The sequence below is a fragment of the Prionailurus viverrinus genome, chromosome B2 (genome assembly GCF_022837055.1).
Source record: "Prionailurus viverrinus isolate Anna chromosome B2, UM_Priviv_1.0, whole genome shotgun sequence".
Classification (NCBI taxonomy): Eukaryota; Metazoa; Chordata; class Mammalia; order Carnivora; family Felidae; genus Prionailurus; species Prionailurus viverrinus.
The window spans coordinates 11,820,904-11,892,992 of NC_062565.1; the positions used below are offsets into that span (position 1 = coordinate 11,820,904).

The window sequence follows — 72,089 nt, forward strand, 5'->3', positions numbered from 1 at the left end:
ATTTTGGCATATATTAAAGAGGCATTTGGGAAAATTCAAACTACATTTGTGAGTGAGAGATTCTCTATCATCAAAGAATAAGAAAAAACGAATACAAAAATACAAGCTCTGTCAGAGGATGCAGAAACATTTGGGGAACAGAGCCACCGAACTGTGTTCATTTCTCTCCCTTTACTCCTACCCTCATGTCTATGGGTTTTCTAAGCCAAACAGCTATTGGAGTCCGTAGCAAGCTGGAGGAAGGCAAGGTCTTAGGTTTTGTTGGACTCTGGCAGAGAGAACTAGAATAAGACTGTCTCTCCCACGGGCAGGACGATTGCCTGGAGACCAGACATTTGACAGTGGTAGATACTGGGAAGGATGAAGCTTTTGGAGATAAAGGGAGCCAGTTGTGATGATCACCATCTGAGCTAACAAAGCATGCCTGGCTACTGGGGTTCTATAACGTTAAAAAGTTAGTAGGATTAACTAATCCCTCTTTGCCCATGAGATTGGTAAGGTACACGGAGACCAGCGTCAGGGAACTCTCCCCCATGTACATACAACATTGGGGGTTGTGGCCTGATTTCTACCCGTGAACTCCCTAGAATGGAAACTGGTTTTCTTCCCTCTTCCTGTCACTGCTGCCTCCCAGGGTATTTAAACAATCTTACCTGGGTGCTCCCATTGGACATCCAACAAGAGTGATGGCAACAACAAATCCCACCTAAGGATGGTCTGCAGTCAAAGACAGAATGACAAGTTGTAACAAATAGAATACATGCCCAAGGAAATGAAGCTGCTGGAGAAGACAGACAACAATTTAGTAGGGGGAAAATAACATCACATTGAGGGAATCATTGGCAACAGGGACAAGAAATGCTGAAGCTAAAAAAAAAAAACAAAACCATAATTTATCAATTAAGCAATTCTAAAGATAAATACAAATTTTCCGTTAAGACCCAAATTAGTGTACTTAAGAAGGCAAGTCCAAGAAATATCTCAATGACAAGGGGGAGGGGGATAGATAGATAGATAGATAGGTAAGAGACTTGGAGGACAGGCCTAAACACCTAATTCTATAATGGAGCTCTAGAAAAAGAGGCAATACTTTAAAAAATAATAAAAGAACATTTCTGTAAGTTAAACAAATATTGGTGGCCTATAGACTGAAAGAGAATACTGATTTCTAGACTGTGTGTATGAAAAAAGACACACACCTAGGAAAATGCCAATAAAATTCCTGAATTCAAAAAAGAAAGAAAATCATAAAATCTTCAGACAAAAAGACTAAACCACTTCCCAAAGGAAAAGAATCAGACTGGCCATGGACTTCTCATATGTCATGCTAGAAAATGAAAGGCAGTAGGTTCAGATCTACAGACTTCTCAGAGAAAAGAACTACAAGCCACAATCCTATACCCGGCCAAGATATCCCATTTCACACGTCAAAGAAACTTGAAGGTATGCATGAATTCAGAGACTGTATCACTTAAGTGGCCCCAAAGGAGGAATTTTCTCAAGCAAATGTTCTCATCAGATCACAAACCTAAAGAGACATGAAGATAAGGCAAGAAGATGACAGGAAACCATCATGGGCAATGAAACTTGAGATATTTACATCTGTGATATATCTATATCTGAGAATCTGTATATAAGTATACAGATTCTGTATATTAAATCAAAAGTACTAAATTATCTCAAAAAAAAAAAAACCACACACACACACACACACACAAACAAAACAACCCTGGGAGTTAGAAGGAGTAGTAACTAAAACCATTCTTAGACATTCAGCTTAAGAACAGATGAAGAACGGGGGAGGAACCAAGATGGCGAAACAGCATGGAAGTTTTTTGTGTGTCTCACATCCATGAAATATAGCCAGACCAACACTAAACCATCCTACACACCTAGAAAGCTGATTGGAGGATTAACACAACAATCCGCACCACCTGAACCACAGAATTCAGCAGGTACGTGGCGCAGAGAGGTGAACTTGGGGAGCGAGAAGTCACGGAGGGCAGGGAGCTGCTTTTGCAGGCAGAGAGAGGATGGAGCCTCTGGGGGGGGGGGTAGAATACGGGAAAAGCACCCCTCCCCAAAAGCAGCTGGAAAGAAAGTGGAAAATTGGAAATAGCCGCAGGGACTAAACTAAAAAGGGAGAAAAGAGAAAGGAGAGGGTCTAAATTCCATTAAGACTGTAAACAAGGAGAGCACAAAGGCTGCAACTCCGCAGCTCGATACCTGGCGGTGCTCTGGTGGGAAGAGCGAATCCCCAGGAACAGAGTGGGGTCCGGGAGGTTCTCAGGCCACACGGGGAAAAGCAGTTCCACTGCTGGAAGGACATTTGGTAGAGACTGTTGAGGTCATCTGGTCCCAGCAGACCCCAGAAAACGGCCACATTCGCTGGTGCTGGAACAAGGTCCTTAAGGGTGAAGCCTGGTGCCAGATGTGTGTTGTGATTTTCCATAATTCCTGAAAAGCTGCAGCTACGCTATCTTGCAAACTTTTGCTGGGGCAGGCTGGCACCTGGGCGCAGTCTCGGGGCACCGGCTGCAGCAGGGTCCAGCAAGCGTTCCTGCATGCAGCCAGCATTTGGCCATTGCTCGGTGAGACCCTCCCGCAGAGGGGCAGAACGGGTCAAAGCCACAGGCCTTCAGAAGTAAGGGGCCGGGAAAACAGCCCCATCTGAGACAAAACTCGGGAGAGAGGTGCCCGGGGCCTGGTCACGGAGAGTGAGAAAGCGGGGAGTGGAGGTGAGCTGAAGACAGAGGACGGGTGCGCGATTGCTGATCGGGGAGAACAGAGTTCCAATACTAGAGACTGGGTAGCTGGGTGGACCCATTTTCACCGCTCCCACCATGCACATACCCACCTATGAGCACCGCAACTATCCGCCCCAGTAGGCTAGTGGTGCCATCTAGTGGAGAATGGAGACATTACACTGAACCCTGCCCAACTGGGCCAACCTCGCTCTTCAAGAACACAAGTCTCACCGCCAGCTTAGTTTATGGACTATAAAGCGCTACATAATCTGACTTCAAGGGGAAAACGAAGTAATTTCAGCCCTATTTCAATCTGTTAGCAGGTCCATCTATTCAATTTTCTTTCTTTTTTTCTTTTCTTTTACACTACTTTTCTTTTTCTTGAATACAGAAAGAGAAAAAATTCATTTTTATTTTCAATTTTTATTAAAAATATTTTTATTTATTTGTTTTACTCTATTTTTTACTTTTGTGTAATTTTTTTTCAAATTCTTACTTCCATCATTTTATTTTAGTCTACTTCAGTGTATTCACCTTTTCAAATTTTCAAACGATTTCTTTTTCTTTTTTCTCATTTTCATTTCTTTTCTTTTGCTTGAATGCAGAAAGAGAAAAACTTCATTTTTACTTTCAATTTCTATTAAAAATATTTTTATTTATTTTTTTCTATATTTTTTGCTTTTATGTAAATTTTTTCAAATTCTATTTTACTTCCATCATTTTATTTTAGTCTTCTACATTGTACTCACTTTTCAAATTTTCAAGCGATTTCTTTTTTTCTCTTTTTTCTTTTTCATTTCTTTTCTTTTCTTGAATACAGAAAGGGAAAACATCATTTTTATATTTAATTTTTATTAAAAATATTTTTCTTTAATTTTTTTCTACTATATTCTTTACTTTTGTGTAAATTTTCTCAAATTGTATTTTACTCCAATCATCTCATTTTAGTCTACTTCAGTGTATTCATTTTTTCAAATTCTCAAACAATTTCCTTCCCCCCCCATTTTTTTCTCTAATCTGTCAAGCCATTTTCAACACCCAGACCAAAAACACACCTAAGATCTAACATCATTTATTAGATTTGTGTGTTTAATTTTTTAATTTTAATTTTTTAAAATTTTAATTCTTTTTAAATTTTAATTATTCTACCTCATTAACTCCTTTTCTCCCTTCAAAATAACAAAACGAAGGTGTTCACCCCAAAAGAAAGAGCATGAAGAAACGACAGCCAGGGATTTAAGCAACACAGATACAAGCAAGATGTCTGAACCAGAATTTATTTATTTATTTATTATTATTATTTTTTCAACGTTTATTTATTTTTGGGACAGAGAGAGACAGAGCATGAACGGGGGAGGGGCAGAGAGAGAGGGAGACACAGAATCGGAAACAGGCTCCAGGCTCTGAGCCATCAGCCCAGAGCCTGACGCGGGGCTCGAACTCACAGACCGCAAGATCGTGACCTGGCTGAAGTCGGACGCTTAACCGACTGCGCCACCCAGGCGCCCCCAGAATTTAGAATCACAATAATAAGAATACTAGCTCGAGTCAAAAATAGATTAGAATCCTTTTCTGCAGAGATAAAAGAAGGAAAAACTCGTCAGGGTGAAATAAAAAATGCTATAACTGAGCTGCAATCATGGATAGATGCAGTGGCGGCAAGGATGGATGAGGCAGAACAGAGAATCAGCGATAGAGAGGACAAACTTATAGAGAATGATGAAGCGGAAAAAAAGAGGGAGACGAAGGCACAAGAGCATAATTTAAGAATTAGAGAAATCAGGGGCGCCTGAATGGCTCAGCCGGTTAAGTGTCCGACTTCAGCCCAGGTCACCACGATCTCATGGTTTGTGAGTTCGAGCCCTGCGTCGGGCTCTGTGCTGACAGCTCAGAGCCTGGAGCCTGCTTTGGATTCTGTGTCTCCCTCTCTCTCTGCCCCTCCCCCACTCACGCTCTGTCTCTCTGTCAAAAATAAATAAACATTGAAAAAATTTAAGAATTAGAGAAATCAGTGACTCATTAAAAAGGAACAACATCAGAATCATAGGGGACCCAGAAGATAAAGAGAGAGAAAAAGGGGTAGAAGGGATATGTGGAAAATTTTCCTAACCTGGGGAAAGACAGAGACATCAAAATCCAGGAAGCACAGAGGACCCCCATTAGATTCAACAAAAACCGACCATCAACAAGGCATATCATAGTCAAATTCACAAAATACTCAAGGAAGGAGAGACTCATGAAAGCAGCAAGGGAAAAAAATTCCTAACATACAAGGGAATACAGATCAGGTTTGCAGCAGACCTATCCACAGAAACTTGGCAGGCCAGAAAGGAGTGGCAGGATATATTCAGTGTGCTGAATCAGAAAAATATGCAGCCAAGAATTCTTTATCCAGCAAGTCTGTCATTCAAAATAGAAGGAGAGATAAAGTTTCCCAGACAAACAAAAATTAAAGGAGTTTGTGACCATTAAACCAGCCCTGTGAGAAATTTTAAGGGGACTCTCTGAGGGGAGAAAAGACTAAAAAATATATATACGTACATATATATGCATATATATACCAAAAGCAACAAAGATTAGAAAGGACCAGAGAACACCACCAGAAACTCCAACTCTACAAGCATCATAATGGCAATAAACTCATATCTTTCAGTACTCACTCTAAACATCAATGGACTCAATGCTCCAATCAAAAGACATAAGGTAACAGAATGGATAAGAAAACAAGATCCATCTATATGCTGTTTACAAGAGATCACTTTAGACCTAGACACCTTCAGAATGAAAATAAGGGGATGGAGAACCATCTATCATGCTAATGGTCAACAAAAGAAAGCTGGAGTAGCCATACTTATATCAGACAATCTAGACTTTAAAATAAAGACTGTATCAAGAGATGCAGAAGGGCATTATATCATACTCAAGGGGTCTATCCACCAAGAAGACGTAACAGTTGTAAACACTTACGTGCCATATGTGAGAGCACCCAAATATATAAATCAAATAATCACAAACATAAAGAAACTCATCAGTAGTAACACCATACTAGGAGACTTCAACACCCCACTCACAACAATGAACAGATCATCTAAACAGAAAATCAACAAGGAAACAATGGCTTTGAATGACACATTGGACCAGATGGACTTAACAGATATATTCAGAACATTTCATCCTAAAGCAGTAGAATATACATTCTTCTCCAGTGCACATGGAATGTTCTCCAGGATAGACCATATACTGGGACACAAATCAGCCCAAAGTAAGTACAAAGAGATCGAGATCATACCATGCATATTTTCAGACCACAACGCTGTGAAACTCGAAATCAACCACAAGAAAAAATTTGGAAAGGTAACAAATACTTGGAGACTGAAGAGCATTCTACTAAAGAATGAATGGGCTAACCAAGAAGTTAAAGAGGAAATTAAAAAGTATATGGAAGTCAATGAAAATGATAACACCACAACCCAAAACCTCTGGGACACAGCAAAGGCGGTGATAAGAGGAAAGTATATAGCGATCCAGGCCTTCCTAAAAAAGGAAGAAAGATCTCAGATACACAACCTACCCTTATGCCTTAAGGAGCTGGAGAAAGAACAGCAAATAAAACCCCAAACCAGCAGAAGACAGGAAATAATAAAGATTAGAGCAGAAATTAAATTCTATCAAAACCAAAAAAACTGTAGAACAGATTAATGAAACCAGAAGCTGGTTCTTTGAAAGAATTAACAAAATGGATAAACCACTAGCCAGTTTGATCAAAAAGGAAAAGGAAAGGGCGCAAAGACATAAAATCTAGAATGAAAGGGGAGAGATCACAACCAACACAGCAGAAATAAAAACAATAATAAGAGAATATTATGAGCAATTACATGCCAATAAAATGGGCAATCTGGAAGAAATGGACAAATTCCTAGAAACATATACACTACCAAAACTGAAACAGGAAGAGATAGAAAATTTGAACAGACCCATAACAGTAAGGAAATTGAATTAGTAATCAAAAATCTGCCAAAAAACCAGAGTCCAGGGCCAGATGGCTTTCCAGGGGAATTCTACCAAACATTTAAGGAAGAGTTAACACCTATTCTCTTGAAGATGTTCTAAAATATAGAAGTGGAAGGAAAACTTCCAAACTCTTTCTATGAAGCCAGCATTACCTTGATTCCAAAACCAGACAGAGACCCCACTAAAAAGGAGAACTATAGACCAATTTCCCTGATGAACATGGATGCAAAAATCCTCAACAAGATATTAGCCAACCGGATCCAACAATACATTAAAAAAATTATTCACCACGACCAAGTGGGATTTATATCTGGGATGCATGGCTGGTTCAATATCTGCAAAACAATTAATATGATTCATCACATCAATAAAAGAAAGGACAAGAACAATATGATTCTCTCAATAGATGCAGAGAAAGCATTTGACAAAATACAGCATCCTTTCTTGATAAAAACCCTCAAGAAAGTAGGGATAGAAGGAGCATACCTAGACATCATAAAAGCCATATATGAATGACCCAATGCTAATATCATCCTCAATGGGGAAAAACTGAGAGCTTTCCCCCTAAGGTCAGGAACAAAACAGGGATGTCCACTCTCGCCACTGTTATTCAACCTAGTATTGGGAGTCTTAGTCTCTGCAATCAGACAATACAAAGAAATAAAAGGCATCCAAATTGGCCAGGAGGAGGTCAAACCTTCACTCCTCGCAAATGAAATGATACTGTATATGGAAAACCCAAAAGATTCCACCACCAAACTGCTGGAATTGATTCATGAATTCAGCAAAGTTGCAGGATATAAAATCAACGCACAGAAATTGGTTGCATTCCTACACACCAACAATGAAGCGACAGAAAAAGAAATCAAGGAATCGATCCCATTTTCAGTTGCACCAAAACCCATAAAATACCTAGGAATAAATCTAACCAAAGAGGTAAAAAATCTATACACTGAAAACTATAGAAAGCTTATGAAAGAAATTGAAGAAGACCCAAAATGATGGAAAAAGATTCCATGCTCCTGGATAGGAAGAACAAATATTGTTAAAATGTCGATACTATGCAAAGCAATCTACATATTCAATGCAATCCCTATCAAAATAACACCAGCATTCTTCACAGAGCTAGAACAAATAATCCTAAAATTTGTATGGAACCAGAAAAGACCTTATTAGCCAAAGCAATCTTGAAAAAGAAAACCAAAGCAGGAGGCATCACAATCCCAGACTTCAAGCTATACTACAAAGCTGTAATCATCAAGACAGTATGGTCCTGGCACAAAAACAGACACTCAGGTCAATGGAACAGAATAGAGAACCCAGAAATCGACCCACAGACATATGGCCAACTAATCTTTGACAACGCAGGAAAGAATATTCAATGGAATAAATACAGTCTCTTTAGCAAGTGGTGCTGGGAAAATGGCAGCGATATGCAGAAGAATGAACCTAGACCACTTTCTTACACCAGACACAAAAATAAACTCAAAATGGATGAAAGAACTCAATGTAAGACAGGAAGCCATCAAAATCCTCGAGGACGAAGTAGGCAAAAACCTCTTTGATCTTGGCCGCAGCAACTTCTTACTCAACACATCTCTGGAGGCAAGGGAAACAAATGCAAAAATGAACTACTGGAACCTCATCAAAATAAAAATCTTCTGCACAGAAAAGGAAACAATCGGCAAAACTAAAAGGCAATTGACAGAATGGGAGGAGATATTAGAAAATGACATATCAGATAAAGGGTTAGGATCTAAAATCTATAAAGAACTTCTCAAACTCAACACCCAAAAAACAAACAATCCAGTGAAGAAATGGGCAAAAGACATGAATAGACACTTCTCCAAAGAAGACATCCAGATGGCCAACCAGATGAAAAAATGCTCAACATCACTCATCATCAGGGAAATACCACCTCACAGTGGTCAGAGTGGCTAACATTAACAACTCAGGAAACAGCAGATGCTGGTGAGGATGTGGAGAAACGGGAACCCTCTTGCACTGTTGGTGGGAATGCAAACTGGTGCAGCCACTCTGGGAAACAGTGTGGAGGTTCCTCAAAAAACTAAAAATAAAACTACCCTATGACCCAGCAATTGCACTACTAGGCATTTAGCCAAGGGATACAGGTGTGGTGTTTCGAAGGGACACAGGCACCCCCATGTCTATAGCAGCACTATCAACAATAGCCAAAGTATGGAAAGAGCCCAAATGTCCATCGATGGATGAATGGATAAAGAAGATGTGGTATATATACACAATGGAGTATTGCTTGGCAATCAAAAAGAATGAAATCTTGCCATTTGCAACTACGTGGATGGAACTGGAGGGTATTCTGCTAAGTGAACTTAGTCAGTCAGAGAAAGACAAAAATCATATGGCTTCACTCATATGAGGACTTTAAGAGACAAAACAGATGAACATAAGGGAAGGGAAACAAAAATAATATAAAAACAGGGGAGACAAAACAGAAGAGACTCATAAATATGGAGAACAAACTGAGGGTTATGGGAGTTGTGGGAGGGGGGATGGGCTAAATGGGTAAGGGGCATTAAGGAATCTACTCCTGAAATCATTGTTGCACCATATGCTAACTGATTTGGATGTAAATTTTAAAAAATAATTAAAAAAAAAGAACAGATGAAGAAGGAGGAAAAGCATATTGAAAAGTATTCACTGATCTTGTTGAGGTGATGTGGGGCTATACTGGAGATGTGGGAGGGCTCAAGCTGGCTGGTTGTTGGGAGGTTCCAGGGGGCACCATGAAGGTCCTGGTGTCCCCCACTGAGCTGGGAATATTGTGCGCACCCTGCTATGCCCCTTGAGCATATGAAATAGCAGACTTTTATCAGGCTGAGCAGCATGAAATTGCCAATGAATGGACCATATTTAACCTCTGAGTTTTCTATTACAGACAGTGGAATGTAATGTTTCAGCCAAGCCAATACTCCAAGGCCATCTGCCCAGGGCTTCACTTTATTCCTTTTCGCCCTACAGCACGTCACATTGGAGATGTTAGTCTTTCTAGCAACCGATTCGCAGGCCAGCAATTGTTCCCCATGGGCCGAGGACTCAAGTCCACACGAACTTCTCTACCTCGGCTGCTGCAGCTGGCGATCAATTCGATTGTTTTTTCTGGTCCAGAATTCCAGCATGTAAACCGCACAGGTCACAGCAATGTGGAGGGATAAAGGAGTAAGTGTCCCTCCTAGGAGAGTTACCCAAATGGTTCCAAGCCATCTGAACTAATCAAGCACTCAGTCAGTGCCATGGTATTTCTGTCCAAATGGCAATTTCCTGCATCGCCAAGTTTTCTACAATGGGAGACACAAGATGCAAAACAAACATTTCCATGTTATAGAGCTTAGGAGATAGAACTGAAGGCATTCAAGACTAGTTTCATAAACTAGCATTTGTATGTTGACTGCAGAATCATTCATAATAACCTATAAAAGTGAGAAATTGAAACTAACCCAAACCTCCTATAACAGGGATGAATTAATTAATTAATAGCAGTCTCTTCCAGCTTTTTTGGAAACGCAAATCCCCTTAAATATTTTCAGCAAAAATATTTTCAGCAATTTTGAATGGCATGCGAGAATGAACTGATTTTAAATAAAAAAATATTTAAAAAAGTTTTGATCCTAATTCCTTCAAAATGTAATAGATGTAGGGGTGCCTGGGTAGCTCAGTTGGTTAAGTGTCTGACTCTTGATCTCAGCTCAGGTCATTATCTCCTGGTTTGTGAGTCCAAGCACCGCATCGGGCTCTGCACTGACAGTGTAGAGCCTGTTTGGGATTCTTTCTCTCCCTCTCTCTCTGCCCCTCCCCTGCTCCCCCCCCCCCCCCACCGCCAAAACAAATTAAAAAACTTAAAAAAATAAAATATAATAGATGCAGCCAGGTCTGAAAGATTATTAGTTAATAAAAAATAGTCAATTTGACAGAAAGTCTTAAGAAACAATGCATATATACGGTAAGCAGTTTAACTTAAAACAGTTACATAAATTTTCATTGAAAATATTTTGGCATAACACCAACAAAGCATGATTGGAATTCTTAACATGAACCACACCTTTCATGCATTATCTAGAGCCAAAGTTTTAGGTGTTTTAATTGGAGGGTGAAATTTGTACATTTTATGAAATGATGTGAGCGTAGAACCTTTGAAGTGTTTTTTTTTTTACAATCTTATCTATTTCTTTACAGACCATTTTTATTTTTATTTATTTATTACAGACTATTTTTATTTAAAATAGAGAAGTATTAAAAATTAAATATAATGACCAGTACAAATGGCAGTAGTAGGTTTTAGAAGAAATATCACTGACTTGGTAAGTATTGTTTTTAAGTTTATTTATTTATTTTGAGAAAGAGAGAGAGAGAGAGAGAGAGAGAGAACAAGTGGGAGAGGGCCAGAGAAAGAGGGAGAAAGAGAATCCCAAGCAAGCCCCACACTGACAGTGCGCAGCCCCACGTGGGGCTCAAACTCACAAACCGTGAGATCATGACCTGAGCGGAAACCAAGAGCCAGACGCTTCACCGACTGAGCCAGCCAGGCGCCCCTGACTTGTTAAGTATTTAACTCGATGCTAGAGGGTAGGGGTCCTTGAGCCTGCTGGAAAGTGGCCTGAACTGAGTGCCTACAAGGGAGTGAAAGAACAGGGCAGACTTCGGTGAGAATCAGAACTACCTGGAAGGCTTGAGCAAACCCAGAACGTTGGGCCCCACCATCTGATACAGAAGGGCTGGGGTGGGACCTGAGAACTTGCCTTTATTACAAGGTGGGGAAGGGGTACACCCTGAAAATTGTTATGCCCAGAATTCGTGATCCCAAAGTCCACCAGGGAGCCGAGTCCAATGCAAAAGCAAAAGAGCCTTTATTCGAGCTAGCTCGAGCTCAGTCCCCTACCTGCACCGACGCAGATACCAGGGAGAGAGAGCGAGTTTCAGAAGCACAAAGGTTTTATAGGGGTCTAGGGGCAGCCGATTGGCTGGGGAAGGGGCGTGACCTCAGCCGATTGGCTGGGGAAGGGTCAGAGTCCTGCTAGGCAGGTCGCTGGGCGTGTTTTGATCAGGAAGTTTGAATGGGTGAGAGGAAGGTTACTCAAGGGGAGGAGGCTGGTCTACGTGAAGGACACAGAGCAAGATGGAGTCGGCTGGCGTAGGTCCGCCCTTTCAAAAATCACTGGCATAAACCAGTCTGGAGGGTTGGTGAACAAATCTCCCTACCGTCTTTCTCCCACTTAGCATGTGAGCATTGCTGTTTGTTTTAAGCAAGGAAAAAGCATGAATTGTTTTCATATGCATTTTAGACGATACACTGTGTTTGCTTTAGGGATTGAGTTGTGTGACACAGAGAGAAAATTTATGTGTTAATTACTAGAAATTCGTAGGAATTGAAGTACAGCTTTCATGACCTTACTGTTTGGAATGAATGCATTCTGTGCTTAAAATAGCCAGTCGCTTTATTTTTAAGACTAATTTCTTGGTTCTGAATGATGAGAGAAAAAGTTTCAGACCCTTAGCTGCAAACACTCTTCTGTCCACAACACTTTGCAAATGCAGCTCATCTTTATTCCTGATCCATGAAAAGCCAACTTGGATATAAGATGTAATTGTCAGTCTTGTTTTCTCTTTAGCACACGGGCTTTTGAAGCAGACTTGAGGTCTCCGTGTGCTGAACAGCGTCTGTGATGAGGCGAAGTCGGGAGTGGAGTCTGAAGGTGGGTCTGTAAAACTGGCTGCATCTGATCTTGTGTTCTTTTGCCCTGACCATCCTGCGGGGAAGGGCGTGGAACAGAGCTCGAGCCAGGGAAACCAGCAGGGCAGTTTCTGCCCTGCAAGGTGTTCAGACTGTGTCGTCTTCACAGGGGAAATGTTCAAGATGTTTTGACTTCTCCACCTTTTAAAAACAGAGACTGAGCATGCGTTCTTCCCGTCTTTAGCTACGGGAACGCTTAGAAACCTAAGAGGAAAACCATACAGTGTTGCATCATTAAGAACGACAGCGCGGAAGTAGATGTGTTTACGAATGAGAATGAGAAGTTCTTGAGTGAAAAAAAGCAAGTTGCAAAAGAGTTTGTGTAGCACGAGTCCACTTTTGCCAGGAAAAACGTGTTGAAATACATACAGCAAAATGCTCCCAGCAGTTTCTTAGCTGGAGGGAAGCACGTTGGTTTCCTGGTGTTTTTTTTTTTTTTTTTTTTTTTTTTTTTTTTTTTTTTTTTGCGTCTTAGCTTTTTCAGTGTTTGTAATTCCACATTGCTTAGGTAATTTAAAAGAAAGGGGGGGGGGAGGCAGCAAACACAAGTGACACAGAGAGAGCCCATAACGGTCATCTCCCACAGTTTATTTTAAAATAATGCCCTTTCCTGACCCAAGATGCTCTAGAAAAAGGTGTGGTGTCTACAGGTTATGTGGGGGCAAAGCGATCTATCTGCTGACACCCCAAAGCACCGCACAGCTTTAAAATGCAGTATTTACCGTGTAATTACGACTTCAAATACTAGCTGTTTACTAGCAGTGGAGTAACACACAGAAATAGGCTCAGTCATAAATTACTGGTAGTCGCTATAGCAACACTGCGATAAGTTCTATTCTTGTTACTGTGATTGCGCAATCACTTTTGATCTAACATAAATAAGAATCTTACAACGTGTAGTACTTTCAACATATGTGAAATATTTTAAACACACCTTTTATTTTTTTAAACTTTTTTTTAATGTTTATCCATTTTTGAGAGAGAGAGGCAGAGCGCCAGCTGGGGAGGGGGCAGAGAGAGAGAGAGAGGGAGACACAGAATCCCAAGCGGGCTCCGGGCTCCGAGCTGTCAGCACAGAGCCCGATGTGGGGCTCGAACTCATGAACCACGAGATCATGACCTGAGCCGGAGTCGGATGCTTAACTGACTGAGCCACCCACACGCCCCTTACATATACCTTTTAAATATTAGTTTAGGTATAAATTATCCATAAGGATTTTTTTGTTCACCCCCCTAAACTGGAGGGTTTACTAAACATCAAGTTTACCTCCTATGAGACTGGACCAGACCGTCTTTCACAAGGAAATCGATATAGGCGTTTTTCTGTTGCACCCAATTAAAATGGTTATAGGGACATTTACCTAAGTTTGTCTTCCTGACTCATAATTTCCTGAAGGTTGTAGCTGGATTTGAGTTGAAATACCCTGGCGGCTGTTCAAAACCTTCTGCTTCAGCAAGGAGAAAACCAATTAGGTTATTCTCAACACATAAAATTAACGTGATCCCAGAGGCTATATTTTAGAAATCTCTTTCTTTTTTCTTACTCTTCAGTGTAAATCATCCTTTTAAATAAAAAAAAAAATGAAAAGAAAAAGAGGATCATGGGAAAAAGTCACATTTACATTTGAAGTTAAAAAAAATAGTACGTTGCCGGGATGGGCTGACCGCTCTGGAGACAGTGGGAGGATTCAAACCCCAGCCGGACCCCCTTGATGCCAGGGTTCGTGAAGGTGAAAAGTCCTTAGAGCCTCTGAGCCTGTTTCTTCGTCCGTAAAGCCTCGGTCTGTTTGGTGAGTAGTAATATACTTAGAGTTTAAGAGCCGTTCCTTGTATCCAGGTGTCTATTTTCATCGCCTCTCTTCCCACCCTGTTAAAGTGTTTCTTGCTAAGAAAATACATGGCTAGTCATTCTGGATGTGTTACTCCACTGTATTTAACTCTATGTAGAAAGCTTTCCAAGCCAGGTTATCAGCGATGATGTTCACATCTGTAGTGCATATATTTGAACTCAACAAATGTGTCACCCAAGCCACTATAGAAGTTCAAGAGAAAGTATTAGTGGGATATTTATCAAATTGGGGGATTTAATATACAACAATTACTACAGAGGCACCTGGGTGGCTCAGTTGGTTAAGCGTCCGACTCTTGATTTTGGCTCCGGTCATCATCTCAGGGTTTGGGATCCAAACTGACAGTGGGGAGCCTGCTTGGGATTCTCTTTCTCTTCCTCTCTCTCTGCCCCTCCCCAACCCGCACATGTGCTTTCTCTCTCTCTCTCTCTCTCAAAATTAAAGACAGAAAACTTTAAAAACAAAACAAATCAATTACTACACATTTGCACTCCGTGTATATTTGGGCCATTTAAATTTTTTTATTTACAGAGATCTGAATGATACCTAAATCCTTTCGAAGTGGCCTACTGCAATCATTTCAGCTACTGTAATATTTTGTAAGATTATCACATGTCACCACAAGATAGCTGCCAGAAAAAATCTCAGGACAATATGGAAAACATCATGTCGGCCACCTGGGATTTTACATAAATAGCATTCTATAATATTATGGCATATTCTAGTTTCCACAGTACTTTTAGACCCATTATTTCATTTGGGTTGATGGAAGCGGTTATCCCGAATTAACATATAAGGTAATGGAGACACAGACTGCCCTGGACCAGGGCTCTGCAGGTCACATTGTAAGACGGAGATCGTGGTTCTTAAAGGTTTGGGTTCCGGAATGGGTTTTGAAAGAAGTCCCTCCATCATACCACCATCATACCTGGCTACCGGATCCCGAATCCTACAATATCCCAAAGGGAATGCATAAGCAGCAGGTGCCTCGTGGTCCTCCGGTCAAATTGCACTGTCCCCAGCCACTGGTTCCCATCTTTGGGGGCTGTCCTGCTTCTGGGAGATGTGTGGGGACACCGACGCATCCACTAACAAAATATTTACACGGCACTTATGATGTGCCGTTCACCTTCGGAGGGACAAAAAAATGCAACTGTGAACAAGACACTCATCTCCTGCTCTGCTAAAACCGAAATATTTCGTGGTGGACCTGAAAACCTATCAGGCGATTTCAAGTGGGTGGCAAGTGCAGAGGTGAGTGGGCCAGGGTGCCGAAAGTCAACTGGAAGAGAGCGGCACCAACCCAGACCGGGAGCTTTGGACTAAGTGGTCTGAGTGGAGACACAAACAACAAGAAGGCATTAGTCGGCTCCAGCGGCGAGAGGGAGAGAGGGGAAGAGGGGAGCTGCACGTGCAAAGACCCTGAAGCGGAGGAGAAGCAGTGTGATGAGTCTGAGGGGCTCAAGTTCAGCACAAGTGAATTGTGAAAGCAGAGATCCTTACCAGTCACAGAAAGGGTTCTGGACTCTGCTTTGACCACGAAAGGCAGCCAGGAAAGGGTTTTAACCAGAGGACTGTGGTATAGGGACCAAGGAAACTTTTGTAGAGATCCAGTTGAATGACAGGAGGGTGGTGTGAGGGGAAATGTGTGAAAATGGATGGGAGATCTTCAGGATGTAAACTCATCAGAGGCGCCCGGGTGGTTCAGTCGGATAAGTGCTGGGCTCTTGATTTCAGCTCAGGTCATGATCTCATGGATCATGGGATTGAGCCCCACATGGGGCCTGGGAATCCTGCCTGGGATTCTCTCTCGCCCTCTCTCTCGCTCTCTCTCTCTGCAACTCCCCTGCTTGCCCACACGCTTTCTCTCTCAAAATAAATAAACAAATAAATAAATAAAAAAAAGAATGTAGACCCGTCAGACTCCCACGTGGGAGTTAGGCCCAGGGCCTCCTGTCAGTGTACCCCCCTCTGGGACATCCCCCACCCCTAGACCCTAGTGAAGTTTGTCTTTTTTCATACTTAATTCTCCGAATTGGATATTGCTTCCTTAAGCTGTATGGATGAAAGTGTAATTCAAACAGCTTCAAGATATTGCTTTCCATCTTTCACATCACAGAATGAGAATAACGAAACATACAGATAAGCATACAGATCATTCAAACACGTAATACAAATCTGTGCAATTTGTCTGAAGGGACCCTCAGAGGGTGAACATAGCCAACGGGCAGGAGCCAAAAAGAAGGGTTTCATCTGGCACAAACACATTAACGTAAGCTGGAAAGTATTCATAAAGATGTCTTCATAGCGTCTGAAGCCCCACTGGAAGAGAATGCCAACTTTATAATGTGGAAGCCAGTCAGATCTTCCTGGGTTTTTCCCCCCCCCCCCTTTTGCTAGCTAGCATAGATATTGAATTGACTCAGCCAAGTTCAGCCCATGCACATTATACAATCGTTCCTAAACCCATGGCAAATCCCAGTGGGGTGAGATCAGGCCTCCAGAAAAACACGAGACAGACTAAAATTGTCACAATCTGGGAGAATGGATGTCTTTTCATGAAATCCACATAAGATGGCTTATTCAAATACATCATCTGCTTGGTTGTAAGACACATCTGACTCCACCAACCCAAATCCTTCATAACTGAAGTTTCTATCACTCGATGCTGTATGACTCTTCTTCCCTTTCAAAGGCTTTCCTCCCTGCGGGTCAGACGGCTCAAACTCAAACCCAGCGGAACTCACAGCGTGAGGTCCTTTGACAAACAGAACCTCAGCCCCGTCCGGCTCAGCTGCATCTGAATGATTGGCTGGGGACAAAAGTCGGTCACTCCTTAGCCTTTTTCTTATTTCTTCTTCTTTAGTCTGAAAAGCGGTATTAAAGAATGAAAATGAGCCCCAACAACTTCCTCCGAGTTCTCATTAATATGCCTGAAATTAACCTGTATGATTTTCCATTTCATTATTCAGTCACTTCACAAACATGTGTTGAGGAACTACATAAAATCTTGGTTTGCGAGCATAATTCGTTCCGGAAACAGGCTGGTAATCCACTTGTACGTCAAAGCGAATTTCAGAACCACTGGCTCAGTTGTGATCGTGTGACGTTCAGGTACGACTCATATTGCAAGGCACGGCTTGTTTATCAAGTTAAAGTTCATTAGAAACGTTTGCTCGTCTTGCGGAACGCTGGCAGAACAAGTTACTCGCAATCCAAGGTTTTACTGCACTATTAAAGACACACGCACACTCCCTACCCTAGTGGAGCTGAATGGGGAGTCCCTGCTCCCTGAGAGGCCAGGTAAAGGGATGGAGACAAAGGCTGTCAGACCACAGCTGTGAAAGCTGCTTCCCGGCAGGATGGGGGACAGAGGGTGATGGGGACCCGGGGCGGTAATGGAACAGGTGTTGGTCTAATGGTCTGCACGGCCTCCTCTCGGCCTCTATCCTCCACCCACGCCCCCCTCCCATCCCCACCCCAAATGAAGCTTTTCTTCTTCCAATGAAGAAAGCTCCATACTTCATTCTGAGAATTGAACAATGCTTCCTTAGGCTGTTCAGATGAGACAATACTTCAGCCAGCTTCAAGATGTTGCCTCCCTCCTTCACCACACAAAGAGAATTAAAGTAAAATTAAGCATCCTGCCTAGGAAGCACAGGTCACTAAGACACTGGATCTGAATCTTCAAGCTGCAGACAGGAAAGGCCTACGTGGGCTCATTTCAGCAGGTAGCACACAGTGACACAAGAGCTCAGGTACCTTCTTGTGCATCTCCTCCGCTCGCACCTTCTCTTCTAGATCGTTCGTTGTGAAAGCCTTTGCTTCCTTTTTGAGCTGAAGTTTTTTCAGCCTGGCTGGAGGCTTTCTCAGAGGCCACTCGGTCACGTTTGCCTGGAGGAAGAAAAGGGAAAAAACAACAAAAGGGAGAAACAGACATATTCACTGGTGGAGGAGAGAGATGGGAGAGGTAGAATTAACACAGTGTAAAAATGTCGATCCTAAAAATCTGAACAGATACGTTGGTAGATTTAAAAATCACGATGTGAACGCTGGTCACCACAGAACTAATTCTTCGAAAAGAGAAAAAAAGGTCTATTAGATGCCTAGAAGGAAAGACAGGCTCTTTCTAAAACGCATTAAAGAACGCAACAACATTCTGGAGCTGGAAGAAGGCTCACGAGAAGAAAACGTTCTGGAGAATGAACACAGGTGGGAAAAGGTGGCAGACGAGTGGTGAGTGAATGCTTAGTTCAAGGTCAAAAGTGAAACCTGATAATTTTGTAATATGCCACAGCTGGAAACACCTTTCCCTTGGGATCGAGATGGGTTTTGAGTACTTTGGGTCTCATGCAGGAGAAAATTAACCCGAGCAGCAACCTCGGGCTGGCCTTTGCCGTCAGGACTCTGTGAATGTTTTCAGGATGGGAGGAAAAATCCCCAACTATTTCGTGTGACTGACTACCCTTTCCAAAGTTCAAAGCAGCGATAGTGACTTTCTGATGACAACTTCTAGTTATAAAAAAGGAAAAGTGTCATGAAGGGTTTATAAAGAAAGTTTTAATGTACACTTTTTTCTTTTTAAAAATTAGTTTTCTATAACGTACATCACTTAGGAAAAAGTAACGTGACACGTAAATAACTGCATAGTCTTCTGTTGAACCCCCTGGCCCCCAGTCCTACTCATCAGCATGAACTATGTGAAAGAATTTGGTATGTGTGTTTCCAGGCATTCTCTACACACATATATTTATGGACATATGTATGTGCAGTACAACTGTAATGCTAAACCAAACGTAAATGAAAGGATACCCTCTACAGGCTGTGCAATTTGCCTTCTTTACTGAATTTGCTACGGACATCTTTCTAGTTCTATGACATCTTTCCAGTTCATTATAGAGTAAACTGATTGTTCTAGGTAATTTCTGCAAAGACTTTTAAAGGCAAAGGAGCCACTGATATCCATTGTAATATCTGAAAGGGTCTCTTTACTCTACAAGCCTGCTGGTCCCGAGAACACACATCAGAGAGGCAGTCTAGCATGTTAGGAAAAGATGCCAGGTCAAGACTCAGACAGACCTCGGTCTGAGTCCTGACTTGGCCAAGGTGTGCTTTGCGTGAGTGCTTAAGCTCTGTGAACTCGCTTTTGTCACTTAAACGGTGGGTTTAATGATACTTATTTCACAGGATTTTCTTTTTTAAAGGACTGTACAGTAATCACTCGGGAAATGGTAATTCCATTTCATTCAATGAAAGGAGTGACTGTTTTAATGAAGTTTTAAATTTTAATTGCAGTAGAGTTAACATACAGTGTAATGTTCCTTCCAGGTGTACAATATAGTGATTCAACCATTCCTTACATCACCTGCTGCTCATCACAAGTGCCCTCCTTAATCCCCATCACCTGTTTTTCCCATGCCCTCCCCTCCCTTCCGGTAACCATCAGTTTGTTCTCTATAGTTAAGAGTGTTTCTCGGCTTCTCTCTCTCTTTCCCCTTGCATGTCTGTTTCATTTCTTAAATTCCACACGAGTAAAATCGTATGGTGTTTGTCTTTCTCTGACTGACTTATTTTGCGTAGTATTATACTCTCTAGTTCCAACCATGTCATTGTAAATGGCAAGATTTCATTCTTTTTTATGGCTGTATAATATTCCTTATGTAACAATCCATCTATATATATAATATTATATACCCTACTACTTTTTTTTTAAAAGGGAATTTTTTTTAAATTTTTTTTAACGTTTATTTATTTTTGAGACAGAGAGAGACAGAGCATGAACGGGGGAGGGGCAAAGAGAGAGGGAGACACAGAATCGGAAGCAGGCTCCAGGCTCTGAGCCATCAGCCCAGAGCCCGACGCGGGGCTCGAACTCACGGACCGCGAGATCGTGACCTGAGCTGAAGTCGGACGCTTAACCGACTGAGCCACCCAGGCGCCCCTACCCTACCACTTTTTTATCCATTCATCCATCAATGGACACTTGGGCTGCTTCCATAGTTTGGCTATTATAGATAAAGCTGGTATAAACATAGGGGTGCATGGATCTCTTTGAATTAGTGTTTTAGCATGCTCTGAGTAAATACCCAGCAGTGTGATTACTGGATCATAGGGTAGTTCTATTTTTAACTTTTGGAGGAATCTCCATACTGCTTTCCCCAGTGGCTGCACCAGTTTGCTTTCCCACCAATGGTGCAGGAGGGTTCCTTTTTCTCCACATCCTCACCAACACTTGTGGTTCCTTGTGTTTTTTATTGTAGCCATTCTGACAGGTGTGAGGTGATAGTTCATTGTGTTTTTATCTGTATTTCCCTGATGATCAGTTATGTTGAGCATCTTGTCATGTGTCTGTTGGCCATCTGGATGTCTTTTTTTGGAGAAATGTCTGTAAATGTCTTCAAGCAGTGATTTTTTTTTTCTTTTCTTTTTTAATGTTTATTTATTTTTGAGAGAGAGACAGAGCACGAGCTGGGGAGGGGCAAAGAGAGAGAGAGGGAGACACAGAATCCGAAGCAGGCTCCAGGCTCTGAGCTGTCAGCACAGAGCCCGATGTGGGGCTCGAACTCATGAACCACGAGATCGTGACCTGAGCCGAAGTCAGACACTTAACCAACTGAGCCACCCAGGTGTCCCCAAGCAGTGACTTTTTTCAATGACAGCACACAGAATCATCACCAAGATAGAGTATTTGTCCTGAAGGGCAGGAATGGGCCAGCAGGCGGCCTGGGCTTTAATCCGGGTTGACCTCTAATACCCATGGTGTCCCCTGAGGCAAGACACCTCTACTCTTCGGACTTCATGTTCTTACATGTAAAAATAGTGAGGGGGCTGAGGACCGCTAAGGTTCCCTCCAGGTTTAAGAACCATGCTTCTCAGAAAGCCGTTTAGAGGGAACCATTTGTTGAAGCTCTGGCTCACTTACAGCCATCAGACAGTTTTATGTGGTGAGAAGTTTTTCACTACACGAAAACCGTGGAATGTCTGTCAAAGCAAGTTCCCCTTCCCCCATCACTGTATTATTTATATGACAATTGGCTGTTAGGCTCCCTCCTGGCAAAAGCCATTTGCTGCAAAGAGGGACGTACTTGCTGGAGTGGCTCAACTAAAGATACTGTGAAATTAGTATGAAAACAGTTTTTTAGGGAAGTTCACTCACAGAAGGCTAAAAACGTGAAATGGTAATCCCAGATTCAGTGAAGAAAGGCTCCATGAGGCTTGACACAGGAGTCTGAATCTTAACTAAAGGAGTAGGTGAGTGGTTCTGAGAGACTTGGGATTTCCGGTCTGGGTGGACTGTTCCTGTGGCTTTAGCTCAAAATGAAGCCTAGGAAATCAAGTACTTCCTCCCGCTTCTGGAAGTTAATCCAACCTGGGCAACCCTCATCCTTTCCCGAGTTTGACATTTGAAGTAAAAGCCTTGGAAGACCTGAGGGAAAATATCTGTACTCTTTCCCACTGGATTTTATAAAGTCAGGCGTTACCAACTGTTGGCACTTAAAAATAACAATAATTGCATGATGCTTAGAGAGGGTGCTCCCTATAAAAACCCTAAACCTGTAGAAGTTACTAGTTCAATTATTTCCTTTAAGAATACCATCAGAAGACTGTCACACCCAAAGATGCTGTGGTGAAGTTTGGATCTTGTTTCTAGACAACCTGGCTTGTATATATTACTTCCTGTGGCCACCATGTAGCCCTCAGAGTTTCCCTAATTAGCTGTTGATCCACAGGTAAACCTACCGTGGCTATGTTCCCTCCCCAAAGTCTTGTGCATAGAACGGGCCAAAGCTTCCAGGAGACCTGCCGTTCTTGCTCTAGCCCCGTGAGACCTCCCAGCAAGGTCACAGCGTCAGCTGACATTAGTCTTACCCAGCCCACTTCCTCCTCCTTAAAAAACTCCCCGTGAGGTTCAACGAGTAATGGTAGGGACTCTGATGCAAGAGAGATGGACTCCCTAACTGCACTGAAGGTTACCAAGGGCAAAAGTTGCCCAGAGAAGGGGATACACTTTGGCCAGAGACAGAATGAGTCAACAGAGAAATCGGAGTCTTGTGTTTGGAGACTAAGGGGCAGGGAAAAACCGAGTCTGGGATAAAAGACACCTCAAGTGGATAATACCAATGTGGGTAAATGAGAGCCAATTACACTTCTTGTAGAGATCTATACCAATCCAGACACACAGTGACATGTGCATATAAAGTCCATATACATTTATGATACAGCCACTTAAGTCTCTTTAGAATATTTAAAAATATACTAAAAAATTCATTTAGTCTGATACTTAGGTTAATATTATATCATTATATATTATAATTAATTATATCAATCTAATTCTTTCTGAGTTACTCGGAGTAAATTCTATTAGTATGACTCTGTTTGAAAGCATGTTACCCCAGGGGCACTGTGAAATTGTTGTAGTACTTGCCAAGAAGCAAATGATAACAATTAAGAAAAAAGACGAATGGGGGCCTGTGGATAGATACTTCCCTGGACCTCCAGGGAGAGACTGACCCACAGGGGGGTCCCCCAATTCAGCAGATGAATGGAGGACCTCACTTTTCAGCATCCCATCTTATTTTTCACTCTGCATGAGAACTAAATTAAAGAAGGGGACAGATCTGGGGCGCCCGGGTGGCCCTGTCGGTTAATTGTCTGATTTTCGCTCAGGTCATGATCTCACCATTCATGAGTTTGAGCCCCGCATCGGGCTTAGCACTGCAGAGGCTGCGAAGGCGGAGCCTGCTTGGGATTCTCTCTCTCTTCCTCTCTCTCTGCCCCTCCCCTCCTCTCTCTCAAAACAAATAAACTTAAACAAAAAAAAAAGAAGGGACAGATCTAACATTCCCTGGTATTTATACTAATGGTATATGTTAGAAGTCTTGTTTTTAAAGTATTCTCACATTTATTGTTCTATTTTTCCCCCCATAATATTTGATTTAAAAGATTTTGGGGGACCAATGAAGAAACCGTGTTACATGGCTTCATCACATTGTATACCTGCTGACATTACTAACATCCCTTTGGTTTGCATTTTTAGCCAATTTTATCATCCGTTGTTTTTTTCTAAAAAATATTATGAAATATTGGATAGGAAAAGCATTAACTATCCAATAATACTTCCGTTCTTAGTGTGTTCCCCTTTCAGTATTCACGACTCATCTTTTCACATTGGCTCAAAACTTTTGCCAAAATATGAAGGCGCCTGGTGTCTGATATATGCATGTTCTCAGCTACAGCTGAACCGTAAGAGACTTTACCTGTGACGCTAAGCAATTATACCTCTCCCTCATTTCCCTGTGTTCCTGGGGATACTCTTTGTCCTCTGCCTGGAAGTATGTTACATTTTCAGGAATCTTTTAGAATTCTCACACAATGGGGGATTTCATTTCAAAAGATTTAACACTTTCCAGCTTTATAATGAATTTGAGGGCTTTGTGTATGTTGGTAGAAAAGTCAGGGCAGTGATTCTTGGCCTGGGCTGCCCACCAGAATAACCTGGGAGCTTTCGAAAGCACTGCGGCCAGAAGCCATCCCCAGCCACTGGTACCAGGGGGACCCAGGCACTGGGATTTTCTTTCTTTTCTTTTTTTTAAACATATTTTTTAAATGTTTATTTAATTTTGAGAGAGGGAGAGAGACAGAGCTCGAGGGAGGGAGGGGTAGAGAGAGGGAGACACAGAATCCAAAGCTGTCTCCAGGCTCTGAGCTGTCAACACAGAGCCCAATGTGGGGCTCGAACCCACGAACCGTGAGATGGTTACCTTGAGCCGAGGTGGGACGCTCAACCAACTGAGCCGCCTAGGCACCCTGCGAATCCCAAGGAGGCTCCTCACTGTCAGCACAGAGCCCCATGTGGGGCTCAAACTCACAAACTGTGGGACCACGACCTGAGCCAAAACCAAGAGTCGGATGCTTGACCGACTGAGCCACCAAGGCGCCCCTGGGGTTTTCGAAAGCTTCCTAGGTGATTCGAATGTGCAGCCAGGTTAAGGACCACTGCTCTAGGTGATAAAACATACAGCTGTGCGTTACTGCGCTGGCTTTTTGCAAATCTAGATTATGCGGGGACATCGTGGCCCAAGTGCGGAGCAAAAAGCAAAAAACAAAAGCAAAGAGCTGTGTTATTCTTACCTACCTCTGCGGTCCTGTCACATTGAAATCCTTTTGAGAACAGTCCAACTAGGCTCCTGACAACTGTTCCATTTCTACAGAATATGAACACACTCATCATCTTCGGCTCACTTAATGATGTTATTGAAAGTCAAGCCTGTAGTTTTCATTTTTCAGATACATTTCTTTCACAAGGTGGCTTATGTTAATTCACCTTGCCGTGCCCTTGTAAGGTCTCAGTCTGGACTCCATCTCTGGCGTCTGAATCACTGGAAAATATTTTAATGCTATTCCCATTGCGGTTAGCATCAATTTTCTATAGCATTTCCCTGAAGAAGGCATCGCTTAGCGACTGAAAGTTTCCACAATTTATCCTCCTCCAAATTGTTCTCTTGTCTTTTTTTCTTTTGACACACCTTCCTTTTTTCTGACCCCCAGAGACTCACCTATAGCTGGAAAAGAATCTCTCCCCCTCCTTTTCCATGTTAAAGACCCATCTTCCAGTACTTTCAAATAAGATACTGTACTCTAAAGTGCCATGCATCTCACAGATGTGAACTGTCATTATATTGGCATTATCTTTTCCACTATATAATCTATTTTTACCTTCCCCTGTCCCCGACACCCTCTGATTATTCGCAGCCTGATAACATCATTCGTGAGGTTTAGCGATTTCCTCTCTTTTCCCCAAATACCTTCTGCAGGATGTATTTTCTTCTTCAAGAGAAAATGCCACTTTGGTTTTTATTCATGAGTCTTAAGCAATTCCTACACGCAGAGAAGGAAATTACCTTTGTTCAAACACTTAAGTGACTTGGTCTAGGTGGCATACTTGATTTAAATAATGTGTCTATTTGTCCGCAGTCGATTGTTTTCCCTACAAGACAAGGATGGGCGGCCATTGAGGAGCCTTCGATGTTATTTCTGGTCCCCATTTCCATCTTGTCTGTGTCTTCCTTGTCTTTCCCACTCATCTCTCCCTAGGCTTCTTTTCTCTGTTAATTCTTCTTTCCACCTTCGTTAGGCGATGGGGTTGCTTGGGAGCTTTGTTAACAAACGAACACCCGAGAAAGCAGAACAAACAACACCTGCCATCGTCTTTACAGGTTTAGACAGAACTTATTAAAAAATTAAGGACTCAAGACTTCGGCCACAACCAGTTAAAATCAGAGTAAAAATTTTGCTCACGCTAGGGAAACACTACAACCGATTAGTCAAGATGAATCAACAAAGAAAAAGAAGAGTGTGAGGAGTTTTATGACCGTATTCATTTCTTCCTGTTTGACCTTAGGGTCAATATCAAAATGTGTACATATAGGTGTATATATAAATGTGTAAGCATATCTGTTTTAGCTTTGGCATTTAGGCCTATTTTTTATTAGATAAATCAGAGTTCAGTTTTTTTTTAAATTTTTTTTTTCAATGTTTATTTATTTTTGGGACAGAGAGAGACAGAGCATGAACGGGGGAGGGGCAGAGAGAGAGGGAGACACAGAATCGGAAACAGGCTCCAGGCTCCGAGCCATCAGCCTAGAGCCTGACGCGGGGCTCGAACTCACGGACCGCAAGATCGTGACCTGGCTGAAGTCGGACGCCTAACCGACTGCGCCACCCAGGCGCCCCAGAGTTCAGTTTTATATTCACAATACCTAGTCCACAGGCAATGCTTAATAAAAATTCTTCAAAGAACAAAGGCATGTTATTCAATGGCTTACTGTCCCTCAATTTCAGTAAAACCGAAGATATGTTTTACTGGATTCCTTTATCATCAATGATTAGGGCAGTTGCTGGGTGCCTGGCCGGCTCAGTCCATAGATTATGCAGCCCTTACCCTCAGGGTCGTGGGTTTGAGCCGCACGTTAGGAGTAGAGATTGCTTAAATAAATAAACTTCTCTTTTTTAAAATTTTCTATGAATTTTTAATTTATTTTTTTAATTTACATCCAAGTTAGTTAGCAAATAAATAAGCTTAAAAAAATGATTAGGGCAATTCCCGAGTCCATGGAAAAGGATGATGTGGAGATGGGTGAAAGAATTGATGGGAGAGAAACCTGGCTTAGATAAATGCTATAATCTGCATTGTGACTTTGGAAATCTTAACTCATGATCAATCATATTCTATTACTATTTTAAACTATTACTATCCCTTTCAAACTAAACTAGAACTATTAGCTTATAGCTAATGTTTAATTAAGGAATACTTGCCATGACATCATAAGATTCTCCATTTCTAAGTACTTTGCTGTGGCTTTGTATTATTCCTTGACCAATTAATTCCTCCAGGATGTCTGATGACTTTTGTCGCTCTCGGGTCTCAGGGGCTTGGGGGTTATGGATTAATCCACCGGTCACTAGGTCTTCCAAAGGAAAAGAAAAAAGAAATAGGAATTTAAGCATGAACATTTTATCAATCGGATGCTAAATGGATGCCTCATAAATCGTGCCGCTTCATTAAATCTTGGGTGAACACTCTTACCTACATGTCTGTTTCTATTATAAATCTTTGAATCCTTTGAAGTTGAAAGTCTTCACGTTCTTTTAGAGGATACACATCACCATAATATACGGTTTGCTTAGCAAGCCCCATATTAACATAACAAAAAGTCTTTCATGTGCTGCTATGTACTACTTTTTTTGTTGTAACAACACTTATACACTGGGGTAGGACTACATGGGTTCTCGACACTAATTACCAAGCTAGAGCACAGCAAGGAAGGAGATCTCCTTTCAGTGACTCTTGTGAGTTGCAGTTTGGTTTCTATGCTTTGTATACAAAGGATAAACAGTGCGATGTTGCCAAGAGACTTCTAGTTCCGCAACCTTGAGCTTACAATTACGCCATCTGCTAAATCTATGTAAGTAAAAGTAATGCCTTTTTGAAAAGAGTCTTTGAACCAAATCAGAACTGAAGTGATGTCAGCTAAATTTTTATTAATGATTCTAAAAATGGCACTGAAACGGTGTCTCCGGGAGCCTTTATAAACTGCACTAATGAGAGAGATCCCATCCCCCCATTACAAACCGCCCAGTGCTCCTAATAAGCAAGCATCTGTTTTTCCGGACTCACATCATGAAATAAAGGTGCAATGAGTCTTCAGAAATGAGCTATTTTCTATTTTGTAATCATCAAGAAGTGCTCACTGTAACCACGTTGATTCCGTCTAGCGGACGGAGTCTTTTAATGAAAATTTCTAACCTCGCTGGTTAACAAAGACAGTTTTTGTGAGTTTGCAGTGGGAAGAGAGAAAAAATGCACACATACACACGAGCCAGATGTCTCTTACTTCAGAATATTTGCCTTCTTGTTACGAGAGACTTCTCTAATTGCCCACTGCAGGTAACTTCAACAAATCGCCTATAATCTCATTTCTTGTCCAGTGTTGTGTCTTCCTTCTACCTTCGCGTGTGTCTGGAATAGACTCGATTCCCACTGTAAAGAGCTGTATACAGATTTTGGTACAGAGTGGTAAAGCATGTCTTTGAAGTATGTAACCTAGAAGCTTGAAACCACAGAGAGAAGTTAAAGCTAGAGGTAAAGAATTAGATGGATTTTTTTTTTTTTAGAAGGTGGATTTACCTGGAAGGGCCAAAATAATAACAATTACTATTTACTGAGCATTTACGTGCCTGGCACCCTATTAGGTACTTTATAGACTTTATAACACTGTGAATTCTGTGAGAGAGGTACTGTTATCCTTATTGTACAAATAAACTATATGAGAGAGGCGAATTAACTTGCTTAAGGTGACATGGGTAGGAAGAGAATCAACTAGGGTTTGAACTCAAGAATATCCGACTTCCACGTCTGTGTTCTCTGCCACCCTGCCCCCCCCCCAACTCCTTTCCCAAGGTCATGGAAGGAGGTCCACTGCATGATCCATTATTTTTCTGAATCCACCAAAGTATTTGTCTTGACATTGACAGTCGCTAGCCTACAAAGAGAACCCTGAGCTATCATGGTCATTTCAACTAGTTCTCATGATTTCTTGGGATGCTGAAGACCATTGGGGAAATGTGTGAAAATGACATTATGCTTTTTTCTGATCATGAAAGTGATACATGGTTACATAGTAAACTTGGATAGAAAAGAATGAAAAAAGAAAAGAAAAATGCCCATACTCTTAGCATTCAGAGATTACCACTGTTAATATATCAAATTTTACTTTTAAAAATCAGACACCAAACTGAACATAGTTATGTTTCCTATGCAGTCAACATATACACTAGCATTTTTTCACGAGATCGGAAACTCTTCATAAGCGTAAGTGTCAAAAGCGAAGTCATACGAGAAAATGTAGGTGAATTCATCTTAAACTCTGGTGTAGGAAAAAAACTTTCTAAACATGACTCAAAATCCAGATTCAATAAAAGAAAAGATTGAGAAATCTTTGATTTTAACTACATTAAAAAGTGTTTGCAAGGAAAAAAAAAGGAATAAATGTCAAATATAGATACCATGTAGCTTGTGATTTGATGTACAAATGGGGTACAATGTCATTTTTGATATTTTTGCTAAAAATGCATAACCTGAAGTTAATCATGGGGAATTCTCAAACACAAACTGAGGAACTTTCTACAAAAGCAATGGTTTGTATCTCCAAAATATCAATCCGATAAAAGACAAAACCTGAGGGACTGGCCCTGGATTAAAGGAGAAAAACACATTATGTCTAAATTAAACGTGTGATTCTGGATTAGATCTTGAACCAGAAATTTATTTACAAAGGACATTTGTGAGACAATTGATAAAATTTGAATATGCAGATGAGACAATGTACTGCGTAAGGGGTAATTTGCTGATTGTGATCCCTGTACCCGTGATTATGCAAAGAATATCCTTGTTTTAGGAAACACATATTGTGCTTAGGAGTAAAGTGTCATTATGTCTGCGATTTGCTCTTAGAAACAATCTAGAGGCGTGTGTGTGTGTGTGTGTGTGTGTGTAAGAGAGAGAGTGTGTATGTGTGTTTACATGAGAGAAAGAGTGTGTGTGAGAGAGAGTGTGCCAGAGAGGGTGTGTGAGTGTGTGTGAGAGAAAGAGTGTGTGTGAGAGACAGAGACAGAGAGCATGTGTGAGAGTGTGTGTGTCAGAGTATGTGAGTGTGTGTGTGTGTGTGGGGGGGCTATGATAGGTACAATTGTATCACATGCAAATGTGGTATAATGTTAGCATCTGGGAAATCTGGGGGAAAGAATATAGGCATTCTTTGTTTTTGCAACTTTACTTAAATCTGAAATTATTTACAGTAAGTTTTTTTTTTTTTTTTAAGAAGAAAGAAACAAGAAGTGTTAGAGTGAAACCTGAAGTTTTAATCGACTGTGTTCTGTAGCCGGGCAGGGCAAGGATGCAGAAAGGACACAGGAGGAACAGGGCAGAGGACAAATCTAAGCCTTGGGGCATTGGTTCTGCACTCTGGGGCAAGGTCTTTTCTGGAAACTAATCGACAACACATTTGGGGAACACTGCTTTGCTGGTTCACTCCCTCCCCAGGCTCGTGTCTCTTGGCTCCACCCTGCTGGCTGGACTGACGGGGAGGGTGCACCCAGGTGTCCCCTCCCGCCCGACAGTCTGCAGTCTGCTAGGGCCACAGACATTGAGCATTCACGGCGCTCCCGTCCACAGAATCATCAGAGAGAGACACACAGAGAGAGGAGAGGCGCCCCCTGCTCTATCCCCAGCCTCCTACCTCGTTCTCTGAGCTCACGAAGACCTCACCTCAGAACCATGAGACGAGGGCTAATAGGAAAACTATCATAACTAGACTGTGCCGTCCAAGTCCAAGGAAAAGAATCTCACTTACTAACCCATCTCTTTTCCAGCTCTAACTTGTAGCTAGGGAAGAAACAACGGCCGCGAGGAATGACACACGAGGCTTCCCCCCAAATAAAACAGAACACTTTTGCTCGAGTTCTGTTGAACTCAATTGGTTTCAGAGGCTGATGAAATATAAACGGGAGCTCTCAAATCAACACCAGGGGGGGTAACTCAAGTAAAGCAGAAACAACCGTAGGAAAAATCAAAATAGTTTCCAAGGAGCACACCAGGTCATGATTACTTCTTTTATGATTTTGGAAGCTGTTTGTTTTGTATATTCGCTGATGCTTTGGATAGGAGACACAGGGGAAACAGTTTGACATAGGTTTTATTTATTTTTTCAAATGTAGAACTTTCTCTTGGAAACATGTTAACAACAGTGGAAGTTTACAGGAATTTAACCAAAGCCTGCGTGACTCCTCCTAAGGCCTGTTCCCAACCACCAGTAAGGGCTCTTAGTTAAAAAAAGGGGGGGGGGGGGGAGGGAGAGAAAAAAAAAAGTAAGATAGTTTTAATTACTTGATCTACAAGAAGAGTAATGGTTAGCATTATGTACGCACACAATGAAGGCTTAAGGCTACATCCTAATGTCTCAGAAATAGGGATTTTGCTATTTGGAGCACTGCCTCGCCCACAAAACTGTGATAAAAGGGTTGCTAGCATACATCATACTTTATATAACGTATATATGTGTTTTTAAAAAATATTTATTTATTTTGAGAGAGAAGGAGCACACATGGGGGAGGGGCAGACGGATAAGGAGACCGAGAATCCCAAGCAGGCTCCCCACTGTCAGTGCAAAGCCTAATGTGGGGCTCGAACTCATGAACCGTGCGATCATGACCTGTGCGAACTCATGAACCGTGACATCATGACCTGCGTGGAAATCAAGAGTCAGACGCTTAACTGACTGAGCCCCCCAGGCGCCCCTACATTTTACAATATATGTAGAGAGATAGTGTTTTGTAGAGATTAATATACATGGGGGCTGTTACCTGAATTTATTCCTCTGTTTCTTTCACTAAGAAATGGGGGACTTTCTGTTGTGGTTCCAGGTAAACTTCCCAACCGAGCCTGTATTTCCAGGCCCTCGGGGCTGCTCAAAGGGTCCTTGGGTAATTCAGCTCCAATCTGGGGCCCGCGGTTCTCCACCGAATAAGTCACACCGACATCAGCCTGTGAAGAGGGAATGGCTCCATGAGAGTCAACATTTCTTAGAAAACAGTTTCTTGGAAAATGAAAACAATGTCACAAGGTCTGCTTTGCAAATATTTAGCCTACGAGTATCTGCAGTAGGCTGATTAGCCCCAGCCACCTGTACATGTTACCACACATGCAGATATCATTAATTTTTTAAATGTGTATTTATTTTTGAGATAGAGACAGAGCATGAGCAGGGGAGAGGCAGAGAGAGAGGGAGACACAGAATCCGAAGCAGGCTCCAGGCTCTGAGCTGTCAGCACAGAGCCCGACGCAGGGCCCGAACCCACAAACCGCGAGATCATGACCTGAGCCGAAGTCGGACGCTCAACTGACTGAGCCACCCAGGCGCCCCAGTGTGTGTTTATTTTTGAGAGAGAGAGAGACAGACAGAGAGACAGAGGGTGAGTGGGGGAGGGGCAGAGAGAGGGGGAGACAGAATCTGAAGCAGGCTCCAGGCTCTGAGCCATCAGCACAGAGCCCGACACGGGGCTCAAACCCAGGAGCCGTGAGATCATGACTTGAGCCAAAGTCCGATGCTTAAAGGAATTGCCCAGCTGCCCCCAGATATGATTAATCTAAGGACCTTGAGATGGCATGATTATTCTGGATGATCCAGGTGACCTATGTGTAACCATGATTGTCCTTAAAAGATGGAGGCGGAGGGAGATGTGGCTACAGACGTGGAGAAGGTGATGTGCCAGGGAAGCAGAGACGCATTCGAGGATGTTACCAGCAGCGGATGAGGGAGGGTCACCAGCCAAGGAATGAAAGAATGTAGCTCTAGAAGTCAGGATGGGCAAGGAAAGGGATTCTTTCCCCAAAGCTCATTCCTGAAGGCAACCCACCAACTTTATCCCCAGAGCAGCTGACTGTAGCCCAGTGGAACTGATTCTGGACTTCAGACCCCCAGAATTGGAGGAGAATAAAATTGTGTGGTAGTGAGCCACCAAATTTGTGATCATTTGTTATAGCAGCAATAGAAGTTAATATAGTATCTACTAGAAATCTATCAGGTACAAGCTACTATACTGAGCACCCCGGAGGACGCCAAGCTGAACATGTTCATCAAGTGTGAAGAGGAAAGATACTGCTGTGTAAAAATTTTTTTGTCTTTTGTGTGTGAGAGAGAGAGAGTGGGGGAGGGGCAGAGAGAGAATCCCAAGCAGGCTCCGCGCTGTCAGCACAGAGGCTGACATGGGGCTCGAACCCACGAACTATGAGATCATGACCTGAGCCAAAACAAAGAGTCAGTCGCTCAACCAACGGAGCCACCCAGGCTCCCCTAAAAAAGTTTTCTTTAAATGAAACTGTCTTTATTGCTTATGCTGATTAAAGAAGTAATAGAGACTCATTGAAGAAATAAATAACATAAAAGGAAACTGTTGATCAGTTTTGTGTCAACTAAGCTAGTCTATGGTATTGTTATCCGATCAAACATGAATCTAATCGTTGCCGTGAAGGTATTTGGTAGATGTGGTTCAGGTCTACAATCTGTTGACTTTAAGTAAAAGAGATTATGCTCGATAATCTGGATGGGCCTCATCCAATCAATTGAAGGCCTTAAGAGTAGAATTGATGTTTCCTGAGGAAGAAGTTTTTTCTGTGGACTGTACCTTCAGCTCCAGTATGGTCCTTTCTGACCACCTATGCTATCGTGTGAATTGTGGACTTGGCTAGCCAGCTCCCATAACTGCATAAGCCAATTCCTTGTAATACATCTATCTATCTATCTATCTATCTATCTACCTCTCCATCCATCTGTCCATCTGTCCATCCATCCAGTCAACCATTATACTGGTTCTATTCTTTTGGTAGAACCCTGAATAATACAGGAACACAGTTAAAAATAAGTACCATACTCTACACTAATAACATCTTAGTATATTACTTCTTAGATGTGTTTGGTCAAAGAAATATAATCTTTAAAAACAAATTGGAATTGGCTAATTAGCACATGAAAAGATACTCAATATCATTAGACATTAAGAAAATGCAAATCAAAACCAGAATGAGATATGACCTCACATTCATCAGGATGACTATAATGAAAAAAAACACACACACACAGAAAGTGTGAGCGGGGGTGTGGAGACATCGGAGCCCTCGTACAGTGGGGTGGGAATGTAAAATGGTACAGCCACTTTGGAAAACAGTTTGAGAATTTCTAAAAAAATCAAACAGAGCGTTAGCATATGACCCCCAAATTCCACTTCTAGGTATATACGCCCACACAAAATGAAAGCATACATCCACACAAAAACTTGCACCCAAATGTTCAGAATTCACATTCAAAATATCTAAAAAGTAGAAACAACCCAGACACCCATCAACTGATGAATGGATAAATAAAATGTGATATGTCCAGACCAGGAAATTTTATCTGGCAATAAGAAGAAAGAAAGTACTATTGCATGCTGCTCAGAGATGACGTTTAACAGCATTCTGCCGAGTCAAAGATGCCAGATGCGAAGACTGTTCCAGCTACCAAACACTCAGAATAGGCAAATTAATAGAAACGGAGTGTAGATTTAGTGGTTGCTTAGGAAGTAGGGGTTGGCCGCTAATGGGTAGTGGTTTCTTTTGTGGGCGGGATAAAAATGTTCTATTAGATTAGATTGTGGTGACAACTGTGAATTGTATAATATGTGGATTATATTTAAGAAAGCTATATATAAATAATATACATCAAGTTCTATATTAAATGGTATTTAATATTTCCATGACCTGTTTTTTCCATTAAGGATATGTCAGGGACATTTGCTTACGTCAATATATATAGGTCTACCTCATTCTAGTTAACGGTGGGGAGTAGTCATTTATTTGATGACTGTAGTGTAGTCTATTATATAATATACTATAATTTATTCAACCAATTCCTACTGACGGCTATCTTGGTTGTTTCTATATATGCTTCTATATGTGTTTCTGTATATGTCTGCAATATAATGAACTATGCTGGAATAATATATGTGCATATATATATCAGTGTGAATTCACCCCATCATTCCATGAGAATAAATCCCTACATCTAAAGATGTACACATTTTCTATTAATATGTGTTTCCAGAGGGTCCTCCATAAATCTTGCACTGGCTTACAATCCCACCCCTTCCTTTTATGAATCTCTATTCTTCCATACCAGTTCCACTGATTGTAAACACGTCAATACACTGTAAAAAGGGTCCGTATGTGATTTAGTAAACCACTGACTCCAAAATGCTGGCCCATGTCAAATTTTTCATAGTCCCACAGCAAAATAAGAAAAATAAGAAAAATGTAGTGAGTGTTCCAAAAAGTTAAATTAATTCAATTTAAAGAGTTGGCATTTATTGGAGAGGCTATTGGAGAGGCCGCGTGTTCTAAATATTGGTATGTTCAGGAAAAGTTTTCTCCAATCCTCGCTAACTCCCCTGCCCCCTTTCTCCTAGTGCTGGCCTTTCCTTCCTTGCTTGGGTTGATCAGCCAACCTCTTCTCCATCACACATACCAGTGAAGCCCCCTCAGTGTCCCCAGGAGACCTAAGCACATAAGCAACTTCTACAGAGTTTCGCCTTCCGGTTATTCTCCTCATGTCTATTGATTTCATGTTTGTTGGTCCAAGGGGTGCTTTTCTTCTCCCCTGAGTATTATAAGGTCCCCAGGACTGTACCTCCAAGGCCCCATGGTTCCCAGTAATTCCCTGGTACACTTGTACCAGGTTGTAGCTTCTTGGGGCAGCAGAAGGTGTTCAAGAAGATGCTTGAATTGGCTCTTGATGAATGAGTTTCCAGTGGGCAAGGAGAAATTGTCATTGTAGACAGAGAGGTTAAGCACACACAAAGACGGGTACGAAACAATATTGTGAGCATATGAACTTGAATTATCCCAGGGGAGCAGAAAGATGGAGGTAGAACGGGGTGGGTGCTGAGTGGGAAAGGGAAGTCTTTTGTGATGAGTAAAGGGGCTTGGTTTTATTTTGAATGCAACAGGAATCCTTTGTAGGGTTTTTGTGTATGGAAGTAAAATAAAATGATCAGTCATGTGTTTTAGAAAGATCACTGGGGTTCATTTAAATGAGGGGGGCTGAAGGAAACAAGGAAGGGACAGAGCAGGGCGGCCAATTACAATGATTGCAATTGTCTAGGTGAGCTCTGATGGAATGTGACCTAGGACAGTGGCAGTGAAACTGGGGGAAAGGGATGGAAGAAACATTAGAAAGGAAGACAGCAGACACCCTCTCCCCCCCAGCTCTTCCATTTAAAGGAGGGACAAATAGGACATCAGCATTAAACCCTTGGTAATCTCACAATAAAAATCACACAGATTTTTAAACACCTAAGCACGTTTGTTCACTTTCTGAAAGCTCTCCAAAGAGCTGTGAAATCCCTCAGAGGCTAAGTAGAAACCACAGTAGCCAGGTCCTGGCGGCTCCAACACCCACCCTCAGGTTCCTGTCATTCAATGACGGTTTCTCGAGTGTTCGAATGTTCATGGGGAGACTCACGTAGCTCCTTATCACTGTGTTTACATAACATGCTGGCTGCAGCTAATCAACATCAGTTCATTGTGCTGGGGGTTAATTAGCTCTGTGCTTCAGGGCTGCATGGGAAAGTATGAAAACACGACCAACTGAACAAACAAGTCGGCCAACAAAAAGTCGACAGATCCGAAATACCAATGGCCTATGGAGAAAGTATCAGAGCTCTTAAGTGCTCTTTCTATCTCTCTCCATTTGTCTTTCTTCATAGACACAGTTACTGCCATGTAGTCCCTGTACGGTAAGCTGACCCAGGAAAAGTCTTTATGTATATTACGTGCTATTATTTTATTATATAATAATAATCTTACTATATCAGACAGGGTCTCTCTCATGTGCACACACACATTTACAGATATATAAAATATATATTGTTATTATATATATATAAATATATAATATATAAAAATATATGTTGTTACATATAACCAAGGACAAGGAGACTCTGATGGTTTTTTTTCAGGTGCTCATAGTCCATGCTGACGGGAAAGAGCAAAGATCACAGAGCCCCGGGTGGGTTAGCTGGTTAAGGGTCCGACTGTGGCTCAGGTCGTGATCTCGCAGTTCATGAGATTGTCTCCTTCTCTCTCTGCCCCTCCACCACACGCACTCTCTTAAAAATAAAGAAACTTTTTTTTTTTTTTTAAAAAAGAGCAAAGATCACATTAGGTATTCTTGACCTCCTTTCCAAATAAACTATTGAAAACTGATGTCTGCAATGGCGGTGAAGCAGGCAATTTCACAAGCTCATTGTGTCTTGCAGGCCTTCGTTTTTTGAACATAGCAGGGCACTGAGTTACACATAGGGACGAGTTTTGCCATCTAACGTTTCCCATCAGAGACCTTGGAAAATTTAGCAACAACAAACAAAAACACGTCCATATTGGAGCTGAGAGCACACACGAATATTCTCAATCTAAAAGGCGGCTTTTCACAAAGATATTCTGTCATCTACAAACCAGAAAAATAGATTTAATTTTTTTAATTTTTATTTATTTTTGAGAGAGAGAGAGAGAGAGAGAGAGAGAGCATGAGCACACGCGCTAGGGGGGAGGGGCAGCGAGAGAGGGGGACAGAAGACCCAAAGCAGGCTCTTCGCTGATAGCAGCCCAAAGTGGGGCTTGAACTCACGAGCCCTGAGATCATGACCTGAGCTGAAGTCAGACACTCAAACGACTGAGCCACCCAGGCACCCCACAAGTCAGAATATATTTAAATTCCACATTTAATTATGTGACCCTCATTGGTTTCATCAAAGTGAGGAATCCAGGCCTTACCAAGAATCTTAACCCCTTTATTCTGACTTAGATCCCGTCTGCCTTCAAGCTCTGTTAGTGACCAAAGCTTAAATGGCAGCAAATGAAGCACAATCTTTGGGTATAAGATAACATATACCAGGCTTTAGTTTCTAGAGCAGAAATGTAAGGTTTTTCTCTCTGAAAAACTAAGCATGTCTTTCAAATATCTTATCTATGTGCAACACATTCTGGAAATTTTAACCCAATTTCATAATCTAGACTTGAGAACAGACACAGTTCAGAGGCCAGAAATATTGACAAATTAATTATACCTATGCCTCTCGGGGGCATCGCAAAAACAGTTTTCTTATTCTTTCTATGCATGCAGGGTTTATATTTTCACACCAATGAGAAGTCTATCTGCCGTGGAGGGGATCAGGAGGTGGGTGGGAGGTTTGGCTTTGTTTCCTGGAGATGAAGTTGTGCAAATGTACAGATTCGAAGGGCGTCTGGGTGGCTCAGTCGATTAAACATCCAGCTTCAGCTCAGGTCATGATCTCGCGGTTCATGAGTTCGAGCCCCACGTCGGGCTCTGTGCTGACAGCTCAGAGCCTGGAGCCTGCTTCAGATTCTGTGTCTCCCTCTCTCTCTGCCCCTCCCCTGCTCGTGCTGTGTCTCCCTCTCTCAAAATAAATAAGCATTAAAAAAAAGAAGTAGAGATTCGATATGTTTATATTTTGTGTCAATTCTATTTTATGCTTCATTGTCTTGGGGATACCATCTTATTAGTTTTAGAATTGAAAAGCTGTGAATTCTAAGCTAACAGTTATGCATGGGAATCATCAGCATTCCAAAAAAGGTATTATTTTTAATTACAGACAGGGCTGTTTTTTGTTTGTGTTTCATATATTTGTTTTCGGTCTGGAAGTGTTATAGGTTCTGTTCTAAAGCTTTTGGGAAACACATTTGCCAAATAGTTTGGAGGGAGTCATCTGTCATGTCTCCCTTGGACTGAAATCTTAATCACATTATTGGCAGGTGTATTTTATAAATATATTTGTCTGTAGACATATAGGAAAAAATGCATTCTTCAGCATTTGATTTTCTAGTTTATGTCTAACGAATATTGTAACAACTAGCAACCCTCCAAAAACACTCAAAAATACCCTGTTTTAAAAATTAGGACTTGAAGAAGTCATTTAGTCCCTTTTGCTGATGGTAAGCCAGAACTTTCTTGTCAAAGGTTAGGGGGAAACTGTGAGGGGTCCTTAGGGATTGTCTATTCCAATCTAGTTTGTTCCCTTTCATAATAAGACAGAAACTCGGAGTTCATCATACAGAACATTTCCCTCATTGAGAAAAGTTCCCCATGCTTTTCTTATTATGCATTATTTTATTATCATGTCTACCTGCCATGTTAGACTAGGGTAAAAGTGAAGACAAAGTCAGTAGTCTTGACAAGTTTGATTTGGAATATTTTAAAAGTTGTGCCACTAAGACACATAAATATTTCATGCACGCAAACCTGTACATCTCATTTTAAAGACACTGGTGAACCACTGAACGTTCAGCCTGTACATTTAGGAAGTTAGCAAAAATAGCACTGTCTGGTAGCTAGAGAGCGTTTCATTAGTGATTATGCCTTGGCTGGATCAGACTTTCAAAGTCGACCACTTGGGGTGGGGAAGGAGGTATATGCGTGAATCGACCCTGAGTCTATTTTCAGGCTATTTATTTTAATAATTTTTTTAAGTTTTATTTTTTAAAATTTATTTCTGAGAGACAGAGAGACAGAGAGAGAGAGAGAGGGAGACAGAGAGAGCGCGAGCAGGGGAGGAGCAGAGAGAGAAGGAGAGAGAGAGAAACCCAAGCAGGTTCTGTACAGTCAGCACGGAGCCTGGTATGGGGCTTGAGCTGAGATCACCCCCTGAGCCGGTCAAGAGTCAGATGCTGAACCACCCAGACTCCCCTATTTTCAGGTGATTTTAATACTGAATTTACTCCTTGCTGACTGTCGTTGGTCTAGTTATGCAACTAGGAGACAAGAAGATACCAAGGATCGGAGGGAGTGGGAGGGACACCGGGTCCCTCAAGAAATGGTCATTAGTGCCTGGTCTTTATCAGGCGCTGTAGTAAGCAGGGGGGATTGCAGAGACAAAGAACAGTTTCTGTCCTCAAGAAGATAATAACAACTCAGGATGGGAAGCAAACACAGACATGAATAAATACAATACGATGTTTTGAAATATGGTAGGAGAAGGTATAAGGTCTGCCAGTGTGGTAGCCTAGCGGGGTGGGGAGCAGGGTCAGGAAAGTGGTCTTGAGTTGTCTTGAAAGATGGGTACGTATCTATCTGCATGTGGCCCAGCACGGAGGACGGGGACGGGGAAAGGTCTGAAAGGAGGGAAGACAGCAGGTGCAAAAGCATGGAGATAGAAACGGAATGGATTTGGGGAGCCACGAGTAGTGAGGTTTGACCAGCAATGAGTGTGGGAAGAGACGAACCTGGAGAATTTGCCAGGAGGCAGCTCAAAGACGGCTGGTAAGGGGCACCTGGGTGGCTCAGTCGGTTGAGCGTCCGACTTCAGCCAGGTCACGATCTCGCAGTCCGGGAGTTCGAGCCCCGCGTCGGGCTCTGGGCTGACGGCTCAGAGCCTGGAGCCTGTTTCCGATTCTGTGTCTCCCTCTCTCTCTGCCCCTCCCCCGTCCATGCTCTGTCTCTCTCTGTCTCAAAAATAAATAAACGTTGAAAAAAAATTTTTTTTTAAAAGATGGCTGGTAAGATGTGCTAAGGAGTCAGGACTTTATCTTACATAAATCACTGTAATAACAATTGTACTGACTCATATTGAGCACTTATTCTGTGCCAGGCATTGATCTGATCATTTTATGTGAATTAAATTCACCAACCTTTGTGGCAACTCTGTAGCATAACTGTGATTCTTATTATTTCCCTCATTTTACAGATAAGGAAATCAAAGCACAGAGATGTTAAATAACTTGGCCAAAGTCACACAGCTGAAACAAACAGTGAACCCAGAAATCATAACTGAGGTAGTCACATTCTTTGACCCCTGGTGTGTGTGCCTACCTAATGATTTGGGAACTGTTTTTGTTTTTTTTTTTAGCAGAGGATGACATTACCAGATTTTAGAACAATGGCTCTGGAGGTCATGCGAAGCCCGGAGCTGGAGCACAGGTGGGGGTGGGCAGAGGAGGAAGGACCCAGGGAGACCAGTTAGGAGACTTGTCAAAACCCCAGGAGATGGGGTGCCTGGGTGGCTCAGTGGGTTAAGCGTCCGACTTCGGCTCAGGTCATGATCTCGCGGTTCGTGAGTTCAAGCCACGTGTCGGGCTCTGTGCTGACAGCTCAGAACCTGGAGCCTGTTTCAGATTCTGTGTCTCCCTCTCTCTCTCTGACCCTCCCCCATTCATGCTCTGTCTCTCTCTGTCTCAAAAATAAATAAACGTTAAAAAAAAAAAACAACAACCCAGGAGAGAGGCGATGACTTTCATGCCCAGGGAATTCAGGAAGAGACCCAGAAACCCTCCCAAACCCAGGGAAGCTTGGCTTCCAGGGACCCAGCATATCTGACACTCAGAGAGGATTGCTTCTCATCACTGTCTCCTGCTCTGTGCAACAGTCATTTTCAGTAATAACCTTGAAATGAAACAAATGATAATGGCCAGATAAGAAACACAAATGGTGAAAATGTCCTTCTCTGGAAGTCTCAAGTGTAATCGCACCAGTCAAGTAAATAAAAAAGATTTTTTCGCGCAAAAAAGAGAAAAGCGCAATGGGTTAACATTTTAAATCATATTCGTACAGTTTTTGGAGAAAGGGAGAAAAATGTATTCCTACATATTAATCAAAGCAGAAGTAATGAGAAAGTAAGAGGACCAAGTTGTTTCCAAGAAGCCCGTAAATCTATGGGGGAGGAGGAGCTTTAAACACACACTTGCTGTGTGAGAAGCGAGTGGCACAGCGGTGGTGTTTGGGCTCAGTGCTGAAGGACAAGCAGGAATTGCATCAGGGGACCTGGGAATGGGGCCTGAGGAGGGCATTCCAGGAGGATGGAATGACATGGGGAACAGCATGGACTGTGTCGGTGACTGGTGGGACCGAACCCTGCAGATTCTCGCGTTGGCAGACCCGAGAGTCCTCTAGTGTGCAGGGCTGGATAGGATGACATTACAAAGCCTGGTGGGACCACGGGTAGAGGGTTTTGCGTGCTCCGGAGAATTTTTTCTTAGGAAGACAGATGGCAGTGTGGGAGGCAGAGAGTACCCTGTGCTCACGGGGGAGGCAGGAAGACCCAGTAAGAGGGAATAGGGCCCGGAACTCAGACAGAGGTGGCTGGAACAGAAAGCAGGAAACAGGGGCGCCAGGTGGCTCGGTGGGTTAAGCATCTGCTCAGGTCACGATCTCACGGTTCGTGAGTGTGAGCCCCTCTTCGGGCTCTGCGCTGGCGGTGCTGAGCCTGCTTGGGATTCTCTCTCTCTCCCTCTCTCTCTGTTCCTCCCCTGCTTGTGCTCGCTCTCTCAAAATAAGTAAGCAAACAACAACAACAACAAAAGCAGAAAAAACAGTGTCAAGATGGATAGGCACCTGGGCACAGGCATCCACAAGGGCGCCAGGTCCTAAGCCTGAGTTTCAGCCTTTACCAGCTTCCAGTTTGTTTTTTGATGTACTCCAAGAGCCCAGCAGGTGTGCTGTGGGGGTGTGTGTGCTCATGCACCCCCCCGCCAACACACGGTAGGTGCTGTAAGTGGCACCAAATGGCACCTTGCACATTGTCTGCTAAAAAAAAAGGTGTGCTCTTGAGACAGTAGCTCCAAAAATGCCCTTTAGGAAGGGTGACCGTAAATCCTGGTTTTCTGCCAACAATATGGGCTTAAATCAGACCAGGCAAGTTTATTAATAGCGTTCCTTTTCGATCCTAAAAGTATTCTGCTTTTGGTGATCAGTTATATGGTATTACTACCTTTGGGTGACCCCTCTCCAAGGGGTACCGTTGTGCCTTCCCAGCTCGGTTTGTGGAATACTGACCGTGGTGAGCATGGGACCAAATCCTGGACCTCATTTCTGTCTGGACCAACCCATCCCTCCATGCCCCACCCTGGAAAAAATTCCCCTTCATGCCTGCAGAAGAATTACCGGGATGGCAACCTTGAGAGAGGGAGCAGAAAGAGTACTGGAATGAGACTCTGAAAATTAGATTCTATCTCTAGCTCTGCCCCCAAACAAGCTGTGCAGCCTCAGGCAAGGCGTTCTCGTCTCTGGGCCCCAGGGTCCTCAGGTGGGAAGCAAGAGGGCTCAGCCAGATGGAAGGCCTCTACCGTGTCTTTGAGCCCTTAAGTAATTCTCAAAGGGCCCACTTTCCGGAAGCGGGTAATATAAGGCACCTCCCAGGATCTCCCACCCTCCCCTGAGAATCCCCGCCGGCCCCAGCTCTATGCGGATCCCATGGCTCTACTTTTTAGGGTGTGACCAACTTCGCAGGTTCTTGACACACAAAAGGCTCTCAAAGCTAGTCCTACAGCAGCGGGGTCCTGGACACGACAGCAGTGAAACACAGACCGGTACAGCTGCTCCCATCCCGCCCACCCTGAGCCCACCCACCGGGAGGGCTGCGAGGCCCCTGCGGACCCAGCTCCAGCCCACTCAGTCGCCCCCCCCCCCCCCCCCCCCCCGCCAAACTTGGCAAAAGGCCTTGTGCCTGCTTGTCTGTTTTGTTGGTTTTACCTTAAATCCCTCATCCCAGCCCTTCTTGGGCGCGGGGACGCGTGTCTGGTCCTCAGCAGCCTGGGAAGGTCCGCAGCCCATGCCGCGCGCGCTCCACCTCCGGCTGAACCTCCAGTGCGCCCCCGGGGGTCGCTCCCTGCCGCGCCCCTGAACCTCACCCCTCCGCCCCCTCCCCTGCGCCCCGCGTCCTGCACCGTGCCCCTGCGCCCTGCGCCCCAGCACTCTCCGCCTCTCCCACCTGCCGCACTGAAAGCCTGGGCTGGAGGCGCTCGGCGTCTGGGCAGTTGCCGGGAACTGTTGCCACAATAAACCGCATCAGCGGACCTGGGACTTTTGTAACTGGAAACTGGAAGGCCGGAGGCGTCTAAATCACACCTAGGACGCAACTTGCAGCCCTCTCCGTTGAAAAGTGAAGGGTGAGGGGCGCTCACTGCCGGGCGATTAGTCTTTAGAGAACCGTAGTCTTAAGCATCCTGCGGGACCTGTTATTTGTCCCTTTCTAAGGCACCATGGGACCCTCCTGCTTCTGTGCTGCGGAGGCTGGGGACTGTGTGGCCGGCCGCTGCTGAGCGAAGGGGGGCCGTGGAGCTGGCCGGACAGCCTCAGACGACAGTGTCACAGGCCCACCTCGGGGAGGACGGTCACACAAACAGAAACCTGCACAGTGAAGAAAAGCGGGCATTGGGACCCTCACAGCTCAGCGGCCCCGAAATGGGTCATGCAAATCATTTTTATGGAAGCCACATTTTGTGAGCTGCTACATGGTAAGGAAGTGCGTTCTCAGAGAACTAAATAAAAAATGCGGCAACCCACCAGACAAGGCGGACCAGGAAGACTGCCGCACTGAGCAACAGGTCCTTTCCTGGATCCCCCCCCCCCCACCCTTTTGTCCTATTTTTGATTATTTTTTCAATTTTCAATAATTAAAAAAAAAAGTGAGAGGGATCTTAGACATCATCTACCAACTCCGTATTTTACAGGCTGTAAACCTAGGCTCAGAGAGGCTGAGTGGTTCAGATCGGGGTGGGGAGGCTAGTCAACGAGGGATCTGGAGCCAGGAACCAGGTGGCCTGGTGGCAGGATTCTGACACAGGGAGTCGGGACACGGAGGCCTTTCTTTCCAGGAAGCAACTTTATTTGAGCCAGCACCGCTCGGTTGGGTTCCTACCCTAAGAACTGAGCCCCCAACAGCCAGGTGGCCTAGTTTTGTAAATATATTTTTTACTTCTTTGTCTCCACATACGGTAACACACAAATATGTAGTCTGATTAAGTGGTCTCATGTTACAGGGTCGTGATGGATGTTGTCACATATGCGTATAACCAGGTTGCCTTGAGGTCTTTTTTTTTTTCCTTTCCTTAGGGAGGGCTCCCTACAACAGCCTGACTCAGTCCCATGAATCAGCAACACCAGGAAAATCCTAGTAAGAATTTTTGGAAATGTCAAAATCCTGGATCCTTCCAGGGAAATGACTGGTCCGTTCTGTTACAGGTGCTGATTCTTTGGGTTATAGCGTTTAAACTCCTTTCGCTGCCTCTCTTTACTGGTTGGACGATGTTGCCCATCAATTTTCCTTTTGCTAACATTGAGAAAAAAGAGGAAATATGGGATGAAAATCAAGTCAAAGCCTTAGGATTATTGAGCAAGGAGCATTACAGATTTGTGAATGAAGAGTTGAAACAGGGCTCAGATGGCATTTGGGGTTCTTTCTCTGCAAGAATGAACTCATGGGTGTAACAAGTCACATGAAACGTTCCAGCTGGAAACTGAAAAACTCTCAACCAGAATAAGCCAACACAAGACACCAAAGAAATGTTCTCGAGAAAGTTTAGTGAAAGTTTACAGGATGGGCTGTGTGAGTTTTTTTTTTTTTTCTTTTAAGGCAACCTGTGAACAGAGACTTGATAGGACATGGGTGTGAATAAGTGGGGTGGAACCCACATGTGTTGTGCAAGTGTGTCTGGAAGCATCCTCTAACTGCGGTCCACAGTTGTGAAAATTCTCTTTTTCTAGCAACGTGCGAGAGCTTGCGTGTACTGCCTCATGAGAGCTGATTGTCAGGAATATTTGGGCCTAGCTGTTAAAATACGATCATTATTAAAAATGAAGTTATGTAATACAATAATAATATGTAATGCATACAATTAAATTAGTTGTATTTAAAATGAAGGTAACGAACACAACTCACCAGTTCCTAATTATTTTACTACAGTTTACTCTTGGGCGCCTGGCTGGCTCAGTTGGTTAAGCGTCTGACTTTGGCACAGGTCATGATTTCACGGCTCGTGAGTTCAAGCCCTATGCTGGGCTCTGTGCTGATGGTGTGGAGCTTGCTTGGAGTTCTCTCTCTCCCTCTCTCTCTGCTCCTCCCCTTTGCGTGCATTTGCTCTCTCTCTCTCAAAAAAATAAACAGACTTAAAAAAATAAAACAGGGTTACCTGGATGGCTCAGTCAGTTGAGCATCAGATTTCGGCTCAGGTCATGATCTCGCTGTTAGTGAGTTGGAGCCCCGTGTCAGGCTCTGTGCTGTCAGCTCAGAGCTTAGAGCCTGCTTTGGATTCTGTGTCTCCCTCTCTCTCTGCCCCTCACTCATGTTCTGTGTCTCTCTCGTTCAAAAATATATAAACATTAAAAAATTAAAAAAAAAACCAATTCACTCTTACACTTCTGAATATATTTACCATATCTGTGTGCTGTGCTACTGTGGGTCTCTTTCCAACTCCACATCTGGTGACATCACTTCCGTAGTTTGAAATCAGTCAAGGTGGGAATACAGACACCGTGAAAACTGATAAAAGCTACCAATCAGGGCTTTCTGCCTCCCCACCTCCGGCCCCTGGAGTTGGCTCTTAAACATCCATCAGCACACCACTGCCTTTTCCCTTATATTCCAGAACACCAAGGAATAGCTCTGCTCTGCTTATCCTTCCCTGATTTCTGCAGTGAAGTGACCTCGGTCACCCCCAGCCCCAGCCACGGGAGGTATGTGGATATCATTTCTCCGTCCCCCTTCACCCTGGAGCTCTGCACTGAGGCTCTGTGCTGCTGGCCCATAATGAGCATTCTCTGGTCTTGGATAACTTGTTTCCACTTTGTAGGCTGTGTGAGAAAGCCTTTGATCTTCAACAAAACAGGGCCATAATGCTTGCCCAGTTTTTTAAAGTAAGCTCTACCCCCAAGGTGGGTCTTGAACTTACCACCCGAGATCAAGAGCCACATGCCCCACAGACTGAGGCAGCCAGGTGCCCCATCACTTGCCCATTTTAAAGTTTGACCACCAGCCTTGGTTTTCCTCTTCAGTTTTGAATAATCTCAAGACGGCCAGCTTTCCATTTCTTTTTAAAATTTTTTTTAATGTTTATTTATTTTTGGGACAGAGAGAGACAGAGCATGAACGGGGGAGGGGCAGAGAGAGAGGGAAGCACAGAATCGGAAGCAGGCTCCAGGCTCCGAGCCATCAGCCCAGAGCCCGACGCGGGGCTCGACCTCGTGGACAGCGAGATCGTGACCTGAGCTGAAGTCGGACGCTTAACCGACTGCGCCACCCAGGCGCCCCTGGCTTTCCATTTCTTTATGGAATTTAAGCCTGAGGTTTGACCTGAGCTCTTTCTTCTCTGGGGTGTTGAGGATATTGGAAGGACTGGTTGAGGATATGGGAAAGACGGGTGCCTCTCAAACTATAATGTGCACACCCTGGAGACCTTGTCAAAAATGCAGATTCCTATTCAGTAGGTTTAGGGCAGGGCCCAAAGACCGCTTTTCTAACAAGCTTCCAGGCCACTGCTGATGGAGGGTCGCGCTTGGAGTAGGAAAGGTATAGAACACACGTGGATGTTGAGCCGTTACTTCAGAAGACAGAAAGGAAAAATGGAAGGAAGAAGAAAGAATTAGGGTTAGGGTTAGGGTTAGGGGTTAGGGGCTAGGGGTTAGGGTTAGGGGTTAGGGTTAGGGTTAAGGTTAGGGTTAGGGTTGGAGGCAGTGACAACGAAGTCCATAGTTCATTTTACTCCCATCTGGGAAGGACCTTTACGCATAAAGTTGCACACTAGGAACACGACCAGCTTCCTTCTCATCCCTCTTCTCCGGTGCACGACGGGTGTCTGTGATTAACTGTGTTATGGTGAGGAAGAAAAGAGAATCCTTACTTGCTGTCACCCAAGCTCTGGAGTTAGATTTTTTTCCTCTTCTGTTCGTTCTGAGATAGTTACCTTTCCAGGGATGGTGGGTAAACCAGAGGGCAGAGTTAGGTGTCTCTCTGTGGCACTCAGAGCATTAGTGCATGAGGGCAGGGTCGGTACCAGGGGGCTGCAAGTTTTCAGGTTGCAGTGACTAGAAAAATTATGTGCGGACCTTCATTCCCAAACATGTCCCAAAGACTGATTAGTATAATCATAGCTGACATTAAAAAAATTTCTTTTAGGGGCGCCTGGGTGGCGCAGTCGGTTAAGCGTCCGACTTCAGCCAGGTCACGATCTCGCGGCCCGTGAGTTCGAGCCCCGGGTCAGGCTCTGGGCTGATGGCTCAGAGCCTGGAGCCTGTTTCCGATTCTGTGTCTCCCTCTCTCTCTGCCCCTCCCCCATTCATGCTCTGTCTCTCTCTGTCCCAAAAATAAATAAACGTTGAAAAAAAATTTAAAAAAAAAAAAGAAAAAAAAAAAAGAAAAAAAAATTTCTTTTAATGTGTATTTACTTTTTTTTTTTTTTAATTTTTTTTTCAACGTTTATTTATTTTTGGGACAGAGAGAGACAGAGCATGAACGGGGGAGGGGCAGAGAGAGAGGGAGACACAGAATCGGAAACAGGCTCCAGGCTCTGAGCCATCAGCCCAGAGCCCGACTCGGGGCTCGAACTCCCGGACCGCGAGATCGTGACCTGGCTGAAGTCGGACGCTTAACCGACTGCGCCACCCAGGCGCCCCGAATGTGTATTTACTTTTGAGCGAGAGAGAGACAGAGCGTGAGCAGGGGAGGGGCAGAGAGAGAGAGACACAGAATCCGAAGCAGGCTCTAGGCTCCGAGCTGTCCGCATAGAGCATGATGTGGGGCTCAAACCCATGAACCATGAGATCGTGACCGGAGCTGAAGTTGGTCACTTAACTGACTGAGCTACCCAGGCGCCGCTGACATTTTTTAAAAAGATTTATTTATTTATTTTTGAGAGAGAGAGAGAGAGAGAGAGAGAGAGGGAAAGTGGAGGAGGGGCAGAGAGAGAATCCCAAGCCAGCTTCACATGGTCAGCGTAGGGCCCCACATGGGGCTCAAACCCATGAACCATGAGATCACGACCTGAGCTGAAAGTCAGATGCTTAACCAACTGAGCCACCCAGGAGCCCCATGGTTGACATTTTTGAGTGTTTGCTAAGAATTAGGTACGAGAGAGAGAAGCTGATGGCTCTGTTGGTATTTCTATTTTATTGCTATTTTATTAGTCAGTTATTGGCTTAAAGTATGGATTGGAAAACTATGACCCACAGTCCAGATCTTGATAAAGACAGACATGCCTGTCTTTATCAGACATATGAGCTAAGAGTGGCTTTTATACTTTTAAACAGTGGAAAAAAATATGGGAAAAAATTTTTAAAAAGAAGAACATTAATTAGTAATTTGTGACAATTATACGAAGCTCAAATTTCAGTGTCCATAAATAAAGTTTTATTGGAACATAATCAGCCCCATTTGTTTACATATTATCTAGGGCTGCCTTTGTGCCATGAGTGACAAAGACCATACGGCCTGCGAAGCTGAAAATATTTATTATCTAGCCTTTAATGGAAAATGTTTGCTGGTCTATGATTTAAAATGATAAAGTAATTCCCACAAGGGTCTGAAATAACTGTGTGGAACCCTAATGGCCTGGAAGACTTTGTATCCCTTCCAGAAGGACAAAAATCTCCCGGGGGAGTAGATGCCACACAGGGGGAATTTATCTCATTAGCTAACAGAACTCCCAGGCCTCTAAACCATTTTGTTAAGTGGCTTCATTGGGCCGCTAACCCCCGCTCCCCCACCCCCCATACTTCGCCCGGAGCACCCTGTTCAACAGGAAGGCTGTGAGGCGGGGAACACCACCTTGCTGTGTTGACGTGCTGTTTTGTATCCTGGGACACAGTACAGGGAGCGTTGCGGCTTCTGGAAAAAGAAAAGAGAGCACCAGGTTGTCAGAAAAGAGGGGCGGCATTTTGAGCGTCTTCTGGAATGTAAAGACCTAATTCAAAAACCCCATATCGGTCTGGTTTTGCGGGCTCCTTTGTCAGACACTCCAACCCAAACCCTGTGTATCTGGAAAACAGTCCCCTCTTGTACACACACACCGTGTCGCTCAGATGTGCGGGGCCTCTGAAGTTTGTACCTCTGGCATCTGCTGGGACGGGTTGCCTCAGTAACAGTACCAAGCACATTTAGAAACCTCACGAACCTGTCTATGAACAGTTGTGTGATAAAGAAAACCACCACTAGGAAAGGAGAAAGAATTGGACCAGAAGACCGTCACACACAAAAAAGACACAGCAACACATTTGCATAATCGAGATTTTTGCTACCTGTGTACCGATGCTTGTAATAACACCAGCACTGAACGAACGGAGTTGCCCCAAAGTGCTGAAGACAGGCACATCTTAGGGATCCTTTAAAGGACTTGATGTGAGGGGCACCTGGGTGGCTCAGTCGGTTAAGCGTCCGACTTCGGCTCAGGTCATGATCTCGTAGTTCGTGAGTTCGAGCCCCGCGTGCGGCTCTGTGCTGACGGCCCAGAGCCTGGAGCCTGCTTGGGACTCTGTGTCTCCCTCTCTCTTTGCCCTTCCCCTGCTCATGCTCTCTCTCTCAAAAATAAACATTAAAAACAAATAAAGGACTTGGTATGACAGGCTCTTGCAGAGTGCATGCAGAAATAAATAAATAAGCTCCCAAACAGGGGAAGAATTGTTTGCCAAACTTTGACATGAAGCCAATGATCCTGACGTTTGCTCGTTCAACACAAACTGGGTAAAAACAGAGAGAAAACACCAATCTCAGGGTACTAGCTCAGAGGACGGCCCCTTAACAGTAAATTTAGCAGTAATAACCTCATAGAATTATGAGACGTCCATTTACATCCACCTTAAGAACAGGTCTGGAGCACATTTAGGTATTATGTGGATCTAATACAGGGCTGAGAGCTTAACGGGATGTGTAAAAGTAGAAACAATACTCACTGAATGGCAGTTGGAAAGGAGAGCTTGCTTTTTAGAAAGCTGTAACAACTCCTGAGGTTACCCGTGACAATTTTCACACACTGATATTCTCACAAGTAAAGAAAAGTAATATTTAAATGATTTTCACTGCTTCCAATTTTGGCAGGACGTGGGCACAGAGCCCTGAGATTTCTCGGATTGGCGGTGTGATTTTTCCGTGCTGGCCTTGAACGTATTGTTTGACGCTCCAGGGGAGTTCGGCTGCTGGCAGCACTGAAAGTCTAGGCGGAGAACAAAGCTTGCTGAGAGACTTGGATTTATTTTCTCCACTGGAATGCGGTGGAAAGAATGCTGGGCGGGCTGGCTCCCTTCTGACCCAGGTCCCTCTCCGGGCTAGTGGACCACCCTCCAGGAAGTTATTTCATTGTTGACGGGAGTGGGGTGGGGGGGCTCTCACTCTCCTAATAAAGGGGCCAGACCAGGAGATGCTGAGTAGTTACCTGGAGCCCTGGTTCTCAAAGTGAGGTACCGTAGCACCTGTCTCAGAATGCAGGCTGCTGCCCGGTCATCGATGCAGATTCCCGGCGACAGGGACACCTGCACAGGATCAGAAATCTCTGAAGAGGCTGCCCCGGAATCTGTATTTTCAGGAAGCTTCTTGGGTTGTTCACGTGTACGGGAAGGCTTCCCACCCTGCGAGGGCAAGAGGAGCCTGGGCTCTGGAGAGACCGACCTCTGACCTTTGGGAAATTATTTCTCATCTTTAAAATAGGAGAGAGCAATGGTACCTACCTCCGTAAGTTTTTCCTGGGAAAAAATAATCCTGAGGAAAAAAAGGCATGGGAATTACTTCACGTACTGGCCGTGATTGTGCAGTAAATGGGAGCAAAGAGGACTTTGGCGACATTTTAGTAGTTAAGGTTGACCTATTTTTTTTTTTAATGTTTATTTATTTTTGAGAGAGGGAGAGAGAGAGAGAGAGACAGAGCATGAGCGGGGGAGGAGCAGACAGAGAGGGAGACACAGAATCCGAAGCAGGCTCCAGGCTCTGAGCCGTCAGCCCAGAGCCCGACGTGGGGCTCGAACCCACAGACGGTGAGATCACGACCTGAGCTGACGTCAGATACTCAACCGACGGAGCCGCCCAGGCGCCCCTGATTTTTTTTGTTTTTTTTTTTTAACCACGCGTTTGATTCCATCTCATTTTGACACCAGTGAGGACAGTTCAGCCGGCCTTCACCTGACGCATCAGGCCCCCAAAGCTCTAGAAAAACTAAACAAAGAGTACAAGTGTCACGTGTCACCTACCACGAACCAGATGCAAGCATGGCTGCTGTGGATGTCGCCCCCGCTCTTTCCTGTGGCGAAGGCCCTTCTGAGCACGGACAGAGGGGGTTCACGTGAGTCCCACGATTCCCGGCTTCGCCTTCCCGCCCTCTGTCTTCCTTTCGACAGGCTCTGCAATTATAGCCCCTACAGCAAGCTGCCTGTTCTCTGTTCTCTTACAGAGAGAGGGCGAGGGCTTCACGGAATCACTTGGAGCAAAATTATAGCTCTTCTCCCCGAGGAGTCTGCTGAGTCTTGCCAGGAGAACCATCCCAGGGAGGCTGCTGTGGATTTCTCTCTCTTGCTGTGAAGACTTGAGACTCATGCACAAGCACAGTCGTTGGCCGTTGGGGACGGGAGAGGGAGGGAGGGAGACGGAGACGGAGAGAGAAACAGGGAGTGGGATCGTTGAGCCTGTTTATAAAGTCACAGCTCTCCCAGACAGACGAGGTGTTGGGTGTGCCCCCGGCCGGCCTCCCCTGGGAAAAGGGACTCAGTGCCTCGACTTCCCTGGCCCTGAACGGGTTTCGTCCAGGAGGGCACCTGTGTCATCGGTGCCAAAATGGCTCGATTTCGTGGACTGGGGACCTGTGAAGGGTGAGGCGCTCTGCAGGGCCCATGGTTGGCCCGTGGAAACGTCGGTGTCGGGCCTCACCTCTTGGGTGTGCGTTGCAGGTGGAGTTCTCATAGTCCCGACCGTTAGAACAGAGGACTCGGGCAGAGGCTGTGGACCTAATGACAACATGGGCATTCTTTGGAAAGTCTGTGTTAGAAATGCCAGCGTGGAAGGGGAATGTGCTAATGCCAAACTCTAGCTCGGGTTTGTAAGTCGTCCCGAGGGGCGGCTGACAGCTTTTGATTAGCTATGTGACTTGTCACCATGCTTCCGGGTGCTATATTGGCTAACCGTGTGGGTCACAGAAAGGCGGTGCGGGCCCCCTCTCTGGGAAGCCGACAGCAGCCCGCTGCGGGCCGCTTCGCGGTATCTGCGGTTGAGTCTCTGTTCTTCCAGTGGCTCTTGTTTCTAATTCCATTTTTTCCCAATGTTTATTTATTTATTTATTTATTTGAGAGAGAGAGAGAGACAGAGTGTGAGCGGGGGAGGGACAAAGAGACAGAATCTGAAGCAGGTGTCAGGCTCTGAGCTGTCAGCACAGGGCCCCACACGGGGCTCGAACTCATGAATCTCGAGATCAGGACCTGAGCCAAAGTCGGCCACTTAACTGATTGAACCACCCAGGAGTCCCTAACTCTTTTTTCTTTTTACGTTTATTCATTTTATTTTTGAGAGAGAGAGACAGAGACAGAGACAGAGAGAGAGGAGGGAAAGAATTGCAAGCAGGCTCTGTGCTGACTCACAAACTCGAGAGATCATGACCTGAGCGGAAACCAAGGGGGGGCTGCCGAACCAGCTGAAGGCTTGTTTCTAATCCTTTCTTTCGGGAGATTTTCAGGCCCCACCTGCCCCATTGTTATGGATCCTCCCTCATCACCTTCCTAGATTGCTATCTAGATATGCCCCTCCCCCCATACCCACGGATCCCTATAATATCTCCAATTGCCTGACGTGTCACATTTTAATTTATGGCCAACATCACTTGCTACTCTGGTCTAGTCAAGCCAATTTCCCAAAGATCCACTCACACTAGTTAGCCTGGTTCTGTTCTAAATGCTTGCATATTTATTCATTCAACAAACATTTATTGGGCACCAGGCACTGCCCCACGTGCCAGGGGTAAGGAAGAGACCAAAACAAAGTCCCTGCCTTCATGGAGCTTACAGAGGGTCAGCAGAACAAACAGATAAGTAGACATAGACCACAGGAGGTGGTGGAAAGTGCTATGCAGAAAAAAAAAAAAAAAAAAAACCCTCAAACTTGGAAAGAAATAGAAACCACCTGGAAAGGTATAGCAGAAATGACCCTTAGGGATGTAGGTGGGTAGAGAGGGAACAGGAAACAAAAATGCTCTGTGCTGAAGCATCCTTGGAACGTATGGAGGAGAGGGTGTGGGCTGGGGTGGTTGCCGAGGAGACAAGAGAGGGACAAGGTCAGAGAGGCACCTAATGTCAGCAGCATTGCTCTTTGGACTGGGTGGCACCCTCTGAGAGGCATGCACTCTAGTTTTTGTTCTAGAGGTGGTTGTGTATTATTGCACCCATTGTATGGAGTGCTTGAGGGTCAGAAAGGGGGACAATATTTTTTTAAATTTTTTACGTTTTAAACAAAATCTTTAAATTTGAGAGAGAGAGAGAGAGAGAGAGAGAGAGAGAGAGAAGGAGAAGGAACACGAGCCAGGGAGAGGGGCAGAGGGAGACAGAGAGGGAGAGAGAATCCCAAGCAAGATCCATGCTCAGCATGGAGGCCAGTGTGGGGCTTGATCCCATGGCCCTGGGATCATGCCCTGAGCTGAAATCAAGAGTTGGATGCTCAACCAACTCAGCCACCCAGGTGCCCCAGAAAGGGAGATAATTTTTGGAGCTACAGGCCCAGGATGTGGTGGCATTCAGGGCTTCCAAGTCTGCCTTGCCTACGTGGATCTTGCCGTTTCTTATTCCCTTCGTAGAGTTTCCCTGGCACTCGACGGAGGATGATATTGTATTTCAGGGCAAATGGCACACCCAGGATGCTGCTCAGACAGGCATGTGCCCCAGCAAACATTGCAGCAGGGAGCATTCTTCTCCCCTGACAGGTTTTACAGCTAACAGCACCATCGGCCCCTTTGAGGACAGTGTCTGAAGACCAAAAAGGAGGAATTGAACAGCCATCCATGGTGGGCAGGCCTAAAACCTTCCCAGTGAGCTTATTCTTGTTCGCCTCTAGAGTTAATCCTAACTGACTATTAATTAGACTATTTACCAGCTAAGTGCTGAACAGTCCACAGTGAGAGAGATATTTGGTGACATTAGCAAAGATACACTTTTTTTTAAAGCTTACTTATTTATTTTGAGAGGGGGAGAGAGCGTGAATGGAGGAGTGGCAGAGAAAGAGGGAGAGAGAGAGAAAATCCCAAGCAGGTTCCACGCTGTCAGCACAGAGCCCAAGGCGGGGCTTAAATTCACAAACCACAAGATCATGACCTGAGCCAAAATCAAGACTCGGATGCTTGCCAGACTGAGTCACCCAGGCATCCCAGGAGAATCTTAATTTTAAAGGACACTAAGCAACGTAGTCAAATTGCACTTTCAATTATTCGGAATAGATGTGATATCACTGAATACCGCTAGAAGGAATTTTTCAGCTTGTTATTCTCTTATCATTTTGGCGCTGGTTGAATTAAATTAAGCAACAATTTAAAAATTCTTTTAGTTTCTGTTCTGTTAGAGAAAAAAAAGGAAAGAACGTTTTAAAGTTGCCATAAAAGAAAAAAAGAGGAATCTCACCTGTCCTCTTTCCTCAATCTGTTCTATAAAAGGAAACAGAGTGAGACACAGAAAAATGGTATGATTATCCTATACCTAGATAGCTTTAAGAATTTCTGGAAAATGATATCTATCACCATCTTCCCTTTTTCCTGATGTAACATCATCCTGGGAGACTCTGTTTCTGGTCACAATGAATGGTTACAGGATACCTGTAAAACTACCCAGGACCCAACAAGGCAAAACTGATAATACCAGACATCTAATAATAATAATAATAATAATAATAAACTTACCAGGCATGCAAAGAAACAGGAAAATATGATCCACAATTACGAGAAAAATAAATCAGTCCACACTGACTTAAAATGAATGCAGATGTTAGAATTAGCAGACAAGGACATTACAATTTAGGGTTGCTGCATTCTGTGTGTTCAAAGAGCTAGAAGAAAGACAGCATATTAAGTGGAGACATGAAAGTTATTAAAAAGACCCAAATTACACTTTTGGAAACAAAACTATAATGTCTGAGAGTTTTTTTTAAAAAAATTTAAATATTTATTTATTTTCGAGAGAGAGAGAGAGCATGCGTGGGGAAGGGGGAAGAGAGGGGGAGACACACAGAATCCAAAGCAGGCTCCAGGCTCTGAGCTGTTAGCACGGAGCCTGACGTGGGGCTTGAACTCACGAACTGTGAGATCATGACCCGAGCTGAAGTCGGACACTTAACCGGCTGAGCCACCCAGGGTCCCCTGAGAGGTTTTTTTTTTAATGAACTGAATGCGGTTATTGCTAGGACTAGTCTGTTCAGGCTGCTGTAACAAACCATCACGGGCTGCATGACTTAAGAACAGGAGGCTTGTTTCTCGTGGTTTTAGAGGCTAGAAGTCTGACCTCAGCGTGCCCACGTAGTTGGGTTTTGGTGAGAGCCCTCTTGTGGGTTGCAGACTTCTTGCTGTGTCCTCACTGTGGAAAGATGGTGAGAGGGCTCTCTGGGTCCCTTGTATAGGGGACTAATCCCACTCACAAGGCTCGACCCTCATGACTTGATCACCTCCCAAATGCTCCACCTCCTAAAACCATCCCATCGTGGGGTTAGGGTTTCAAGATATGAATTTGGGGCAGGCGGTGGGTGGGAGAGGGGAATGTCAGCACTCAGTGTATTGCAATGGGAAAATAGACATTGCAGAAGAAAAGACTGGTGAGCTTGAAGACAAGCACTCAGTCTATTGCAATGGGCAATTAGACATTGCAGAAGAAACGACTGGTGAGCTTGAAGACAAGCACTCAGTCTATTGCAATGGGCAATTAGACATTGCAGAAGAAAAGACTGGTGAACTTGAAGACAAGCACTCAGTCTATTGCAATGGGCAACTAGACATTGCAGAAGAAAAGACTAGTGAACTTGAAGACATAGCAATAGAAACTATCCCAAATGAAACATACAGAGAAAAAAGACTGAAAGATAAACAGAGCATCAGAAACAACCTCATATAACCTAAAATACCTGTAATTGCAGTTTCCAAAGGAGAGGAAAGAGAAAGGGGTAGGGGAAGATAGGAAGGATATTTGAAAAAATAATGACTGAAGAAATTCCAAATTAGATGAAAACTATAAAGCCACACATCCGAGAGGCTCAAAGAAACTGGCACAAGAAACATAAAACTACCCTAAAGTATGTTATAATCAACTGCTTAAAACCAATGATAAAGAGGGGGCACCTGGCTGGCTCGGTTGGTGGAGCATAGGACTCCTGATCTCATGGTTGTGGGTTTAAGCCCCACATTGGGTGTGGAGGTTACTTAAAAAATAAAATCTTTAAAAAAGCAGTGATAAAGAGAAAATCTTAACAGCAGATGGAGAAAGAAAACCTACTATGTGCAGAGGAACTTTTAAAGTATATTGGAAGTACTTTGAAAGCATCTGAAAATACTGCAAGCAAAAGTGGTGACCTATAATTTTATACCCTGTGAAAATATCTATCAAAAACAAAGGCATGGGATGCCTGTGTGGCTCATTCGGTCCAGTGTCTGACTCTTGACTTCAGCTCAGGTCATTGTCTTATGGCTCATGGGTTCGGGCCCCATGTCAGGCTCTGCGCTGCTGACAGTGTGGAATCTGCTAGGGAGTCGCTCTCTCTCTCTGCCCCCTCGACTTGTGTTCTCTCCCTTTCAAAATAAATAAAGAAGAAAACAAAAACGAAGGCAAAACAAAGACCTTTCAGGTGTACAAAAGTTGAAAGAATTCATCACCAGCAGACCCCTTTGTAGAAATGTTGCAGGAAGTCCTGAAGGAAGAAGGCAAATGAAACCCAATGGAAATATGCATCTACACAAAGGAAATGGTAACTACATGCATAAACAGGTAAGAGATTTTATTACTGTTTACATTTCTTTAAGGTATAATTGAGTGTTTAGGCAAAAATAATAACAATGCCGTGTGGGGTTTATGTTGTATGTAAAAGTACCATGTATGACAGCAATAATAGCCCAAAGGCCAGGAGGGGAGAAATGGAAATATATTGGGCGCATTTGGGAAAAACTGATAATATGGTCTCTGGATGAGCCCCCAGATATTTGGAAACTAAATAACATTCTTCTAAGTAATCCCTGAGTCAAAGAGGCAACCAAAGAACTAAAAGAAAGATGCTTGACATCTGGTTTCTTTACCCAGTTCTTTGGGAAATTAAAACATCAGTGAGTATCATGACAGTATTTTGGGCAAGTAATTATTAACAGTAATTGGGGAGTGTGTTAGTTTTCCATGGCTCTGTAACTGATCTCCGCAAATTTAGTGGTTTTAAATAACACATATTTGTTATCTCACAGTCTCCATGGGTCAGGAGTCCATGCATGCCTTACCTAGATCTGCTGTTTAGGATCTCGCAAACTGTAATTAAGGTATTGGCTGAGGTCTCACCTGGGACTCAGGATTCTCTCCCAAACTCATGTGGTTATTGGCAGAATTCACTTCCTGGCAGCTGTGGAACTCATTTCACCTTGCTTCTTCAAGGCTAACAGGAAAGACTGCTACTACGTCTATCTCTGACCCATAGACCCTCCTTTAAACGGCTCACCTGATTTGGTCAGGCCCACCCAAGATAACTCCTGTTCTGAGGAGCTCAAAATCAACCAATGTGGAACCTTAATTATATCCGCAAATGCCTTCACCTTTGTCGTATTACATAACTGAATCATGACCTCGACACCCCATCATAATCACAGAGCCCACCACATTCAAGGAGAAGGGATGATATGTGGGGTATCCACCAGAGTCCTGGGATTTTAGGGGCCATCTTAGAGTTCTGCCTGCCCCACTGAGGGGCAGCATAGGAAAGGGTATGATTTGTCAATCGTTTGTTACTCATAATCTCTTGTAAGTGACTGAATATTGTTCCTGGATGCAAAGAATTAGCTTTGATTGGCTTCATATTATTGTCTTCCTCGAGACCATTCAGAAGGTTTTGAATAATCTTAAGAATAATTATAGTAACAATAACAGCGACCATTTCTTGAATGCTTAAGCCTGACATTTTGCACAGTATTTAACACACAATATCACATTAGATCTTCACAACAAGCATATGAGGTAGGTGTTATTATACCCATCTTACAGATAAAGAGAAGATTTTGAAGTTTAGAAGTCTTATATAACTTGCCGAAAGTAACACAGCTAATAAGGGAGGAGTCAAGATTCAGACCCAGAGCTGCCAGATTCCTTTTTTTTTTTTTAAGTTTATTTAGTTATTTTGACAGAGAGAGCAAGCAGGGGAGGGGCAGAGAGAGAGGGAGAAAGAGAATCCCAAGCAGGCTCCGCACTGTCAGCACAAAGCCCACCACGGGGCTTGAACTCACGAACCCGGGAGATCATGACCTGAGCCGAAACCAAGAGTTGGATGCTTAACCAACTGAGCCACCCAGGCGCCTCAGACTCAGAGCTAATTCTAAATCCAGTGCTCTGGAGGAAAAAAAAATGGGAAGGCAGATATCAGCAGAATCTGTGTTTCCACTGCTAATTCTGCTTTTTGAACAGCTTGTCATTTCTTATTGAATTGTTTCCATTAAGGATAAATGCAGCCGTCTTCAGCTTTTGGGAAATGCTCTCGTTGGAAAGAACATATAGCAAAAACTGGTATATCTACCAGTGTGTAAATGTGTGTGTATACGTGTGTGTATGTCTATTCCAACTCTGCCAAACCGTTTTCTATCAATTGGAAACATTGTTCCCCATACCCACCTCTCCCCTACTTTGTCTTAAAGGCTGGAACCAGGTTGCATAGTTGTGAGCAGTTGGATTGTGTTTCATGAGTAAGTTTCTGATTTGGGGAGTGAAAATGCACGGAGACATGAAAACGTGTACAGGTGACACTGCCTTAGCATGCAATTATTATATGCAATGAATGTACCTAACTTCATGTCTGATTGTCAGCAGTGGTATACTTTTATACATTTGACAAATTTTTGTTCCTGAATGTCTAAGACCCTGAATATTGCACAGATATTCTCTAAAATGGGGGTTCCCTTTGTTCTTTGAGACCAAATGGTTTCATGGCTCTGGTGGTTGCCTTCCTAAGACGGGACAAAATGTCTCCTAAGGGATGGGGAGCAAAACGAGTAGATTGGTAGGTCCTAAAAAGAGGTGTGGGTGGAGTCAACACAGAAGTTTTTATCAAGAACATACTCTGATGCTTTCGTCTCTAGTTTAACTTGGAGAGAAATAAATACCAGCATCTCCAGGAAAATCTGTGCACCTCTCTTAAACAGCAGCTTCTTCAAATGTACACAGTTACGTAATTATCATCACCACCAGGGGGCAATAACACCACAGCGATGCTGGAATAGTATTAAACTTGGCATTGTTGTGTCCAAATCATCAAGAATAGTCTTAGGTGAATGGATTATATGCTACTCATGGTCTTGGATACAATTAAGTACTGCTCTACTAATTACATTTCTGCTTTAAAGAAACAATAATTGGGACGCCTGGGTGGCTCAGTCTGTTGAGTCTCCAACTTCAGCTCAGGTCGTGATCTCATAATTGGTGGGTTCGAGCCCCGCCACAGGCTCTGTGCTGACAGCTCAGAGCCTGCGGCCTGCTTTGGATTCTGTCTCCCCTCTCTCTCTGCCCCTCCCCTGATTGCTCTCTCTCTCTCTCTCTCTCTCTCTCTCAAAAATAAAATAAACATTAAAAAACAATGAAGTAACAATAATAATCAGCCTTTACAACCTGTATAGTTGGGCAGGCTCTTTTGGGGGAAAACTTATTCCTCTCTGCTGCCTTCCCCCTTAGAAAGAGATCTTAGCTTTAAAAGAGATTATAGTGGGAATCATGGGGTGGAGCGGGGGGCTGTAATGGACGAGAGCAGGGAAGCTTCCAGATGATGAAAACGAGGGCCAGAGGCATGAGAGAGTGAGTCGTCCAACATCAGCCTCCTAGAAACACGATCAGGGCCCCCAGAGATCATGAGTCACATCCACTGGGAACCCCACAAGACTATGCAGCCTTCTCAGTGAGAAAAGGGGCATCATTTCCTCCATGGGCCCTCAGCATTTACCATGGGCTTATTGAGTTCCTAGTATGGGCAAGGCACTGTGCTTGGCCTGGGCTGTCCTGGGGGGAATAATAATAATAACAATAATAATAGTAATGGCACCAACGTATATATAATAATAGACATAATCCCTGCTCCCAGGAACTCAGGGTCTGGTGGGAATATAGATAATGAGTTAGTGCTCAAACAAACATCTCATCTCAAAATGCGTTAGATGATGTAAAGGAAAGTATATTAGTGTGAGATCATGTAATGGGGGTAGGGTGTCAGAAATTAGACACTTATCCTGAGAAGTGAGGGAAGAAAACACAAACCACAAACCTGGAGAAGAGTATTCCAGGCTGACTCTAAGGTACGCTGGATTATATATAGAGAGAGGTGGGGGCCATTTCATGCCAACTACCCTGTCGACCACGTCCAGGGATTGGGATTTCATCCTAAGGACGATAATAAGTGTTGAAAGGTTTCGTACAGAGGATTAACATGGATCCAATTACATTTTTGTAAGAACAGTCTGACTTCCATTTGGAGAAATAAATTGAAAGAGAACAAGAGTTAAAGCAGACAGAATTATTAGGGGGCCATTACTGTCATCTGTGATAAATAGTAAGTGCTTAATAGTGACAATACAGAGAAGCAAACAGATTCCAAGTGTGAGACTAGGTAAGACTTGTTGCCTTGGATGTCAGGGTGAAGGGTGAAGGATGGATCAAGGATGAACCCTCAGAGAGGTGGCGTATGACAGGGCAGATAGGTGACATTTACTGAATTGGGGAAGGCAGGATGAGGAACAGAAGGCCAACTTTCAGCTTTAGATGTGATACCTTGGACTGCCATGGAGATATCCAAATGGGGATATAAGGTTGGAGCTCAGGAGGAAGACGTAGGCTTGGGATCATCAGCATAAAGCCCCGAGAGTAGACGAGACTGCATAGGAAAACAGGGCTGAAAGAGGCAAAAGCCAGAAGGAGTCCCAGGAGGATGCCAACATTTAGAGGTGAGGCAGGAAATGGATTCATGCCAAAGCGAGTGTTGGATATGCTCAAGAAAAATGAGGAGGATATGGTATCATGGAAGCCAAGGCAAGAAGATTTTCCAAGAAGGAAGGAGTAATTCACTGGGCCATATGCTATTGAGTGATTACTAAGTAACAAGGCCTGTAAAGGAGAATCGGATTAAGCAATATGGAAGCCATCAGTTACCTTCCCTAGAGCACTGTTCAGTTGAGTGATGGAAATGGAAGCCAGATCAGAGTATTTGAAGAAATGGGCACACACAGTACTCCAAAGTAAACTATAGATGGTTTGGGGACTTAAATGTGAAAGGAGAAACTAAAAACTTTGAGAAGAGAATGTGGAGGAATTATTTTCATGATTCTAGAATGAGGAACAACTTCTCAAACGATAAACAAAAAAGCACAAACCATAAAAGTTACCACTGACAAATTTGACTACTCTAATGCTAATTGAACATTAAGAACTCTGCTTCGTAAAGAATAAAAAATTCAAGTTGCATATCTCATGATCCTCCCGTGTTCCATATTTAGGAATGTGGAGAAAATCTTGCCCACGGGCCCAGAGAAATGTTTAAGAATGTGCACGGTAACATTGTCCATAGAGCAAAAACCCAGAAACAGTTCTGATGACCAATCTCGAAAGAAAGGATATGTACACTTGTGGTATATTTATTGAACAAAATGTTACACATCACAACATGTAATGAAAATGATTGCAACTGCATGGGTGTCTCTCACACATGTAACAAAGAGTCAAACATTCAATGTGCAGAAGATTATGTACTGGGTCCAGTGAGACCAAGTGTAAGAAAATTATTTAGAAATATGAATACCGATATCCAAAGAAAAAGCAAAAAGCATTGAAGTTATTTGTCCTTTTCAGCAGACTTGAGTGTAGAGAGTAGTGCAGAAGATTACATTTTCAATATACTGGGTAATATTTGAATTTTTGAAACTATGCACATGTATTATTTTAATGAAAAAGTGTAAAGGCAACTGTAAAAGTCAAGGAGAGGTGGGAAAATGGAGTTTCTCTGAGGGACAGCTCTGAACAACTTTGGATCCGAATGGAAATAATGGAGAGGGTAGTTGGCTGACACAGCAGATGGGGTCAAGGGAGGGTTGTTTGTTTTGATGGCTTTTTAAATTATTTTTGTTTTTTTAAGTTTATTTATTTTGAGAGAGAGGGAGAGAGAGAGTGCGTGAGCATGCACGAGTAGGGAGGGGCAGAGAGAGAGAGAGACGGAGAGAGAGAATCCCAAGCAGGCTTCGCACTCTCAGCACTGAGCCTGACATGGGGCTCAGTCTCACAAACTGTGAGATCGTGACCTAAGTCAAGGCCAAGTTGGATGCCTAGCCAAATGAGCCAACCAGGTGCCTGTTGACTGCTTTTTAAAATGAAATATATTTGGTACTGTAGGGGCCAAGGGCAGGCCACCCTCAAATGTGCCACCTTGGTATATTTATTATTTCAAATAAAAGTTACTTAAGCACAACAGTGCAAGAAAGACACTCAGACTCTTCTCTGTCCCCTTGGGAACAGAAAATAAATCTCCCATATGATACTCTCCCTGTACTAAGAAGTAAAAAGACATCCTTACCACCGGGATAGGAAATTTAAAGCCAAGAAAGCTGTAGAAACAAGTTTTGCTACTTTTTTTTTTTTTAATCTGCTACCTCAACCCAAATTCCACTTGGAATTCCTTACTAAATAAAGCTCCTAAACATCTGTTTTCTTTATCCTATTAATTCCTCACAAATTTGATGTCTTTGTCTAAAAGGTATGACAACTGCCTGCCTTCCCTGGTCATTTCCTTGGGTCTCAATTTCAATACTAGGCCTCCCTATGTATGTAATAAAAATGTGTTTTATTCTACTGTGAACCTGTCTTATGTAAATCATATTCTTAGTCCAACTGAAAGACCTTGAAGGGTAGAGGAAGAATGTTTCCTTCCCTGCAGTATGGAAGAACCCATTCAAGATGGGGAGGTCAAGGATGCAGAAGATTAGGGAGATGATAACCTTGAGTATGGTCCTTGAGAAGGCAAGAGGAAGTAGGGTCCATACCATTTCAACAGGAGGACAAACACTTTGTATATGATGACAAGAAGGAGGAAGGAGGGACTGAGATAGATACAAGTAGCTGGGTGAGTTGCGTAGAGAAACTATGAGGAAGTTTCCTTTCTGATGGGGTCACTTTCCTTTTTTTGAGTGAGAAAGGATCATTTGTTCAGAAGGATGGTTGGGTGGGGGGTGTTCAGAGCTCGAGAGTGGGGCCATGATGGATTTGTCATCATACACTTGGCGGTGACGGGTGTCCACTTAAAGATGAGGATCATGAATTTATAGTGATATCAATTTGTCATTTATATAGTCACTTTGACCAGAATTAAAATCAGGGAGTGTGTACTCCCTCATACTGACCCTGAGATGTATGGTAACGTGCCAATGACTACTCAAGTTTGAAGGATGAGCACGGTATACTTTCTGGAAGGTAAATTTTACATGATAATAATTCATTTAGAATATTTTTGTTTAACATCCAAGAACACATATAATGTGATTTATATGTGTAACCTATAATGTGATTATTAGAACACAAAGTTCAAATAGATTTTTACAGTTAATCAAAATGTTTAAAAATTTTTTTAATGTTTATTTATTTTTAAGAGAGAGAGAGATTGAGTCAGAGCACAAGCAGGCAATGGACAGAAAGAGAGAGGGAGACGCAGAATCTAAGGCAGGCTCCAGGCTCCAGGCTCTGAGCTGTCAGCGCAGAGCCTGATGCGGGGCTTGAACTCACATGAGATCATGACCTGAGCCGAAGTCAGACACTAAACAGACGGAGCCACCCGGGTGCCTCCAGAATGTTTTAAATGGGATGTTATGATTGCAAGAGATGGCTCTCCCTCAAATTCCTGGGCAAGCGACTTGTTTGCTCCCTTTTGCAGGTGGGGTACCTGGGTCAAAAGTTTGAGAACTAATGACTTAGGCTACAGTGGGTAAGGAAGTTGCACAGAAGCCAAGCAGAGATTAGGAACCATATTTTTGGACTCAGAAGCGTGTGATTTTTCTACCTTGCCACACAACATCTAAAGATTGTTCTTTAAGGTTGCTCATTTCTGCATTACAATCTTCTCTGAGACTGCATTCTAGATGATGCATACAATAATCTTGTATTTCTTTTATTTAATGGACAATTGTGAATGTGGCTCCAGGATTCCGGCTGTAAACAGAATGATATTAAAACCCATGTCAATCTCTGCCTGTCACTTGGCTGGTGGACTACCTGACTATTTTGGGTCTTTCTTTGGGTAGAATTCAGAGCTGTACAAATTGGGTTCCAAATTGTACTAATTCTGGACTCTGTTTAGGGAAATACATTTGCATCTATATCGTCCTTGCTGTTTGACAGATGAGTAAAAAGAGTCACAGAGGTGTTGCTTGCTCGAGATCCTAAAACTCACAAGCAGAAGCTGCTAGTTTCCTATTCTGTCAGAGTAAATGGTGCTGCTATTTTTGGTTCGGTGTTCTTTTCCATTTCTGGTTATCGTGATCAGAGAGAGACAAATTCTACTTTGTTTCTAAGATACTCTGATCTCTTTCAGGCAACTCACAAGCCGAGCATTGTTGCTGAGGCTGTTACATAGTAAGGTCCTCGGGTGGTGGTGGCTGGTGGGAGATTATATGACAAAGCTCGTGGAACAAAATAAATATATTACCTCAAACTTTGTGCCAGGAATTACAATGAAATCGGTGGACTTAACCCTTCCTTAATAACTTGTCAAAACCTGTTATCTCCTTAATGCTATGTCCTTTGAAAAGAGCCAGAGGTGAATAAATCTCTCCAGTATTGAGTACCATGCATTAAAAGAAAAAGCATTTGAATAGTGTTTAAGGGGGTAAAATTATTTTAGGCATTTAGGAAAACTACAAATTCTATCTATATGCTAAAAAGGATAATATGATAATGGAGTCTAATGATATAGTCGTAATCAGATTAGGGAGAAATTTGCCATTGACAGGAAATAAGGGACTGGGATCTGGTGCCATTGTCATCCCGGGAAGGGGCTTGGTTTCGTGGGTACGGGGGAGGTGCACCAATTCCCTGCAGTGACTGAGAAGATGGGGAAAGAAAAGCAAATCAGGAGAATGTTACAGATACAGCCAGAATTTTCCATCATGATTTTTCACTGGGGGGTTATTTTACCATGCAGGCATATGGGCTGAAAGTGTCTGAAGTCCTGCCTTCCCCACCGCTTACCACTGGCCTGTTACTGGCTCTCCTAAGCGGGAATGAAAGGAAAATGGTGGTAATGAGTATGACTCTCCAAATGCCATCTCAGATCATACATGGAACTGTCTTTCTGTGGCACATAGGCTCTAAGATGCCCCTGCCCCCCAGTCCCCTCCTTCTAGGATACATGTCTTCGTGTACTCTTGTCTTGAGTGTGGGCTGGCCTAGTCAATGGGATCCATCAAGAGGATGTGTGTCACTTCTGTATTAAACCACATAACTTAGCTTCCAAGTTGCTAGCACACCCTCTCCGTTGCGGGCTGCTGTGTTGGAGAGACCCACAGGGCAAGGGATGGCCTTGGGCCAGCTGTCAGCAAGAAACCGAGACCCTCAGTCTACCAGCCTGCAAGGAGTTGAACTCTGCCAACAATCTCATGAGCCTGGGAGTGGATCCTTCTCCGGTCGAGCCTTAAAGTCAGACCCCCCCCCCTCCCCCGCCGGCCAACATCTCTGACGGCAGTCTCGTCAGAGACCCTGAAGCAGAGAACCCAATTAAATAGTGCGTATGCTCCTGCCCCGTAAAACCATATGATAACAAACGTGTGCTGTTTAAGCTGGGGGCAAGAAAACGGGGAGGCAGAGAATACTACCGTCTTATAATTGCATGGATTCAATATGCTCTCTCATACTTCCATGCTTTTGTGCAGCTGTGCCCTCTTCCTTCTCCTCTTCTATCTGGCAGACTCTGATCCTTCTTGGACAAGTCAGCCATGGTACCTCCTCCCTGAAACCTTCTTAAATCGTCAGGCTCTTCCCTGCCGTGCCCTGGTGGCACCTACTACCCTCTCCAGTCACACTTGCTATATTGCCGTTGATCACATATGACTGTGAGATCCCTGCGGGCAGGAGCCATGCCTCTCCGATTACTTCCCCAGTGTTCTCCAGAACGTCTGCCCCCAGAGCGCTTATGGTATTAATACCTGCTACTTGGATAAAGAAAAACTACCCTGCACAGTATTTCTCACAGCCCTTCTGTCTAGGAGAGCTTTCTGCTGGTTCTTCCTGTGGCAATACCAACCGGCCTCACAATGGCGTCCTGGGGCGTTGCCTTAGAGCTTGGGCATTAAGTGCATGGGCTCCAGTTAGACTATCTTGAATCAGATTCACAGCTTCCCTTCACTGGCTGTGACACGTTGGGCAAGCTGTTTCTCTATGTTTCAGCTTCTTTATCAGTAAAACAGGGCAACAATAGTAGCACTTACCACATAGAATTGTTTCAAGGGGATTAAGTGTATTGATATGTCTCTAAAGCTCTTGAAATAGCTCCTGGCACTATAGAACTTGCTCTTGTTGAAGATTCCAAAGTTTGCCAAATAATAAGAAATGTGGGGAAAGAGATACACATGCTGCATTCTGGCCGAGACAATGCTAGAGGAGTCCCACACAGGAAACATTCAATATTGTGCCATTGTGCCGTTCAGTATTGGGCAGTCTAGGTACATCAAAGGGTACAATTGTTCACGTTTTGACGCCGATTTCTGACTGTCTTGCCTTCTCTTTTTGGTTAAGTTGATGTTGTCCTTCCTTTAGATATCTCTGCATCCTGGCACCTTGGCAATGATCCCTTATTACTATAAGACTGGACAAATGTTACCTCCGTTTTCTCGACAGTGAAAACCAAGGCAGTAAAAGATACGATATGAGCTGATGGATACACGTTAGCCCACACGTATCTAAAATGCTTCTCGGTGCCAGCTTTCCCATCACACTCTACACTAAATGATGGCAGTCCACATGAATTTCTCCTTTTCCTAAAGCCTATAACATGTTCATTGCTCAATTATACACTTTGTCGTTGTTGTTTTGTTTCATGCCCAGTAGTTATGTTTCAGCAAAGGGACTGAAAGCTTACTAAGGCCGGGGACTATACCTGGAGGGTTCGCTTTCAATCCTCACATAAAACACCTGACGTTGCCTTCTGAGAAACAGGTGCTCGGGGTATGGAAAGTAATGGATGGAAGGAAACCCAGCAATCCATGCTCGTCTCCGGGATGAGAGGAGCGCCTGTGTGCCAGGAGCGAGGTGGCTTTTCCTAGGACGTGCTACCAATTGAACGTGATTGGCTTCAACCTCTTTGGACCCTAGTAAGTTTTACTATGGAAGTTAACAGTGGCCCCACCAAGAGACACACAACTCCCCACAGACCAGGCAGGTCTGTTCTTTGATCACTCCCGGTCCACATAATTATTGCTCATCTGTGGCCAACGGAAACCTGCTTTTTCCTCCCAAGAACGTTTTGGTGTTCCATGCTGAAAAAATACATTATTGCTCGACATCACCCTGGCTCAATAAAAGGGAAGCTAAATCTTAAAAAAAAGTTTGCACGATTATATTCCAGAATTATAGTATCAACCTAATGAACATTCAACGTAGTTGGAACTGGATATGCCTGCAAGCAATGTATTAGCATATTTTCTTTCCTAACTTCTGATTTGTCCAGCAACACAAACCCTTACCTACTCATGCCTGCCAATGATTCATGAGTGCCTTAATTCTTATGGAATGTACTCGGTTTATTTGGCTAATTACAGTGTTTCGTGGTACACAGTGCTTTGCTTTTACTTCATCTGACAATTTATACTTGTTTTGCAACGTAAGTCAAATTTACTTGTAAATTTCCATTTTCACCTAGGTCACGGTGAACTGAAGCCCATTATATATTCATGTCAACTTCCCTTTTTCATAACTCATTTTTGCCTTGTTGACTCTCACTTCAACTTTCCCTTCCCACATGAATGTCACATTTTTAGAACAGACGATTTCTATATTTAGCAACCTCTGGTCTTCACATTGTCCTGAGGTCATGGACTGCGGGGTGCAAGAATGAAATTTCAGGTGTTTGACACTGGTTTCAGATCACGGCTCCACTGCTACCTGCCTCGGGGCAAGTGTTTTCTTCCCCTTTAAGTTTCATTTGCTTCCTCTGTAAACAGGTGATACTATTTCCCTTATAGGGTCGTCTTGAGGATTGAAAGGATTAACCCATTTCCAGCCCTTAGCACAGTGCCTGGGGCATAGCAAGTGTTCAGTAAGTGTCACTGGTGATTATCTACCCTTCCTCTTACCTCTGGCAGCTCTGCCCTCTGCATCTAAGGACTCTTCCTCCGTCTTCCTAACAACATAGCCTAACCGCATATCACCAAAGTAGCTTCCTACTGGAGCAAATGTAATGCTAATCGAAGACCCGTGCATTGTTTGTTGGTGATGTTTGTGTCATAGATGACATTAGTCCTCATCTGTGTCCAACATGCCCCGTGTCCACTTCCTCAGGGTACTCTGAACCTGTTAACGCTGCTAGTAATTCCCAACCTTGGCATAGTATCAACTTCCCTTTGTAACCAATCTATGCCTCCTACAATCTCAAGCAATTCTAGACTTTCTCCTTCCAGATGATAGACCTGTGGGAGGCTTCCTAGAGTGGGTCAGTCATCAATGCCCTGCCCCCACTTCTTTCAGGAAGTCTGGCCTCTTTGCTACAGCAGTCCACCGTCTCCACCCTACTCCTCCAGGGAGCCCACCAGACTTTATCATTGGAGGCAGAGTTCCTCAACAGAGATCAGGAACTCAGCATCTTACTCCCCAAATATTTAATGAGTGAATGAGTAACCACACTGATGCTTCCAACGGTCAACTAGCAATTCAAGGATAGGGGTAGGATTATTAATGTGTTGGGTTATGGACTAGAGATTACATCCCGTGTTAAGTCTGAAGTAGGAGCAGCCAAGACCCCAGCTGGGCCAGAATTGCACTATTCCTTCTCTAGTTATGAACCACTTCCCCATGCTTTTTTTTCTTTTTTTTTTTTTTTCTGGATTTTTTTGGACCACTATCTGATCCATATCGTGGGCTCTGTATTCATGTCAAGTTTTTTATTTTAGAGACCTAGCCAGACTTACTTTTTTGCCTTAATCCTTGTCTGTTAATAACTGCTTATTGAGATGCAATTCACATACCATCAAGGTCACCTGGAATTTCTGTGGAACGTTGTGCCCCCGTCCACACACCTCACAGTGATATCTCTACCTTGCTATTTAAGGAAGCTATCAACTCCCAAACTCATTTTTTTTTCTTCTTTTTTTGTAGCTTCTAGCCCCGGTTTCACAAATGGTATTGATGGCTACCACTGAGTCTGTGTGTTAGAGGTAACAGACGGGGGGCCCGAAGGATGGAGGAGAGGAGGGAGGCACCCTTGTGGATCTTCCCCATCAGCCATCCTTGCTCCATCAATCCCCACCTCTCCCCACACCTCCTCAATTTCCACAGCGTCCATCGCCTCATCTCCTTCCCTCAAAGCAAATCTTTGGCGAAAGAAGCTCTGAGCCCAGCTCAGTTTACCAAGACTTGACCATGACACAACAAAAGATAAAAATAGTACCCCCCCTCCCTCTCGAGGTCGCTGTGAGGATTAAACTGGGTCATACACACACAGCACTTAGAACGTTGCCTGACCCCTCGTAAGTGTTCAACATAGGTTAGTTTCTATCATTGTTTCAATTATTGTCGCTATTATTATCATTTGGGTCTGCATCTTAAAGCAGCTGAGACCAATTCTAGGAAGGGAGAGGTGAACTTGGCCTGGGGAGGGGGGCATCTTTGTTCTACTATATCACTGATATTTTACCAGCCATTAGAATTACATGTAGAATCCTATATTTGAAGGACAAATCCAATCTGTGCCCATCATATTCATAAGGATCTTATCTATGCAGCAGCTATTTTTCTGACGATATACATAAAAATCTAGGTTTTATAAAGTTAATCTGTTAATCCAAAAAGGGAAAAGCTCAGGGGGCACCTGGGTGGCTCAGTCGGTTAAGCGATCGACTTTCGCTCAGGTCATGATCTTGCGGTTTGTGGGTTCGAGCCCCGCGTCGGGCTCTGTGCTGACAGCTTGGAGCCTGGAGCCTGCTTCGGATTCTGTGTCTCCCTCTCTCTCTGCCCCTCCCTCACTCATGCTCTCTCTCTCTCTCTCTCTCTCTCTCAAAAATAAATAAACATTAAAAAAATTTTTTAAAGGTGAAATGCTCAGAATGCAGATAACTTTTCCTTTCTTTTGGCTTGGAGTGCAAACACTATGTATGTTTTATTTTTTTATTTTTTGAGTGTTTATTTATTTATTTTGAGAGAGAGAGAGAGGGAGAGCACAAGCAGGGGAGATGCAGAGAGAGAATCCCAAGCAGGTTCCACACGGTCAGTGCAGAGCCAAGTGTGGGGCTTGATCGAGCGAACTGTGAGGTCATGACCGGAGCTGAAATCAAGAGCCAGATAGATGCTTAACCAACTGAGCCATCAGGCCTCCCTGGAAGTCATGTTTTGTTTTTTTTTTTAATTTTTTTTTAACATTTATTTATTTTTGAGACAGAGAGAGACAGAATATGAACGGGGGAGGGTCAGAGAGAGAGGGAGACACAGAATCTGAAACAGGCTCCAGGCTCTGAGCCATCAGCACAGATGCCTGACGCGGGGCTTGAACTCATGAACTGCGAGATCATGACCTGAGCTGAAGTCAGACACTTAACCGACTAGGCCACCCAGACGCCCCGGAAGTCATGTTTTAAAGATGCCTGAGAAGAAAGATATCACCGTGGAGCTTCCTTTGGGCTTTGGACTCCTACGTCTGCAATAGGTGATCTAAAAGGACATAAAATGACATTTGGTTAAGCCATCGTATGTTTGATTTTCTTTCTTTTGGTTTGCCAAAGGCTCAAGCATAGGCAGAATGTATGGCTGTCTATATGGAATGATTGGAGGAAATGTGAACGGATAATTTTGGATAAAACAGAATGGTCTCTTTTACTTCTTTGAAATAGTACAACAAACAATCATTCTTTCTTACATATAAAGTTTTCGTGTCCCTTTTAAAACTCAAATTCTGGAGGGGCACTTGAGTGGCTCAGTTAAGTGTCTGACTTCAGCCCAGGTCATGGTCTCATGGTTTGTGAGTTCGAGCCCTGCATTGGGCTTTGTGCTGACAGCTCGGAGCCTGGAACCTGCTTCGGATTCTGTGTCTCCCTCTCTCTCTGCCCCTCCCCCACTCACACTGTCGGTGTCTCCTTTAAAAATAAATAAACATTAGAAACATTTTTTAACTCAAATTTTGGAAATTACTATATCTGTTTGGATATGTATGGACTCTGGTTTCTTATTTTCTGTACTCTTTTTTTTTAAGTTTAATAATTGATTAATTAATTTAGAGAGCGTGGGGGAGGGGCAGAGAGAGGAAGAGAAAGAGAGTCCCATGCAGGCTCTATGCTGTGAGCATGGAGCCCGATGTGGGGCTCGAACTCACGGACTGTGAGATCATGATGTGAGCTGAAATCAAGAGTCAGACTCTTAACTGACCGAGCCGCTCAGGAACCCTTTATTTTCT

General features: G+C 43.6%; 1 protein-coding gene across 1 annotated transcript; it reads right to left on the minus strand.

Annotated features, from left to right (window-relative positions):
- Positions 1–16,954: 16,954 nt before the first annotated feature.
- STMND1 (stathmin domain containing 1) lies at positions 16,955–43,084 on the minus strand. The gene is made up of 5 exons (XM_047860329.1): positions 43,004–43,084; positions 31,296–31,476; positions 26,691–26,842; positions 18,138–18,269; positions 16,955–17,242 (listed from the first exon to the last, which is right to left on the minus strand). The coding sequence occupies exons 1-5, from the start codon at positions 43,082–43,084 to the stop codon at positions 16,955–16,957; spliced, it is 834 nt and encodes a 277-aa protein (XP_047716285.1).
- Positions 43,085–72,089: the final 29,005 nt, after the last annotated feature.

What these genes read in the sequence shown, in the direction of transcription:
- STMND1 (XM_047860329.1), bottom strand. Translation starts at nt 43,084, where the DNA reads ATGGGCTGCGGACCTTCCCAGGCTGCTGAGGACCAGACACGCGTCCCC. An exon ending in AAACAGAGGAATAAATTCAG is followed by an intron (nt 26,843 to 31,295) that starts GTAACAGCCCCC and finishes TTCCTTTGGAAG; the next exon opens with ACCTAGTGACCGGTGGATTA. An exon ending in GAGAATCTTATGATGTCATG is followed by an intron (nt 18,270 to 26,690) that starts GCAAGTATTCCT and finishes TTCTTCCTCCAG; the next exon opens with GCAAACGTGACCGAGTGGCC.